Source organism: Chinchilla lanigera, unplaced genomic scaffold (assembly GCF_000276665.1).
Source record: "Chinchilla lanigera isolate Chin_1 unplaced genomic scaffold, ChiLan1.0 scaffold00012, whole genome shotgun sequence".
Lineage (NCBI taxonomy): Eukaryota > Metazoa > Chordata > Mammalia > Rodentia > Chinchillidae > Chinchilla > Chinchilla lanigera.
The window spans coordinates 23620470-23688924 of record NW_004955413.1 but is presented as its reverse complement, the minus strand read 5'-3'; the positions used below and the strand labels follow the sequence as shown (position 1 = coordinate 23688924).

Below are 68455 nucleotides of genomic sequence, written 5' to 3'. Positions count from 1 at the left end.
TTAACTGTCTGTTTCTGTGAAAAAATATCTGAGAAAGTGAACTTAAAGGAAGAAAGATTCATCTTGGCTCACAGTTTCAGGGTTTTAGTCTGTGTTCACTTGACTTCATTGTTTCTGGACCTGTGCTAAGGCAGAACGTCACGGTGAAAGTGGGTGACAAAGACAAACCTGCTCAACTCGTGGCACCTGGGAAGGAAAGAGACAGACAGAGAGAAGGTGGAGAGATCCAGGATGTACCCTCCCAAAGACACACCCCCAGTGATCTCCTCTTCTAACTTCACCCCACCTTCTGAAGTTTCCCTGACTTTCCCATAACACCATCATCTGGGTACCAAGCTTTTAGCCCATGGCCTTTGGAAGATATGTAAGATTCAAACTACGGCACATTCATGTTGGCTCATGGATTTCAAAGTCTCAGTCAATGGTTGACTGGCTCTGTTGGCTTTGAGTCTGTGGTGAGGCAGAACATCATGGTGGGAGTGTGTGGTGGAGTAAAGCTCTCTCCCCATGGCAGCCAAGAGGCACAGAAAGAGACAGGAAGGGCTGAGGTCCCAATAGCCCCTCAAGGGCGCACCTTAATGACCTCACTTCCTTTGACTATCCCACCTCCCAGAGATTCCGACTCCTCCCAGTGGTGCCATGGCTGGTAACTCAGCCTTCAATACTTGGTTCTCAGGATCACCCCAGGCCCGAGCTGTAGTTAGGCCTCAGGGGCAGCATGGGCCAGGCGAGAGGAGCTCAGTAGCTGCCAGGAAAAAAAAATTTCACTGTGGTTGGAATCTGGAAACACCACAATTAGTTTTTTATGGAGCTGTTGGGGCACAGGTGGAAACAATTGTCCAAGAAAATCATATTTTAGAAAAAAACTGAGCAAATGGAAAAATGAGGCAATTATTAACTCTTGGTTGAGCAGAAAATAATATGTATATCGCATTCCTAATATGTGTGTAACATCATTCCTACTGAGAAGATGGGGAGGGGATGAGGAAGGGGAGGAGAGGGTGTAAGAAATCTAAACTCCTGCTAAGCGTGGTGGTGCGTGCCTATAATTCTAGCACCTGGGAGGCTGAAGCAGCAGAATTTCTGTGAGTTGGAGTGAGTGCAAGGCCAGCCTGGGCTATATAGTAGTTCAAGGCTAGGCTAAACAACAAAATGAGATCCTGTCTCAGAAATCTAAACTGCTCATTGGCCTAATAGATGATTTCGTAGATATGAGTAAAGTTGGGGAATCGAGATTGAGAAAAATAAACATAATATTCAGGAAGCTGGAGATAAACAGAGAAATCTCTATGAGGACGGGGTTACCTCTGGGACAAGGGAGTGGGATAGGGTCATAAGAGAATAGTTATCTTTTTGGCTATTATAACCCTTTTTAGCATAATTGGTTTTAAAATTTTATTTGCAGTGTCTTGATAATATAAAATCAAATAAAAAAATAATTGCATTACAGAGGAAGAGTGGGCAGGAGTGCCAAAGAGGGGTGGGCTTCAGAGGAGGCTGCCCTGAGCACATAATGCCCTCCTGCCACTGGAGTGAAGGGAGGGACTGGGAGCAGCCTGTGCAAAGGGCCTGGGGCTCACCTGAGATTCCGACTAAAGGACACACACAGGCCATGGAGATAGCGGGTTTCATTCAGTGAGCAGCTTATGGCCATAGGAGTCTGACGCTGGCATCTGTGTGTCTAAAAGCCCTCACTTCCTGCCGAGGGCAGTACCGGGGGACCAACATAGGTGACGGGGGTGGGCAGGGCAGAGGTACAGGTTTTGCTCTCTGCTCTCTTTGAGTCTCTGGCTGGGCCTAAGAATTAAACTGACATGGGACAGAGGCACGGGGGAAAACAGGAGTCTTATTCCCATGGGCTTGGATGTGGGAGCCCCGTCCCCAGGAGGCCCCAAGGAGTGAGGCAGTGTCCGTGCCCTTGTGTGGAGGGAACTGGCCGATGTGTCCCAGGAGGATAAGGGGTCACCGAGCAGGTCTGTGGTGCAGCCGTCCCCGCCCTCTGCCCCCGGTGTTGGCAGAAGGGCGCTTTTCCCACAGCCTCAGCTCCTGCCTCAGGGAGCACAGGAAAGCTCGCCATGCCCTTCTTGCTTTTCAAGAGACTTTAGTTTAAAAGGAATCAGTATGCCCAAGTGGCGGGTCCTGAATGCCTCCACTGCCAGGCCCAGCAGGCAGCACCAGGCTCGAGAGCGTGGATAGCTTAGAGACACAGAGTGCGGGGCCCAAGTTCCAAGAGGTTTTCACGGGCAGGCACTGGGCTCGCACTCCTCCGCCTGGTGTCCCAGCCCTTGTCCCTCCACCCTCGGGAGCTGAGAAGTGGCCAGGATCACATTAACTAACACATACGGTAGTGTCTCAGTGTCCCTGGGAACTGTAGCAGTTGACTCATTCCATCGTCATGGCAACCCCACACAGCAGGTGTTGAAGAGGAAGGACTGAAGCTCAGAGAGGTTAAGTCGCAAATCTGAGGTCACACAGCCAGTAAGTGGCAAAGCCACACCTTAGACCCACTGGAACCAGTGGGGGTGATGACTCAGATGACACCCTTGTGGGGGGCTGCAGTGAGACGGCCCAGGGGTTGGGCTGAGGTGGCTGTTTGTCATCTGTTATTTGAGACTGACAGATGTCCATCTCAGCAGCTGAGCCCCCGTCTTGGAGGTATTGCAGGCAGAGAGGAAAGCGAAGGAGCTTTGTCCTGGCTCTCAGGGAGGGGAGAATCCTGGGTCTGGGCTCCTGAAAAACTGTCTGATGGTGGACGTACAATCTAAGGGTGCAGCCAAGGCCCTGGTTTTGGAGGAGTGGGGCTCTGGCACAGGAGACAGCGTTGTCCTGTCTAGGGGGTGGCAGGCCAGGCAGCCCCCAGGACCCCAGCAGCTCTGACAGGGGTCAGGGGTTCTCGTGCCCCAGGCCCTAGGCCTCCGGGATTTCCATGCCAGCAGCGCAGGGTCGCCCAGCTTCCAGGTACCCCACACTTCCTCGCCCCCCAGCTCTCTTGCGCCCTGCTTCTTGGGCCACTTTTGCCGGAGGAGCCCCCAGGGAGGCTGTTCTCTGACTTGGGTCGCACCTGCCGCAAGCTGGCACCCAGGCCGCCCCTCCCCCAACCTCCAGTGCCCCCTTAGCAGCCCCTTCTGCCCCCAGCCACCAACTTCCCATCCTCTTCACTCACTCAACACTTGGCAAACACCTACTGTGTGCCAGGCCCGGGGACACAGCCCAGTGTGGGACAGACCTGCCCCCTCAGCTGGCTGCTCACAGGTGGGATTAGGGCCAGACTGGTGGCTTAGGGAAGGGGACGACCCTGACCCGAGGCGGGAAGACCTCCAGAGGGGACAACTGGCGGTGACTTCTTGTGCGCCACCAGGAGGGTGGGGAAGGGGCGCAGCCTGCGCAAAGGCCCCAAGCAGCCAGCGCTCCTCACTGGGCCCCCAGCTGGTGTCTTGACTCTGCCCTCAGCCCAGGTGTGGCCCTAGGGGCAGCCAGAGCAAACCTGGCAGAGACATCAATCAGGTCCCAAAGGCCTCTGCTCCCACTGAGCAGTCCCCCTCCTCCAGGCTGAGGTAGAAGCCCTCCCCAGGAATGTGCTTGGTTTCCGCTCTTCCACGGCACCAAGTGGCTCCTTCGCTGCCTCCTTCCGGCTCTGCCTCCCTTCTCCAGGCCCAGGTCAGTTCCAGCCCTCTTTGTGTTTGCAAATTGCCTGTCCTACCCCGAGTGAGCCAGGAGGCAGGAGCTGGTCTCCTCCACCACCTTGTTCCTGGGGCTTAGGACGAGCCCGGCACCCAGGGGCATCTGGAAGATGAATGACGGGTGAAGGGGTGAGTGAGACTGGGTGTGCTGCACTTGGGTAGGCCAGGGCAGTACGGCTTGCTAGGTATGAAGCCAGGTGGGTTGTAAGGGGCTTTTCGGGGGTCAGTGAGAAGTCACAGGAGGGCTGTGGGTAGAGGGGACAGTGTCACGGAATCCCCACCCTGCAGCCTGAGAACACTGTCCCGGGAGCCCATCTACAGGATGAACTTGGACCTGTGGTCACCTGGGGCCTGGGAGAACGCCCTGGGACCTCGTGACAAAAGGCAGGTCCAGCCTTGCTCCTGAGGAGTGACCCACTACGGAGAGGTCCTCAAGGAAGACTCATTTCCCTTTGCTCTGTTCTCTGCCTCTTCCTCCCCGTTCTCGGGAGGCAGGGTCACAAGATGTGCAGAGGCGGCCAGGCCAGGGCTCAGGCCCCTGGGACAGGGACTCCCAATGGCCAAGGGCCCTGCCTGTGTCTGCAGAGCCCCCGAGCTGGGAAGGATCCGCACGGATCCGCACAGGCAGCCCCTCTGACAACAGGAAATGCCAGCTTTGGTCTCCAGTTAAGCCAAACATTATCCTCCCCCAAAGAACTCTATTCTTCTCATTAGCAGACTTGTATTATAAAAAATTGTCTTCATTATAGAGATTATATTTTTAATTTTGTCAATTAAAAATAGTGGAAATCTGTTTTCTCGCTGCATGAGAGCTTTGAGGTTGCCTCTCTGCTCTGAAAGTCTAAAAATACCCGTTTTCCACCCTGGCCTCTGGCTTCTTGCTCGGCTTGGGGCTCGCCAGCTTCCCCAGACCCCAGGAAGACGACCCCCACCCTGTGCTCAGCACCTGACAACCCCCACCCTGTGTCCAGCCCAGGGCCGTGTACCCTGCGGCAGACCCCCACTCAGGGCTCACCCCTGCCCGCCCCCCCTCTGGACAGCTGTGCCCAGCCTCACGCCCGGGGCCGCAGCTGCTACCCCAGGGGACATGTGCCACGGCAGCCCGGGGGGCGTCCTGCCACTGAGTGTCAAGCTTCTCTGCTCCCCCGAGAGCCAAGGCCAGCGTGGGTGGCTGAAATCTCCCCGGTAACAGGGCCGGCCCCTCCCTCTCCCGGCCTCCTCCCCTAACCTGCGGCCCCACCACCCTGGCACCTGCTCTTGGCCTCGGCCGCTCCTCCCACCCCTCCCGCCCCCCACGCCACGCCGGCTCCCTCCCGTGCTGGTGCTGGCTCTCCATGTCACCATCTGTGGCACAATCCCTCTCTGTCACTCTCCCTGCCACCCCCTCGTTCTCCTTCCTCCTTCCTCGCTTGCGCTGGCCCCGCTGCATCGCTCTCGTCCCCTCTCTCCCTCGCCTGCCTTTCCTCCTCCTCTTCCCCGGCCACGCGTCTCTCTCTGCTCCCCCTCATCCTGGCTTTCCACCCACTCTCCCCCGCCCTCTCTCTGCACCTCCGACCGAATCCCCTTTCCCCTGTTCCACTGGCTTTTCTCAGTCCCTGTCGCTGTCTTCTCTTCCTCACCTCGGGAAGCCTCCTCCACCCACCCCAGCCTGCAGACCCCCACCTGTGCCCCTCTCCCCCGAGGATGTGTCCCACGGACAGGGCATGACGCACCGGGCGCCGGCGGGAAGTCAGGGCCGGAGGGCAGATGGGAGCTGCTCTGTGGGCAGGTGTGGGCTCCCAGGGCCTAGGAGGGGGCACGTGCTCACAGGCGGCCTAGAAGTGGGCACCCCGGGGGGATGCCAGCTAGGGGTGCTCTGGGGGCACCAGGGACTGGGCAGGGGGGAAGATGCAGCAGCATGATGACCAGCCTGGCAGCAAGAAGCCCTCGCCCCGTGGGCAGGTAAGGAGCTGGGCTGGGGTCCTTGAGGGGGGTGCCAGGGCCCCCCCTCTGCCCAGGATGGATGTGGGAGGTTGGGCTGTGGGCTGGCAGAGTTCTGGGCTGCAGAGTTGGAGGCCTTCCTGGGACCTCTGCGTGGGCTGCAGGGTGGGGGTGCTCCTCTCAGAGTTTGGGGTACAATTCTAGAATCCTGAGGTCTTGGAGCAGCCGAGGGTCACAGCTGGAGAAACTGATGCAAGATGTGGTGACCTAGGGGCTCACGGGGGGCTGTGCTCCTAGGCTCCCTCTCTGTGCAGGGCACGATGTCTGGCCCGAGCCTACCCAGTCTTTACAGCCACCCTGGGAACCTGCGTCTGCATTTAAGTGGAGGGAAACTAGGTCCAGAGAGGAGAAGAGGTTTGCCCAAGGTCACACTGCACCCTGGCACTGCCGCTCTGTAGCAGAGCTTGGACCCAAGCTGGGGTTTGTGGGGTAGAAATCAGGGCTCAGGCCCCAGGCCTAGAGTGGGAGCTTTGGGCACAATCAGACCTCTTTGGAGGAAGGCCTGGGGATGCAGAGGACAGCCAGAGGCCATCAGCCTGCACTGTCCAGGACTGTCCCAGGCTCTGATTCCTCCCAGTCTGAGGCTGCATGTCCAAGAGATACTGATGCTTTAAGAGTATACAAAACAGAGTTCGAATTCTCCCTTCCCACTCACCAGCTGGGTGACCCTAGGCAAGTTGCCTAACCTCTCTGACCTGGGAGTCTGAGACCCCTGCTCAGGAAGACTGTCTCTTGGCACTCTCCTGGCTGCGGTGTGTGGTCTGCCAATAATTACCAAATTCTGGGTGATGCTAGGTGCTGAAAGCCAGCTCAAGAGGGGTAGTGGCTGGGAGACAAGGGAGTGAGCACAGCTGGGAGTCTGGTATCCCCAGGGGCAGACCTTAATTGCTGTGGGGCTCAGGGCAGCCACTCACCCTCTCTGTGCTCCTCTCCCCTCCTGAACAGAACGGTCCTCAGAGGAATCCGCCCCCAGCTTTCAGGCAAGCTGTGCCAAAGATAAACCAGACAGAGAGGAAAAGTCTCTCCTTCCCAAGGATGAACTAGATCATGCACAGGATTCCAGCTGCTTCCAAAAACGCCGGCACCTAAATTGCAGGTCTGCCTTACCCCTCATGGAAAGCTGTAATTTCCTTGCTCCTCTTGCCCGCCCGCTTCAGGGCTGTTAAACTTTGACAGAGAGGATGGGCGGGGACAGGGTGGTGGCCGGAACCCAGGCTGGTGGCCCACGCTTCACAAGGGGCTGGTTGGCCCGTGGGTACAGAAGGAGGGTCTGGCTGGGCTTGAGGTGCTCCTGCCCGAGTGCGTATTGGCACGTGAGGCTGCACACGTGTTTGCCTGGCAGGAGGAGGGGGTTTCCCTGAGGGCATCTGTCCTCAAGCCTGGAAATTAGGTTTGCCTGGCTCTCTGCTCCTCTCCAGCCTGGCGCTGTCCTCCCTCTGCAGCCCTGGGCTGTGATTGGCTGCCCAGCAAGGTCGCTGGAGAGCGGCTTTGTGCAGAGCAGGGTGCATGGTGGACAGGTGATGTAGAACACCCCCCGACCCTACCCTCATGAGCCAAGCCCGGGAAGCCGGACGTTAAAGGTCTTAGACTCCACGGTTCTGGACCGAGCAAAGACTGATTCTAGCAGTGGAATTTAACATTCTGCGTCAAGGACACTGAGCCTAAGAATCTATGACTGAGATTCTATGACTGTTCTAAGAATTTAAAAGGCTATTTATAGGTCTCCTGCAGTCTACGGCTCTGGGTCCATGGCCTTGAGAATGGGGGCGGCTGGGACAGCTCTGAGCTGGATGGCTGTGGTCCTGTCCACTAGCCCTCCTCCCTCCTGGCCTGCCTCAGCCCACCATCCTGGCTGAGGGTGAGGGGTGCGGGCCAGCTGAGCTCAGGCACCCTCGGGCTCAGAAGCTCGCCTGTCTCCTATTCTGGGAGGGGAGGCTGTTCTGAACTCAGCACTCGGAGCCACGGCCTAGGGGTCCTCTGCTACCCTCAGCCTCTCCTGGTTGGCCCTCAGAGCCCAAGGCATCTGCTGGGAGCAGCCGGCCTCCCTGTCCTGGGAGCTTTGCCCCTGCAGAGGTTTGTCTGCCTGGGGCAGCGCCTACTGCAGGTCCTGGGTGGAATTGCAGGCCATGAGAGGAAGGCCTTCATCTTTCTTTTCCCCGAATCCACAGAGGATCCCTAAGCCTCCAAGCTCAGATAAAAGTGAATGTGTGTCCCCATCACAGTTTCTGCAGGGAAAATCAGAGGCAGACAGGGGCAAAGAGACAAGGGGATAGGTCATTAGGAGGTAGGTGCTCCCAGCCTGGCCTCCAGGAGCCAGAGTCCAGCTGAGAAGGCTGGCAAGTACCACCCGGCCTCCATTCACTGGCCACCTGCCCTGCTGTGCTGAGGACCATCTGCTCCTGTTCCTCTGACTCCAGGTCTCGTACTCCAATGCAGGTGGAGCCATGCTTGGCTAAGTGGGAGGAAACAGCTGCAGCGGGGAGGAAAGGGCTGGGTGCATCTCCACACTTGAGGGGCACTGAGTCCAGCAGGGGGCCTGGGATGGTGGCCTGGCTTTGACACCCAGGAGCTGTGATAGGGAGGTACTGGAGGGCATGCAGTGCTGGTGGGCATGCTGCTGCCCCAGTCCCCTCTGGGACATCAATCAGCTCCTCGCGTCTGTGGCTGGGGGATGCAGCTGTCCTGTGACAGCACCCACCATGTGTTCACAGACTTCTGTATCTCCAGCTGGGTTGCAGGGGAGCTGGGGCCTCCACATCCCCAGCCCCAGGGCACAGCTACCTCCCTGGCAGGGTCTGGGGTGAGGCCAGTGGGACAGCCAGGCAGAGGGAGTTCCTGGCCCTGTGGGTCCTTTACTCCATTTAGAATCAGGCATCTGGTGAAAGCTCTGGGTTCCGCCAGAAAAGATACAGGCATGTTATGTTATGTTATGTTTTGTTTTGGGATTAGACTCAGGGCCTTTGCTCTCAGCTACATCCCCACTTCTTTTTATTTTTTTATTTTAAGACAGGATCTTGATGAGTCACTCAGTTGCCCAGGCTGGTCTCCAACCTGCAATCCTCTTGTCTCAGCCTCCCAAAGTCCTGGGATTTCAGCGTGCACCCCACATGTGACTTGCAGACACATTTTCACCTGGAATTTGGGGGCTCATGGGTCCTCCGAGGTTCCTGTAGGGTCCCCATTCAGCTTGAGCATAGGTTCATCGGGGCTGAGACATACTGGTGGGGGAGGCAGCGCAGTCCACTTCCTGGGGTCCTGCCAGCTGGGTGCCAGTCCTGGAAAGGGCATGATTACTTTATGGAACAGCAGAACTTCCTGTCCTGTGCCACACCCTAGTAATGTGACCTGGAGGGGTGGTCGCTTCACTTCCCCAAGACTTAGTGTCTCTTCTGATAAACGGCACAGACCCACCCAATCTTGCAGGACCGTGCAGCTCCATAGACTGGCCGCAGATGGCCTCCATGTTCAGTGCAACGGGAGAGGGGCCGAGATTGCTGCCCTCTGACTCCGTGACTCAGCTGTGTCCTTCCCCCTCCAGGCCAGGAGCTGACTGCTGACCCGCTGCGCTGGGCCATGGATACCCCTGGCTACCCCTCACCAGTGCCCACGACCTGGGACCCTGGGAATGCCTCCTCAGCCTGGCCGCTGGACACCACCCTTGGAAACAGGTCTGCATCCCCGGGTCCGGCAGGGCTGGCCATCAGCGGCGTCCTGATCCCGCTCGTCTACTTGGTGGTGTGCGTGGTGGGCCTGCTGGGCAACTCACTGGTCATCTATGTGGTCCTGCGGCACACAGCCAGCCCGTCGGTCACCAGCGTGTACATCCTCAACCTGGCGCTGGCCGACGAGCTCTTCATGCTGGGGCTGCCCTTCCTGGCTGCCCAGAATGCTCTGTCCTACTGGCCCTTCGGGTCCCTCATGTGTCGCCTGGTGATGGCTCTGGACGGCATCAACCAGTTCACCAGCATCTTCTGCCTCACGGTCATGAGCGTGGACCGCTACCTGGCTGTGGTACACCCTACGCGCTCGGCCCGCTGGCGCACGGCCCCGGTGGCCCGTGTGGTCAGTGCGGCCGTCTGGGTGGCTTCGGCCGTGGTGGTGCTGCCTGTGGTGGTCTTCTCGGGTGTGCCCCAGGGCATGAGCACCTGCCACATGCAGTGGCCCGAGCCGGCGGCGGCCTGGAGAGCCGCCTTCATCATCTACACAGCCGCGCTGGGCTTCTTCGGGCCGCTGCTGGTCATCTGTCTCTGCTACCTGCTCATCGTGGTGAAGGTGCGCTCGGCCGGGCGGCGGGTGCGGGCTCCCTCATGCCAGTGGGTGCAGGCGCCCTCGGGCCAGCGGCGGCGGCGCTCTGAGCGCAGGGTCACGCGCATGGTGGTGGCGGTGGTGGCGCTCTTCGTCCTCTGCTGGATGCCCTTCTATGTGCTCAACATCGTCAACGTGGTGTGCCCCCTGCCTGAGGAGCCCGCCTTCTTCGGCCTCTACTTCCTGGTGGTGGCACTACCCTATGCCAACAGCTGTGCCAACCCCATCCTCTATGGCTTCCTCTCCTACCGCTTCAAGCAAGGCTTCCGCAGGGTTCTGCTGCGGCCGTCCCGCCGCGTGCGCAGCCAGGAGCCCCCCACGGGCCCCCCGGAGAAGACGGAGGAAGAGGACGAGGATGAGGATGGAGAGGAGGGCGGGGAGGAGCAGGAGAGGAAGGACAGGAAATGGAAGGAGCTGAATGGCGGCGGGGTCACTGAGACCACACAGCCCGGCACCAGTGGGCAGGAGCGATCGCTCAGTGCCACGGCAGGCAAGGAGCAGCAGCCCCTCCCCCAGGAGCCCTCTGCTGGGGAGAAGTCTGGCCTCCTCCACATCCGCTGTCGATAGGGACCAGGGAAGGAGCTGGCAGCCCAAGAAGGGCAGAGGCTGTATATGCGCTCACGTGGGATGACCAGAGGCCTGGACTCTGATCTTGTTATTACCAGGATTGCTGTGTGACCTTGGCAGATCACTTGGCCTCTCTGGGCCTTGTTTTCTTCTCTGTGACTCAGGGATGGGAGTAATCAGCCTGCATGGGCTCTGTCAGATGAGAGCCCTGGAGGGCATGGCTGCCAGGCTGAACTTCCGGAGTGGTGCCCAGGTTAGGGGGCTGGCGTCACCTGGCCTGGGTCCTCAGACGGACAGACCAAGGCCAGGACTTCCTGGGCTCAATCTGGGACACTGGAGGCTGAACTGGACCCCAAAGAAGAAAGTTGAACTCGGTGGGGAGGAGGGAATGGGAGGCTCGGGTTCCAGCTCAGCCCTTGTGGCGGCTGCGAGGACCGGGCTGCCTGGATTCCTCTACGCCTCTGCCTCTGCTTCCTGCATACCGCGGTGTCCTCCAGGTCCATGGGTCCTGACAGCTGCGCTAGAAATCCCATGAGCAGGAAATGAGGCAGATTTTCCAGGAAGCAAATTAAGTCCCGCTTCAGGGTCCCTTGCTGCTTGGGTCCTTTGGAGGCCTTGCATTCATTTTGTTCGTTTATTTTTTTTGTTTGTTGAGACAGGGTCTCACTCTGTAATTTAGGCTGGCCTTAAATTCACTATGTAGCCCAGGCTGGCTTTGAACTCATGCTGATCCGCCTGCCTCAGCCTCCCGAGGGATTATAGGCGAGGATTTCGGGTGTGTGCCACCACGCCCAGCATCCCACACTCATTTTGTACTTGCGATTTTGTATTTCTTTTCTTAGAGAGGGCCCCAGGCTGCTTAAGTTTAGGCTGCCCATAGCCTAGTTGGGCCCCTGTTGAGCTCAGCCACCTGATCACCAAGGCAGCTAAAGTCCCCAGGACTCTGTCCCAGAGGGCTCCTTAGGTAGGTTCCTGAGGCCTCAGAGGAGGGACAGCCCTGTTCCTCTTCTGCAACCTGCACCCTCCCCGCTCTGAGAGCAGAGCTGAGCCCGGCATCCACAGGCAGACTTGGAGAGTCAGTGTCTATGGAGCAATGTGAGGAGACAGAGGAGGAGGAGGAGGAGGTAGGAGGAAGAAGAGGAAGCAGAAGGAGGAAGAGGGAAGGAAGGGGGAGGACGGATGTTTTTAATGACCTTGGAGCTGACCTTGGCCCTGCTGGGCTCAGCTCAGTCACTGCCTCCATGGGCCAGGGCTGACGGATGCCCTGCCCACCTTGTCTGTGGGAAAGCATATGACGGGGAAGCAAATGTCCCCCAAGGTACAGGGCCAGCCGCTGTTGTGCTGGTGAGGCCAGCGTGGCCTTGACAGAGGTCCGGGAAATGGGCATTGGGAGGGTGAGCCCCTCATGTGGGGGAGCAGGGCCCTCCATTCCCCCCATGCTCTACACTCCCAGGGGCCTTGTCCAAGGGGGCCGGGGCTCCCTGCCGGGATGACCCCTCAGAGCCACAGGGAGGTGGCCCTGGGCAGTCGGTACTTCTGGCCAAGCCCCCCTCCCTGAGGGAAGGGGTTCCTCAGGGAAAACACCTGAACCAGAATTTTGGAGACCTGGGTCTTCAAATCATCTCAGGACCTGTGACCAGCTCTGACCTCTCTGGGCCCCCATTGCTCCATCACGCCTCAGCCTGCCTGCCTCCTGGGATTTGGGGACAGCAGCAGCTGTTCTGAGGAAACAGCCAGTCACTGCAACAGGTGGGCTGGGGCAGTGCAGATGACAGAGTGGAGATACGCTCCCCACCGCCAAGCTTGGCCCAGACCCCTCTCCTGCATCAGGCGGCCTTTCTGGGTCCAGCTTTCAAGGGTGCACAGGGCCAGGAGGCAGGGCCTGGGGCTAGAGCAGACCCTTTGGTGGGGAAGGAAGGACCCAAAACCAAACCAGTGGAGAGGCTGCAGGCCTGAGGCTCAGCCCTGGGTGGGGCATGGAGCTCCCCTGAAAAGGACTGGAGAAAAAAAAAAAAGGATGAGAGGGAGGGAGGAAGAAGGTACGCCTGGCACTCCAGTTATCCCTACCTTCCTGACTCCTGGGCAGAGGCCAATGTTTTGCAAGGGAAGCAGGAGGCTGGTTAGGAAATCCTGTGCTACTTCTGCCCCTAGCTCTTGTCAATAAAGATGGTGACACATGACACCTGTGGCCTGGGCCAATTCTTTGGTTGGATGTTGAGTGTCCAGATAGGTGTGAATGTGTGGGAATGTTTGAACTCTGTGCATCCTGACATTTTCTTATGTAACTTCCTAAAGTAGGTCCTTCTGAGGACCTGAAAGACACCCTTGACAGGCCAGGGCCACATTCTTACAGATCTCATCCAAAAGCAGTAGATAACTTTTCTTCCTATTATTCAACTACAAAATCTCATAGAAGAAAGCTGATTGGCTCCAACTACGTCACATGAAAGTCCTTTGGGCCAATCTCTAAAGACAATGTGATTATAGGGTGCTATGATTGGTCAGTATAGGTCACTGTGTCTACCCTTCTAGCCAGAGAGAAAGTAAGGGACTATGATGGAGAGTCTGGCCTGGCCAATGGGTAGGAGGTAGGTCAAAGACAGACTACCATGGCAAGTGAAGGTGGGCCAGGCTACCCCAGCAGCCTGGTTGCGCACAGGCTCACTGCTTCTGCTGGGTGGGATGTGCGTCCACGTGCATGGTTTGTATGAGCACAGTGCTGGGTGTGTACTAGATGCTCAGGACATCTTAGCTGTGAACATGTGCTGGGTCATGTGTGTAGGGGGAGGGTAGAGGGACTCCTGGGCATGGGCATTATGTGGGTGTGGCTGCCTGGGCCAGATCCTTCTCTGGGTCCCACAGCCCTGCCCTTCCCCACACTGGGTGGCTCTGCCTGCACATGCTCACATGCATGTGTGTGTGTTTTCATCCTTGTCCCACACATGTGCGTGCTGACCCTGAATAAACAAGTGTAGGAGTTAGGGGAGTGGGGCAGGAGGACCTTCCTTTGGGGACTGGGACTGGAATCTGGGGCTGCGGGCATCTTGTGGGCTGAGTATGAGGGGAGGCTCTCCGGCTGAGAGTCTGAGCAGGGAGGAGTGGCAGTGATGACCCACCCTGCCTGAGTCCACTCCAGTCATTGAAGTGGTTCCCACTCAAGGTAAGAGGCCTCACCTTGAACTTGTTGCTCAGAAGCGGTTGCCAGGCAACAGCCCATGACCACCTGGCCCTGGACCAGGACTCTGTGCGTCAGCATCAGTGATGTGGAGAGGAGCTGGGAGTCACAGGACCTGCGGCTGGGGATGCCAAAGCCCCCAGATCTTCAAGATCTTCCTCACCTAGAAAGCATGACAGAGGCCACTGTCCCACAGGAAGGTGACAGCCTGGCCAGCACGACACTTCAGACACAGAAGAAAACTCTCAAGGCAATGGGAACCCCACGCTGTCATATGAGTAGCATCCTGGAATCCTGCAAGGTCATTGTCCTGCCAAGGCCTTGGGGCACTGCCTGCCGCTGGCAGCCCCCATGAGAACCTTGGCAAGTCCATTACAAGGCTGGGGGCCAGGTACCCCCAAAAGTCAGGGACCCAAAGCAAGGAGGCCAGGACCCTGGGCTCCATGCTGCCGAAAATCTAGTGTGTGGCCTTGGGCAGTTTATCTTACCTGTCCCGCTATAGTTCAAGTTAACAAAGGTCTTGGAAACAGCCACTGTCTGCCAGGTGCCAGCCCTAGGCCAGGTTCAGGTCCTTTCGTTCTGTACCCTTGTAAGTAGTTGCGGGTGACTCACTACATTGGGCTCTGTGGAGAAGGAGTGCAGTGTGCTCTGGAGGGCAAAGTGTGGGGGTGTGTGGAGACAGAGGTTTGAGCTTGAGTGTGGCCGTCAGAGGGACCCGTGTGTGCTAAGGCCCTGAAGCCAAGGGACACAGTGTGCTCCAGGGAGAAAGGGAGCGGGGAGGCCCATTGGAGCAGAGGCTGTGTCAGGCAGGGCCAGCTAGGGAGTTCAGTTCTGTTAGGGACGGGATCGTGTCCTCCCAAATTTGAATGTTGAAATTCTAACTCCCAAATCTCAGGATGTGAACTTATTTGGAAGTAGGATGTAAGAAGCAGGTACAAGAAGTTAAGATGAGCCCATCCTGGAGTAGGATGGACCCTGAATCCAATCCAACTTACTGTCCTTAAGGAAATGGGAGGGCACAGTGACACACATCTGTAAGCCTAGCTACTCCGGAGGCTACGGCAGGAAGATTGCAAGTTCAAGGCCAGCCTGAGCAACTTAACAAGACTCTGTCTTCAGGTATAATTTTTGTTTTATTTTTTGAGACAGTCTCACTACGTAGTGCAGGCTGGCCTTGAACTTGCTTATGTAGCCCAGGCAGGCCTCGAACTCACAGCGATCCTCCTACCTCAGGGATAATAGGTGTGCACCACCATGCCCAGCTCAAAATACAGTTTTAAAAAGGGTTGGGGATATAGCTCAGTGGCTGAGTGATTATCTAGCATGTAGGAGGCCCTGGGTCTGATCTCCAGTACTGGAAAAAAAAAAATAGAAGCAGGTGCAGTTCGGACAATTTGGACACAGTCACAAGAAGCCCATGTAAGCACGAAGGTAACGGGGCCAGGGGATGTCAGAGGTTGTCCACAAACTGCTGGAGCCAGGACTGAGGAGGGAGCGGATTCCTTAGAGGCCTCGGAAGGAAGCAACCCCAGTGACACTTTGACCTTGGACCTCCAGCCTCCAGGACTGTGAGGAAACACATTTTTGTTTAAGATGCCCAGTTTGTGGCACTTTGTTTAGGCAAACAAATACCATTCTCCCCCTGCCACATCTGGGCCCCTAGAGGTCCTGCTGAATCTGTTCATCCCTTCATTCAAGTATTTTTTGCTCGCTGCCCATTGTAGAGGCTGAGGATAGAGAAGGGCAAGGCCTGCTTTCTAGGTGCTAAAGAAATGACAGCAGCGTTAAGTGCGTGGACTTGAGGACAGCTGAGGTTTGAGTCCGGGCTCATCCATTTGCGTTTGACTTTGAGCCAGTTAATTAACCTCTCTGTGTCTCAGTTTCCTTTGAGATGAACACGAAAGCAAATATTTCTGTTGTCAGGTGACTGGAATGAGTTAATATTTGCAAACAGAGCAGAGCTCCACATGCCACCGGTCCGTGGAACGGTCAGTCAGACAGGGCGCTGCTTTGACCCAAGCCGGGACCCTTCTGCGGTGTAGGAGGGGCTCCCAGGGGAGAGCTTGTGTCTGTCCACAGGGAAGTGTGTAGGCCCTTCCGGTTCTGACAGCAGCTAGGAGGAGGCCCTGTGACTTAGAACGCTTTTCCCAGCCCCTACTCCAGGGTCCATGGTTTTAAAAAAACTATGAAAATCGGGACTGGGTGGACACTGACGCTGCAGTGCTCAGAGCTCTGAGACCACAGCTGCCAGCAACCTGGTGGCCCTGGTGGTGGACAACGCCCCCAAGAAGACCCCACAGGCAGGGGGCAGCCCAGGCCCCACCCGAAGCGGGCTAAGGATGACCTGCAGAGGATCGCACTAGCCTTTATTTTCACATCACCTCAAAGTACTGGGCCACACTCGGTCCTCCCAGGTCACAGAAGCCTTGCTCTCTGAGCCACTGTCTACCAGCCCATGTCTTCTTCCACCATCTTGGAAGAAGGTGGGGAAACTGAGGCTGGGGTGGAGGTGGGGTGTGCACGTGGCAGAGCTCCCCGGGGGAAGGGAAGCACAGGGCCTCCGCTCTGCCTTCTGCTTTAACAGCCAGGAAATGTGTCAATATTTGCTCATGGGGACTGCTGGCGGCTGCATTTGGTCAACACTCCCAGGTCCACAGTTGTGCCTGAGCTTCTGCCGCGGCTCCCACCATCAGACAAGAAGGCGCCTTGCTTCCCGGTCCTAATAAACGGCCCCGTTACGGGGAGAACAAGGCAAACAGCGCCTGTTTACCTGAGTGCAGTGGCGGATGGGCACTCAGCCGCACAGTCAGGTTTGGATCCCAACTCTATCACTTCTTAGCTGTGAGTGCCTTGGAGCTAGCCTGAGGACGCCTTGGAACCTTAGTTTCTTCATCTGGAAAACAGGTTTCACACTGGCTTCCCGCAGGACTGTCCCGGCACTGGGAGGAGAGGTGGCCCTGCTTAGCTTTGTTCTCTCTGTCCTGCAGGGGGCGCTACGAGACATTAGGGCCTGCCTTCGCTCCTCGACTCTATTCGGCCACTCTCGGATTCTCTCGGCCAGGCTCGGCTCTATTCGGCGAAAGACTCGGCTAGAGACTCGGCCAGACTCGCCTTTTTCCGGCTGTACTCGGTCCTGCTCCGTCGCCCTCGACCTTGTTTCCTTGTGCCCGATTTACCTAGACTCTGGACACTCAAAGACCCCTCCCTCGTACACTAGCGGCTCTTGGTTCTCTAGCGGCCTTGGGTTTCAGGGGTTTAGGCTCGAGGAGCTGTCCGCCAGCCGCGTCCTTGTAGCGAGGGTCCCGTTTAGGGGATGCCAAGGGTGCCTGGGTCCCCGCGGCGAGGGGTTGCTGCTGGGGACAGGGATGCTCTCGCTCTGCGGGGAGCGCTGGGGTGTGGAGGAGACGGCGAGTGAATGGGCGCCCGAGCGGTTCCTGCCCCTTCGTTCCCCTAATGGGGGCGGGGGCTGAGGGTGCACTGAGGTTAGGGTTAAGGACGGGGTTAGGGCACCCCTGAGCAGGGGACGGCGCAGGCTGCGGGTGTGGGGCTCTACCCAGTAGATGGCGCTAGCGTTTCCCTTTGTTTAGTTTTAAAATAGGTGTCTGACCTTGAAAGATTAGATCTGTGACTGCCCTTCACAGTTTACATAGCTGACTCTTGGATCCTCGAGTCACTGTCTTCTGGAAGAGGGGTGGTGTGTGTGGCTGGGATTCTGGTCTTGGTGCCGTGACGCAGGGCCGCTGCGCTGCGGTTTTGGCTTTGCTGACGGTGGCTGTGCCAGAGGGGTGAGGGTATCCCAGACCCCCAGGCTTTCACACTGGGGTGTACCTGAGGAGGGTGGGTGCACCTCATCATATTCAAGGCTCAGCCAGGGAGATGCCTGAGGGGGTCAGTATGGAGCACCCCCACTGGCTGTTCACCAGGCACACAGTCTTGGTGTCCTGGTGTTCATCTGGCCCTGGGGCACCAAAGCTCAGAGGAGTGAGGAATCCTGCTCAAGGTCAAACAGCTAGAAGGAGATGGTATTGAGTCATAACCCAGGTTTGCCTGCCCCAGGGCTGGAGCTGTCTCCAAACTACCTAACTGGCGGAGGAGACCCTGGTGGCTGGGGGGACTGTGCTAGCTTTCTGAGAACGTCAACCTACAAGGGAGGCTCACAGTTGCAGAGGTGTCAGTCCGTGGTTGGTCGGCCCTGTGCCTGAAGGCCTGAGGCAAGGCTGAATGTGGCAGAAAGTTGTGGTGGAGCCAGACTGGCCTTGTGGCAGCTGGGAACCAGAAAGAAAAGACAGCCAGAGAGGAAGGGGCTGGGAACAACACGTGGTCCCAAGGGCATGCAACAAGGTCTCACCTCCTAAATTCCCACCACCTCCCAGTCCGCCTCTGTTATGACTCAGTCCATGGTTTAACCCACTGATGAGGTCAGAGCCCTCCTGATCCAGCCACCTCCCCCTCTGAACACTGCTGCCTTGGGGACAAAGCCCTCAGCACTCCAGGTTTAGGGGAATATTTCAGATCCAAGCTAGAACAGAGATGGTGCCCACAGGGAGGAATTTCCAGGGATGGTGAAAGAGAGTGGGAGGGAAATAAGTGTAGTAATCCTGCATGCTACTTTCTTATCTGCTGTGCCCCAGCCAGCTGCCTGGCCCTGGGGGCGGGGTGTGGGGGGGGGACAGAGAGCCCTTTTCTGGGCCATCACCTGGCTGGCAGCCAAAGGAGCTCATGTTCAAACCTGCACGTCTTTTTCCTGGATCGCAGCTTTATCTTTTGCGTAGTGGTGCTGAGTGTGTGCGTGGGGTGTACGCTGCTAAGCATGCTGCCGTCCCTGGACGACACTGCCAGGTCCCCTGCCTGCTTCTCTGTCTCTATCCATCTTTCTTCTCCACCCTCTTTCCTCAGCCTCTCAGCCTTTCTAAACCAGCCGGCTCGGAAACAGCCAGCGTGGTCCCCCGCCCCCAGTGCTGCTGACTCTGCCTTTTTCCAGGGTGGCCTCTGGCAGTGTAGGAGGGTGACTCCCCTCCCCTGGCTCTGTGCCCTGGGAATGCTGCCCTGGGCAGGGCCATGTAGAGGACCAGGGCCATGTAGAGGACGTGGACAGTGGTCCCCATGGCCCAGTCCCTCACAGGTCTTTACTTTTTCCTGTGCTCCCCCTCCGTACTGCTGAATAAACGTGGAGCCTCCAAGTCAGTGCTGGGGAAAGGGAAGCAGTGCAGGGCCAGAAATGGGGAGAGTCTGGCTGTCATCTCAGTTTGGAGAGTCTGCTATGTGGGGACCTTGAGCCAAAGTCTTGACCTCCCTGGGCTGTGGCGTCCTGTCTCTGCGGGTCAGACGGAGGAATCAAATTAAATCATCTCTAAGGAGCCTTCCAGGCCTGATTCACAGCTGTCTGTTTTCCCCCCAAGCAAATAGGAAATTTGGGGCCCGGGGATGGGTGCTGGTCCAGGACATATAGCCAGGGGCTGTTTCCCTTCTCTACTGCACAGCTGTGAGTGGGGGCTGGGGTTCAGCTTGCAGAACCCCAGACTTGACATCTGTCCCCATCTATTCCCTGCACTCCTGCACCTTCCTGGCCCAAGCTCTGGGCTCAGGAGGGTTGGAGAGCACTTCCGTTCTGCACCCAGTTCTTTTCCACGTTAGTGTGACCTTGGGCAAGTCACTTAGCTGTCCCCTGAGCCTGGCTCCCTCCTCTGAGGCTGAGCTAATGGGTACAAACAACTTTTGGGGACCAGAGGCCCCTGAGAGATGAGACTTGGCCTAAGTATTATGCAGTGACTGCGGAACAGGAGGGTGGCAGAGGGCCAGGGACATTTGAGGCTGTCTCTGCACAAGGTCTTGGCCCCAGAAAGCCAGGGTGGGGAGCCAGGGCTGCAGCCTCTGCTTAGCTTCTCCCAGCTTACCTGGAAGGAAACTGAGGCAGGGCCCTGCCTAGAGCCAGGAGCCTGCAGGCTGTTCTCTGAACGTGCTGGGGGTCGTTTCCCTGGGGACTGGCTGTAGAGGACCAGCAGGCTGAATAAAAAAGATGGCAGAGTTCTGGGCTGAGGAGGAAGACTTTGGTGTCCACGGGGAGCTCGCCCTCACTGTCCTGCCACCAGAGGGGTCCTGCCTGCCGTTCACCCAGCCAGCTGTCCCTCATGCATGGCAGTTGGGTGGTGACAGAATCCTACGACACTGGGGTCTGATAAGCAGTGATTGGCCGGGTCCCTGGCTAGTGGGCGACAGGGCCAGGATTTCAGCCTGGGGCAGCAGGGTGGGTGCTGGTGCCTTCCCGCTGTCCTTGCCAACATCCACGCCCCGTCTGCCGCTCAGCAGTGAGCGCTTGGACCCTGGACTTGGAAGTTTCCAGCACTGCCTCCCTTTCCTCAGCAACTTAGGGGACTCGAGCCCCCTTCGCCGGCTGCCTCAGTTTCCCAGCCCAGACACGGAGGGGCTTCAGACTCCTTTCTGCTCTGCCTTTCCGGGCCTTTGAATCAAACCCCACCCATCAGACCTCCAAAGAGTTAAGCAGCGGAAATCCCGGTCCCTTCATCTCCACAGCCGGCCTGGCGCAGGGAGGGAGGAAGGAGGGACGGGGAGGAGGGGATGGGCAGCCAGCTCAGCACGCCCGCCTCCTCCTCCTCCCTCCCGCTCCCTGGCTGGGGGTCGGCCCGGCAGCAACAAGTTACCGTCACAGGCATGGGCCCTGGAGCCAGTGGCCACCCAGAGGCCCCGGGTCCGTGAGCCATTGTGCAGGGAGGCCGCAGGACACTGGGTGAGTGGCGGGAGGCCCCTTGCAGGGCTTGGCCAAGGGCCCTGGGGTCCGAGCCCGGGATTCCTCCCCTCCCTCTTCCTGGGCAGCCTTGCTGCTCTCCGTGGATGGCACCAGCCTTGCTGCCCTGACTGGACTCTGTCTTGTATTGCCCCAGCTGTGGCCACCCCTGCAGAGGCATCAGCCTCTGGATGACAGGGGTTACCCTGCTCCCCTCAGAGGACCCAGCTCCCCAGCAGACCCAGCAGTGAGCCTGGATAGCATGGTTCCCCACCCTTGGTCCCTGCCTGGCACCTCCCCCAGGGTCAGCCAGTTATTACTTGGTAAGGCTGCTTGACTTCCTGCTTCCTGTCCCTGCTTCTGTTCTGTATCTCACACTTTGTGACTCCCATTAGCTAGGGCCAAGGGGAAATGGAAATGTCCCCAGACCCTGCCAACCTCCTGGGAGGAAGGAAGTTCTGTGCCTTCACAGACCTGCAGGCATGGAGCAGGGGACGGAACAGACTCTGAAGTGTCTTTGACAAGCCAGGTGCTTTCTCTGCATATAACCTTCTCTGTTCACTGGGTGCAGAGATGGTGCTGACATCTTGTGGGTACCAAGAAACAGTTAGCCCAGAGAGGTTAAGCCACTAGCCTTAGATCACAGAGCTTATACTCTGGCGTCTCAGTTCTGACTCAGCCGTCAGATTTTCCCCCGCAGGATGAGACCACATCCCACAGCGATGGGAAGAGAAGGAGGTTTTGCTGTGACCAGTGGTTTACAGAGCAAAGCTGACGATAATCCCAGGGGGCGCCAGGCTTTGTGGACTGACCAGCAGGCCGGAAGTGGCACAGGGCGGGCAGGAGGAGCTTGGGAAGGGTCACTGGGAAGGAAGGCTCTGGAGCCAGCTTGCCCATCCCCCTCGCCTGCTGCCACCCAGCCCCTGGGGAGAGGGAGACAGGGCCCCTGTCACCTCAGTGCTCAGCTGGCTAGGGTGGCATTTCAAAGGGTAGTCATTTTACCTCCTCTACCTGTATTAACCACAAAAAAATATTTTTGAATTGTACTAAATGTTAAAGGAGAGCGAAAAGGAAATAAACAAAGAAAGGCTAGAAGTGTAAAAACCAGTCTGGTTTCAGAAGTGAGTTTCTGATCCTGCGATCACTGGGTGATGCCAGCCCCTGGGGGCTGCTGCCGCCTCTGAGGCTCCCCGCTGGGTTTCCTGCCCACTCCGCCCCAGCCTGCCTTTTTCACTGGAGTCCGGGCTGCAGAGCTTGGGATCCCTCCGTGGGCAACATCAGAGGCAGATCCTCACCAAGCCTTGGGCTTCTCTGATCCCTTTGAATTTTCCACACCTCCTAGTTTTGCCCTTAATTCTAGGTTACCACCTCAGTGGCTGGTTGGCGGCCTGTGATGATTGGTGCAGCCACCTTCCAGTGATTTAGCTGTGAGCCTTCCGTGCAGGGGAGCAGGGGGCGTGTTGGTAATGTTGAGTTGTGTAGGCTGTTGGCTGGACAAAGGTGCTGAGAGCCGAGATGGCTGACTCTAACCTCTGCCAAACTGAACACCCTCCAAAGGGAACTTGTTTCTCACTCGCCTCCCTAGAGAGGAGACACTTTCTCTCCCCACAGAGGTGCTGCCAAGGCTGGAGTGGCCCGCAGTCCCTAACCCAGTATATCTCCCTGATGTCTCAAGGCTATGCTGACACAATTGGCACCCCACGCACCCCCTGGCACTCCCTCTCTTGTGGCATTGTGTCCCAGCTGCTAGGTCTGACTAGCTCTCCTGTCTCCTTTGTCAGGACTGTGGTGCTCCCAGGCCCAAGGAGGGAGGCACTGAATGTCCCCTGTCCCGAGAATGAGCCTGCACCTGCCAGTGTGGTGTCCCAGTTGACGCAGCTGCTCCAGCTGCCCCAGCCAACCTGGGGGCCCATGCTCACTGGGACAAGCGACTCTACAGCAGCCTTGGTTGTCCTCATGGCCCCTGGCATCTCCCTGCCCACCCCAGCCCAGGTCCCCAGGGCCGTCCTCTGCTCTGTGTCACCAGAGAGTTCGTGTCCCTGTGAGGCCTCCATCCTCTTGTCAGCTAAATGGAAGTCCTCACCTGGTCCCCGTACTTGCCGAGGGAGGCAGCCGCCCCCCTAGGCGTTTATACATCGGAGACCAGGAGAGTGAAACGTAGTTCCTGTCCCTCCCTCCTTGTTTCAGGTCACCATGGGGACGACCACCGTATGCCCCCTCTGGGCAGTGCTTCTCCTCCCTCTTGTGGTGTCTGGGGTCCCCACTGAGGAGCCTACCTCTGGGGAAGCTGTGGACCCCAGCTTCTCCGGCAGCTGCCGACGGTGCTGTGACTCGGAGGACACACTGGCCCCAGCAGATGCTTCGGTTGCGGCACCTCCATCCCCCCTCCCCTACGCCCTGCCTGAGGTCAGGCCCTACATTAACATCACCATCCTGAAGGGTGAGTCCCATACAGCAGGGCGTGGCCCGAGGGCCCTGGGCGGCGGGAGACACTGGGACAGGCACCTCCTCACCTAGGCTGGTGACACGGGTGTTGGTGTGATAAGTGCCCTAGGGATGGGAAGGTGGGTGAGCCAGGGGCACAGGCCCATGGAAGGGGGAGGGGGGCTCCCAGGCTGGGGTGTAGCAGGTGCCAAAGCCCTGGGGCGGGGGTGCTAAAGGAGCAAGGAAGGGGGAGACAAGACAGGGCCAGATCCCGCATGCTGTCACCGTAGCCCCCATCAGATCAGGGCTCAGCTTCTGCGAGTGGGATCACGGTGAGTTAGAGCTGAGGAGGGACCTGGTCTGGTTTAGGATTCAGCAGGACCCTTCTAGTGCCACATGCGGAGTGGAGAGCAGGCACAGAGGCAGGGATGGCCAGCAGGGGGGCTCACTGGGGCCATAGAGGGCGGGCAGCTCCCTGCCCTGTGCCATCAGCTGTGAAAGGGGCTGGGAGGGTGACGGCTGTGGCCGGGCCCCTAACATCCTCAGCCTTTGCTTTTGCTCACACTGACCCCATGAGGTCACAATTCTATCATTCCTTCTGCTCTGCCGATGGGGAAACTGAGTCTCCAGTGGCGGGGGGAGCTCTTCTCTTGTTCCACAGATTCCAGGGACAGAGCAGGACTGGTTCCTGAGACTCTGCAACGCCATGCAGCTGATGTCTAAGGTTCCCGCCTGCTCTCATTTCCTGGGGGGATAGCTCCCTTCTATGCCACCCCTCCTTATGGGCTCACCCTCTGTCAGACAGCATTCTGCTGAGGTTGGAGGCACCTGCAAGCAGATAGCATGTCCCCAGCCGTCCTCCCCCAAGCCCCACTGCATGCCGGAGGTGGCCAGTTTGCAGTGACAGCAGGCGCCAGGTGGCCTCTGGAGTCCTGAGTCCAGCCCCAGCACCTTGCCCAGGGGTCAGGCTGGTCCCCTCTTCCCAGGTCTGCTGCCTTGCCCTGTACCCTCCTCCCTCTCCTAGCAGGGGCAGAGCAGGTGTTCTGCAAACTGTGAAGTGCAGTGCACACTTGAGGCAGTTCTCCCATGCGGAGCCACAGGCCAGCCTGGCCCGCTTCTCCTCCGGCTCCTCCTCCAAGGGCCCGTATCCCCTCTCTGCCCCTCTCTCCACTGTGGTCACAGATGAGCTGCAGGTGTGGCTCTAGGCCGTGTGTGTGGCTCACAGAAGTGCATGGATGCAGGTGCTCGCCGGGCGGTGTTCAGAGTGTTCCTGGAACGAGGCCCAGCAGGGACGCCTTGCCTGGAGACTTGGGGACTCGGTTAGGGGCTGCCAGCACCCTTGGTGGGTGGGGATGGCTGGGCAGTGCTGCCAGGAAGGCGTGAGGGTGCTCAGGGTGCGGTGCACTGTGGTCTGGGGCTGGGGTGTTACGTGCTCTTGGGAGTGTCCTCGGGACGGTGACCTAAGGTTTGCATTGCTAGTGTCCTCGATTGCCAGTTGGTGGGCTGGGTCAGAATGAAACCGTTTGCCTGTGTTTGAAGTTGAGAAACGGGACCCAGCTGGCAGCGTTCTTTCCTTGAGGTTGGAAGACTGAGTCTACAGTATAGAAAGGAAGTCACGGACCCATTTTACAGCTATGGCATCTTTAAGGCTCTTGGAAGCTTAGGGATAAGAAACCTGGAAGGGAAAAAAACAGGCCTAAGGGTGAACAAGGCAGCAGAACCCTGTAGTTTTCTTTCACAATTTAAAAATTGCGACTTTCCTTGTCTCTGTTCTTCCTGTCTTTATTTCTTCCATCTTACTCAGAGGGACGTTGGAGAGGTGATGTCTGGCACGCAGTAGGTGCTCAATAAATCCTGACTGTCTCTGGGCCCCGGTGGGGACACAGCCTGCCAAAAATGAGTGCTTGTCTCAGGCTCAGGTGTCTGCCCTGACTTCTCCCTTCATGTCCCCACAGGTGACAAAGGGGACCGAGGCCTGCTGGGCACACCAGGGAAGCTGGGCCAAGAGGGGCCCCGGGGGGACCGGGGCCCACAGGGCATCAAGGGGGCCAAGGGGCAGGCGGGCAGCCCGGGCAGCCCGTGCCGCACGCACTCCTCGGCCTTCTCGGTGGGCCGCAAGACCGCCCTGCACAGCAGCGAGGACTTCCAGCCGCTGCTCTTCGACACCGTCTTCGTGAACCCCGACGGGCACTTCGACATGGCCGCCGGCCACTTCGTCGCACCCCTGCGCGGCCTCTACTTCTTCAGCCTCAACGTGCACAGCTGGAACTTCAAAGAGACGTACGTGCACGTGGTGCACAACGGGGCTGCAGCCGTCATCCTGTACGCGCAGCCCAGCGACCGCAGCATCATGCAGAGCCAGAGTGTGATGCTGGCCCTGGCGCCCGAAGACCGCGTGTGGGTGCGGCTCTTCAAGCGCGAGCGCGAGAACGCCGTGTACAGCGACGACGTGGACACCTACATCACCTTCAGCGGCCACCTCATCAAGCCCGAGGACGACTGAGCACCTCTGGTCACCCGCGTGGCTGGTGACTCAGGAGCTGGGTGGCTGTGAGCTGGGTGGCTGCCTCTCCTGGAGGCGGGGAGACCTGACTTCCTTCTTTCCTTACCGCTCTGTCCCTCCGGGTCTGCTTCTGCCCCTCTCTCATCTCTGGCATTTATTTCCAGGAACTTTCTAATCTCCATACTCTAGAACGTTCAGACTCACAGCCCAGCCCTCTCACACTTCCGTGTGGCATCTGTTTCCTGAGGGTCTTGTAGAATTGCAGATCCTGATCCAGCTGGTCTGGAGTGGGCCCCAGAATTCTGCATTTCTGACAAGTTCTTAAGCAATGCTGAGATGACTGGTCTATAGACCACACTCAAGTGATCAGTACTTCATTCTGGTACTTTCTGAACATTCTAGTACATTCTAGACCTTTCTGAACATTGTAGAACTTCCTGAACATCTTAGTATATGCTAGTACTGTCTGAATATTCTGGAATCTTCTAATCACTCTAAGATTCTCCTCATATCCTCAAATTCTCTCATCACTGCGGGACTCTTCTCCCTGTTCTCTTTGTCCTTTCCTTCCACTGTTAATCCTCTCTTTACCTGCATCCCTGCAGAGACCATTCATTTATTCATCCATCAAACACTGAGTATTTGGTTCATGTTTAACCCTAGGAAAGCAGGGGCAAATCAGACACAGGCTGTGCATCTTGCCCTACCCTTGGTGAGCACCCAGTCCAGCCTGGGTGGGGGTGGGACAGACACCAAGGAGTATACAAATTTGAATCCAGACCCAGAGAACAGGCAGGCCTTTCTTCAGACAGACCTGCGCTCTGGGTGTTCAGGTGCTTCATTTTCCACCGACCCCTGGTGCACAGGGCCCCCGAGGGGTGTGCTGTCCCCTTCCCACTCCCCCTTCCTGCCCAATGTCCATTGTGAAAGTCTCCCCCAGAGGAGCCTTGCCTAGGCCAAGGGTCCTATGGGAGAGGACTCAGGAGTTGGGTGCATTTGGGGACAAAAGGAGTCCCTGGGGAATGGGGTCCAGACTCTTAGTGCCCCACACAGCTTACAGTGGCCCACTGGCACTCTGGGCTTCCCTTCCACATCTCTGCCGTCCACCCACAGCCTCCCCAAGGCCTTGCTCAGCCCGTCTTGCTAAAGACATCTGTCAGACGTGCGTTCCCGGCGCTATCAGACACGACGTCTGCTCTTCGACTTCCTGGGCCCCTCTCACCGGCCCAGTGCCCCTACTTTGCCAGGCTTCTTCAAGGTGCTAAGGTCAAGTGGGTAGCTCCTGCCACAGTGCCCTCTCTGGTGGTGCTGCCCTGACAGATGTGGTGGGCCGTGGGCCTGGATGGAAGGCAGTAGCCTGGGAGCCCTCAGCAGGTCCATGGAGGTGACATGGGCCACATTCAGGTCACTGGGGCCCTCCTCTGAGCTGTGCTGCCAAGCAAGGTTCAGGAAAGGTCTCTGTCCTCCTTTCCTGGGGTGTGTGGCCTGGTGGCCACCAGTCTTTCTGTCTTCTCCTAGATGCCCCGGCCCTTTCCCCAGAGGGTCACAACCTCTGGCTATTGGTGCTTTTGCAGACTCTGGGGCACAGGGGGCCCTGGGGTGGACTGTGGTGCTCACAGCCAAGGGAGCCACAGCCACGTGGTGGGGCGATGGGAATGGCCTGCCACATACCACGGAGGCTGGTGTCACAGGCCACCCCTAGCCGGCCCACACCCTGTGCCGCTTGTCCATGTGATTAAAGGATACTGTGTCCCCTGGTGATTCAGTCTGCTCTGTGACCTTGACCCACCCTGGGAGCACTGCTGGGGCTGAAGATAGCCCTGGACTTCACTCTGTGTGTTCCCCACCTGCAAAGAGACCCCTCCCCCCCCAGTCACTCAAGTGGCCACTGGGACCTGGAGTTAGTGGAACCAGCTCAGAGTCTGCTGTGACCCAGACACTGCTCACATCTCTGAGCCTCCATTTTCTGGTCTGTAAAATGGGGCTGCTGATGACAGGGTAACATAAGATTACCAGGGAAAGCTGCACGGCCCTTCACAGTGGGTGTCTTGGCAGGGCGGCTGTGCACACACATGCATTTAGAGTCATGCACCTTTACAACTCCAGGACAGCCTGGGGCCTCTGGTTCTGCTCTGCATGGCTGTTTCTGTTTGGTGGCTTCCTGGGCACCTTGGGGAAGAACTGTGCCGTGGAGAACCTTCCATCCGCAGTGGCCTCAGGTGCAGCCCTGCAGTCATAGGCCCAGGCCTCCAGTTCTTGGGAGCCCAGCTGGCCAGGAAGGGAGGCTCCTGGTGCATCTGGATGCTCTGTAGTGATCTCTGCAGAGACCCCACTATTGGAGCCACTGGGGAGCCATCTCACAGGTGCTGTGGCTGGGCTGTGTTTGCCCCAGCTCAGACCCTGGTCCTGGTGGGGATGAGGGCCCTGGCCAACCAGGAGCCTCTTGTCGTGTGAGTTCCCCAGGACTGGTGCTTGGCTGATGTGGAAGTGGCTAAGCTGCTGAAACTTCCTGCTGAGCACCTGCAAGAGGGTCCAAGTTCCTCCGCGGCAAACTAAAGCTGAACCTGGCAAGCGTTTCCAGGCTGTATTAGTCTGGGGCACCCAGACTGGCACCGCATGCCGCCACCCTGTCTTTGAATTTGACCCCTGCATGCCAGGCTTGGCTGTGTGTCTCTGGGTGCTGGTGAGCCTCAAGAGGCAGGGCCAGGGCAAGACTCACAGCAGGAGGGACCAGGCTGTTGTCCAGGGGGGACACAGGATGCCTGGAAACTGGGCAGATGATGGAAGTCTGGGCGTGTGGAGGGGCCAGGTACCCACTGGCCTGGGAAGCAGGTGAGAGATTTGATAACGGAGGAGAGGGGGGCGACCAGGTAGGGTAAAGTGTGGACAGAGAGTCTGTCTACTAGGCTCTGTTACCCCTACAAGACTACTCTGATCTTTGGAAGGGCAGAGGCCTGGGGATCTGGAGGTGGCCTCTGTCTTGGCTCTGCCTGGGAGAGCAGGGACCAGCGCCCACATTCCAGGGGGCGGGCTCTGGAGCCATTCTGGGGGCTCTGATCCAGAGCCCCTTCCTTTAGCTCTGCTCCCAGCTCGACCACCTCCTTGTGAGCCCTGGTGCATGACCTGGCTTTGTGATGTGCAAGTCTTACCAAGTAGATGAGACTGGCTTTTGCTCTGGTTGAGGATGGGGTGTGACAGCCATCCTGTGCGTGAACAGGACAGACACCCTGAGCACTTGTCAGTTGGACGAATGGCTGTCGCTGGGCTTGGGGAACCAGACCTGGGGAAGCCAGAAGCAGGATCCTCGGCCAGGGGTGGAGATGCTCCAGCTCAGCCCTCCGGCGCGGCCCCGCCTGGCAGCCCCTCATGGTAGCCACAGGCTGCCACGTGTGCGTCTGCAGGACGGGGAGACACAGGCAGAGATTCCACAGAAGCAGAAACAGATGTAGAGCACATTGTGGGTGGGGCCGAGCAGGGCGAGCTGGAGTCAGCCGAGGCCTCGGGAGCCAGAGAGGAAGGAGGGATTTCCAGGACACGAGTCAAGAGTTCATAGGGCTGTGCAGACCTGGCTTTGGGGCAGTTGGCCTCTAAGCCGGGAGGGAGGCTGGGGAGCCAGCACCAGGCAGCAGGCGTGGAGGAGGAAGCATCGGTGGCCCAGGCACATGGAGGCGACCCTCTCAGGCCAGCAGCATCTGAGACGGGCACACGCAGCCCTCAGGTCCTGGTGGGTAGCTGGGTGTCACCCGCTGACGGCCAGTGAAGGATTGACGCCACACGCTAGGACGTGTGAGAAACAGAGCTTGCTCGCTTGTCTGGCTGATCCATTTCCACGAGGCGCTTCAAGTGCTGAAGTGGAAGAAACGTGCTTTGGTCCAGCTGGGGCCCCTCCCTGGCAGCAGACGGAGCCCCTCAGGACTCTGCGTCCGTGCATCCTCTGCCTGCTTGGCAGTATCTGGTCCACCCCAGGCTCCGGGTCCCTCTGTACTGCAGCACCATAACCACCCACAGAGCCTCCTGGCTCTTCTGCCTCTTGGGACTCCCAGGTCCCTCTGCACACGCAGTGTCCGCTGGAAAGCTTGGATGCACTATGGGGACGCTTGTTTCCTAGGGCTCTGCCCAGGCTGAGGGGCAGCCTCTGTGAATCTCAGATGCCTCAAACCTTCAGGAGTCTTCTCCGTGGCCCTCCACTGGGCTCGACTTGGGATAGAGAAAACTTTAGGATCACTTTAGCCAGGAGCCCCCTCACACTTTCCTTTTGTCCTCTCTGCCCCTCCCCGAGTGGGGAGCACTGTGGGGGTCCTCTCTCCACGCTCTGGGCTGGGCTCCCCTTGTTTGGAAATGTAAGAGCCTATGGTACCCCTTCCACTTCCTGCTACACAGCTCTTCTGTGCTTGTTGACATGCTTTTGGGTGCACAGACACGAGATAGAGCAAAAAAAAAAAAAAGACTTTTATATACTCCCGGCATTTGGGAGGCTGAAGCAGAATGATCTCAGTGAATTCAGGGCCAACTACATAGTGAGTTCCCCTAAGCTACACAGTGAAACACTGTCTCAAAAAAAAACAAACCAAGCCAAACCAGAAGGACTCTAAGTCACACGACATGGCGACTTCAGGGCTCGTGAATTGAACAGCTCAGTGACCTCAGAGAGTACTGGGACTTGTCCTGTACCTTCACTCTTTGTGCTTGGCACAACAGCTTTGTCTTTAGCTTAGCTTCCAGCAGGACAGCCACAAGACGGTGTCCAGACATTCCTGTTTGAGTTCCAGGCATGACAAGCCGCAGTGAAAGCATCAAAGATAGCGTGTCCAGTAGCAGCTCCTCATTTCTCATTGGCCAGAATGGGTCGCATGACAATCCTCACCCTGACCTCTGGCAAGGAGAAAAGGATGATGGGAAGGGAGATTTATCCAAAGGGTTGGCCTCTGCCCCTCCAATTGAATTGAAGTCTCCCCAGGAGGAGGGGGCCGCTAAGAAGCTGTGAAGTGTGCTGCTATGGCAGCAGCACTAATGTCACCACCCCTGAGACACCCCCACAACATCTCCCCACAGAGCCAATGCTGTCGGTTGGTGGCTGGCTTAGCAGAGGCAGCTGGAGAGGTGCTGCCTGTGTCCAGTTCTAGCTGAGCACTTGAGGGACAGATCTTTGGAGTCTCTCAGCCTTGCCGTGCCTCTGTTTCCTCACCTGTATAGTAGCACTGTTGGGAGAATTTTGTTTTTATTTTTTATTTTTTTGAGACAGGGCCTCCCTACATAGTTTGGGTGGGCGTTTAACTCATTTTTTAGCCCAAACTGGCCTCGAATTTGAGGCAGTCCTCCTGCTTCAGCCTCCTGAGTTCTAGGATTACAGGCATGCACCACCACGCCTCTTGAAGATGGGCCTGTGGGACACGCAAAGCAATGGCACAAAGGAGCCGGGCTAAGTGTTAGATGACAGTGCAAGGCAGACCTTTATTTACTCATTTGCCAGGAGAAGCCACTGTGCAGTAAAGACAGCCACCCTCTCCTCTCACTCATGTATCAGCTGCCCCTCCAGATGCCTGCCAGGGGCTCAGCACTGTGCCAGGCGCAGGGGACCGAGCAGCGAGAAAAACCCACGCAGTCCTCCGCGGCTCGCAGTCTGCCACTGCACAGACAGGGTCACTATGGCCTTCACCATGGGTCAGAGCTGTCGGGAACAATGGAGACACCAGTGTGGGAGCCACAGGGGTAGGGACAAGGGATCCACTGAGCTCGAGCCATGGGGAAGCAGCACACAGGCAGAAGGCAGCCAGGTCTTTGGGGAACAGGGCAGGTTCCTTCCCGGAGCCCCCAGGACCTTGAGCCCAGATGCCGTCAGCCCGTGGTGCACTGGAGCCAGCCTGCTGCAGCTGATGAGGGCTGGGAGGCGCTTCGGGTGTGACCCCTGGGCTCCCAGGGATTCCTCTCTTCCTGGGACCCCAAATCTCATGCCCTTACCCCACCCCCAAACTCACCTTTCCTCCTTGTCTGCCGCTAGTAGCCAGGTGGATAGGAGACCTCAAGGCCAGATGGGTGTGTCAGTCCTGCGCCGGGGACTCAGGAAGCAGAGCACAGCTGGACCCGTGGGGCTGCACAAGGTAGGCCCTGCAGTCAGCCTTGATCTTGGTAAACGCCACACTCAGCAGCTGCCTGGGTTTTCTTAGAGCCTGCCTGCTGTGTTTCTGGAAGACTGTAGCTATTCTGTCCATCTGTCCATCCCCCATCATTTCTTTGATCCCTCCATCCATCTTCCACAATCCACTCCTTCATCTGCCCATCTACCTTTCCTCCATTCTTCTCTCTGGCCATCTGTCCATCAATCCATTCCTCCACCCTCTCATGATTATTGAGCACCCACTATGCTCCAGACATGTAACAGGCAGTACCAAGGAGTCCAGGGGTGAATGGGAACAGTTCCTGTCCTCTCACAGCGCTCACTTTGGCTGGAGAAACAAAGCTGTCCAGCAGGTACTGAACCCCCTACAAAGGCAAGGCAAAGTCCAGGAGGGCAACAGTGTGACGCTGGACCTGAGGGATGAGGAACCTGTGGGATACAAAGACCAAAGGATGAGCACCAGCCAGGTGGAGTGGGGCTAGACCCTGGGGGAGGATGGGGAAGTGAGGACTTCTGGAGTTCTGTGAGGCTGGGGATTAGATGCCAGGGGCCTCCCAGGTCAGGTGTAGGATGCAAGCCAGACTGGGGAAGCTGGCGTGCCGTCCTCAGGGCAGAGGGAGCACTGGGGTCCATGCAAAGACTTCTCTGGCTATAGAGAAAGAATGGCAGGGCGGGTCCAATGGAGAACCCTCTGCAGGATGGGGGCTACAGGCTCGCATGGAGAGGAGAAAACACAGTTGGGAAATAACCGTGACCCAGTGACAGGTATTTCCCCGCCTGCCTTGTACCTCCTACTCAGTGCTTGGCTCCTGCAGCTCCTCCATCTCTGACCCTTTCTCTCTTGCATCCCTGACCATGGAACATTCCTCCTGCTCCTCCTGTTCCTCCTCCTTCTCCTTCTCCCTCTTATCCCCCTCCCCCTCCTCCCCCGCCTCCTCTTCCTCTCTGTCCCTCCCAGGAGAGGAAGCACAGAGCTGTACTCCAGCCTCATGTGTAGATGCCCTTTGTGCACAACTACGCCTCCTCCACAGCAACCCCATGAGACAGGGATTGCTCCCATGTTTCAGGAACGGGAACGAGGCTCAGAGAAGTGAAGAAACCTGTTGAAGCTCACATAGCTAGGAGAAAGTGGCCAAGCTGGGACTGGGACCCAGTTCTGCTGCCCTTGCACATTGCTGCGTTGCCCACAGTACCAGGGTCTCTTCCTCAGGAAGCCTCCCTGCTTTGCTTCCACCCGGCTGGGCTCTGGGGTGACTCTGTTGGCTTTTATAAATGTGTCTCGAACTGAGTACACGCCAAGTCTCACACTCATCGTGACCACATTTATAAAGACAGAATTGCATGAATGGCCCAAAAAATCATTTTTTCCATCTCGGTAATTCAAGTAAAGCCTTAAATAGTCTAGAATCAGACCACAGGACGTATTCACGTCACCCGATACTGGGGCTATCCTGAGAACTCAGGCCACAGTGGCTGCGCAGGCGAGCTTGCTCCGGGGCAGTCTGCACGCATCGCTGCCCACACTGAGAGGCTGCCTCGCTCACGCAGAATTCAGATCCCACCCATCCTTCCAGCGCATGCGGCTCCATGTGGCACGGCCGGCCTGGACCCAGCAAACCCTTTCTGAATCAATGAAAGCATGGAGACACACTTCCTTGGCTCAACGCAAGGTCATCCTTTTGTCTGTCCCTCTGTCTCTCCCTTTCTCCATCCATCCATCCATCCATCCATTCATCCATCTACTTATCTGCCCATTTTTTCAGCAAATACAGTTAAGCGCCAACCCTGAGCCACACCTGGCTTTAGATGTTCGAGAAGCCTTGGGATGCACGAACCTCACCTATGACCCTGGGGTGGCACCATCCAGACAGGAAGATGGCACTAAGCGTCCTCCTGCCAGTGCCCTGCAGTGAGAGACAGAGATGGTATGGGGGGCAGTGCATGGCTGGACAGGGCATGGCAGTACAGAGGTTAGCTAGCTAGGGGCAGTCAGGCCTGGAGTGGGGACAGGTGCTGCCACCCAGGGATGTGGGAGGTGACGTAGGAGGAGCAGAGGGCTGGACGTGGGGCTGACCCAGGGACGCTAACCACCAGGACAGGGAGAGTGGTGAACCCACTTCCGATCTGCGCCAGCTCAGGACAGTGAGGAAGTGCCTGGGTTAAGTTCCCCGCTCTGAGTCTGAGGGTGAGGAGTGGCGAGCGGGTTTAAGAGCCTGAAGTCCAGAGTCCACACCCTGCTCTGCTGTGTGACCTAAGGCTTGTAGCTGTTCCTCTCTGGGTCTAGACCTTTCCTCTCTAAGCTGGAGCCCGGAGCCTCAAGAAGCTGGACCCAGAGCCTCAAGGTCCTCCAGAGGCCTGCTGGGAGTGGCCTCCCCTCTTCGGGCCGCCTTCATGCTATCCTCCTTTTGTCTTTCGGGCACTTGGGGTCCCCGAGATGTGGCAGGTGCTGTCTGGCCTGGGTACACACTGGCTTCATGCCCCCTCAGACCGAGCAGGCTGGGAGCTGGACAAGGGCAAACCCCAGCCGCTGGTGGCAGCTTCTGGCCGGCCTGTCCCTGTGTCCTGCTGCATTCTATCTTGACAACCCGTAAAGCAGTTATTGAGCACCTTTTGTGTGCAGTGAGGGTAAAGACGGACAGCAGGGTGCAGGGAGCATGGCTGTACCTCATGCCAGCCCAGGAAATGCAGGCTCCGTGCAAACCCACGCGGCATGCCGAGAGCCTTCAAAAGGCCAGCAGCCGGGGGGCGTGCTGCTGTGCGCATGGGTGTGCCAACCATGGGCTTCCTCCTGGTGCCAAGGGGCCCTTCTCCGGTACTGCCCAGCAGTGCGGCAAGGGCCCCTGCAGCATTACAAGGAGCCAAAACTTCCAAGTGCCAAGGGCGTGGGACGCCTCTGCTGTCCAGTGTAGCTGTCAGCGGTGGAGCAGGACCTGCGTGGGCCAGGCATGCTGGCACACAGGCACACATGGGCACACCAGGGAACAACAGGCTCGCTCCTCCGGGAGTAAGGATTTCCCCATGATGGGGGGGAATTGAAGGATGTCCGGTGATATGGCTGAGATGCTGTAGCCAGGAGTTAGGCCTCAGAAGAGGGCTGGACTTGGGGATACACAAAGTTCTCGGCGTCGGCTTCAGCCACACAGGCCTGCCGTGACCTGTGCCCTTTCCCTCTCCCTGCATTGAGCCCTTGGTTGGCCTGGCGCAGAGCCTGTCCTTCCGGAAGCCTGGACGAGGCTGCCTGGGGTGTCTGAACACCCTGCAGACTTCAGGGATGGTTAGGCTGCATTCATTCACATGCCCATTTCCTGTCCCCACAAGTGGGCCCTGGGCTTCACAAGGGCTGGGAGGGTCTTGGGTATCTGCTATAGCCGCTATCACTCCTAGCCCAGGTACTGAACAAACACTGCACGCAGACTAGAGGTGTTTACCTTCTGCGCCAGGGAGAAGCAGGATTTGGATGCTTGCTGGATGGGCGGAGTCAGAGATGCAGCCAGTGGCCCCTTGAACACCCCGGGGTTCTCTTCTTCCAAAGGCAGCAGCGGCCAGGCAGACAGAGGCATGTGCTGCTGAGCCAGATAATCTGGGTTAAAATCTCAGCCCTGACATTTCCACCTGTGTAGCTTTGGGCAAGTGATTTAATCTCCCCTTGCCTCAGTTGCCTCAGTTATAAAGCAGTGCAAGAATCCCTGTCTGGAATGACTGAGGTCAGGAGTGAGTGGGTTAGTACACAGCTGACTAAATCTCCATGTGCGCACAGCTCTCTGGGAGATGGTGTTAAAATGTAGGTCTGGGTGGGCCTGAGACTTTGCATTTCTGACAACTCTGGGGACCCCGACGCTCCTGGAGATTGAACCCTGCCTGGCATAGCTGGGAATAAGTGGAAAATGCTGACAACAGGGCCTGGCACACAGGAAGAGCTGGAAATGTTAGCTGCGGCTGCCTGGCACCCTCTGCGGCTTCTAGAATATTCTGCCCTGTGAGCATTCTGCCTGCTGCATCCCTTGTGGTGCTCAGCTCAGCAAAGTTAAAGCCTCCAGTGTCATCAGGGTGGTTGCTCCGAGCTCCTCCATGGTCTGTACCCTGGACCCTGAAGCGGGGCAGGTGTTGGGGACAGCAGGAGAGAGCAGAGAGAAACAGGAAGAGGGCCCACTCTGAGTGACCGTGCTCACTGCGGGGTGTGCTTCACAGCCAAACCACACACCTCACAGCTTCTCCACCCCCACCACCTCTCTGCCCCCTTGCTCCTGCCGCCCCCTGCTTCCTGCAGGAAAGGTGCAGGTGACTTCAGCCAGGTGCCAGCAGCACCCTGGAACCACAGGCCCGAAGCCATCGGCCACATCCTCCGGATCAGAGCGCCCCACAACCCCTCCCTCACTCTCCCCTCCTCCAGCTCCTGGTGCACTGGTGCACTGGCCAGGGCTGGCCTGGGGAGGAGAGGGGGCCAGGGTGCAGCGGGGAGAGGAGGCCAGGATGAGTGGATGGAGGTTGGTGTCTCCAAGGGGTCTCTGCAGCTAGCTTTTGCAACTGGCTCTTCCAGGGGTTCATGAGACGAGGTGGAGGGATGCTGGGTGGCAGACGGTGTGTCACCTCTGCCTGGGCCTGTGACGTGGGTGCTGGTCTCAGGGTTGCTGCGAGGGATCCCATGTGGCAGCCTGAGGAAAGCACTTGAGTGACAAGCACGGCTGGGCTCCTGCTTGGTGCCACCCGAGGCTGCCTGAGCTCTGGCCTGGGGTCACTTAGGGTTAGGGTTAGAGCCGTCCCAGTACTGAGGAATGAGCTGGCCTCCGTGACCTGCTGGCCTTGCCCAGTGAGGTGACAAAGCCTGGGTGGGACCTGTCATCTTCAGCCATCTTCAAGTTAGCTCCTGAGCTCTGGGAGGCACCTACGATCAAAGTCACAGGCTCAAGCCCCACATGTGGGGTAAAAGTGACCCTGCTTGGCTTCCTCCTCGATGGGGGTGGGAGTTCAGAGTAGAGGCACAAAGCATCTTATGCCAGGCACCCTTTCTGAGGATTTAGAGCAGTCCCAGCTCCCTGAAGGGGGCAGAGTGTCCAGTGTCCAGAGTGTCCATGCTAATCAGAGGATGCCTTTCCTGGAAAAGCATTGGGACTGTTCGATCAGTCTGTCCAATTAAGGCTGGGGTGGCCAAGATGAATCAGGGAGGCTGGTGCCTGGGGTTCTGCATGCTCAGCATTGTCTTGTTTCTGGAATCTCGGGATTTCCTTTCCAGCATTTGGTGACATCTCCAGTGAGCTGTTAATCCAAGTCCTCCCGTTCCAGCTAGGGGTGGGCATCTGGCCCACTCTCCGCCAGCACAACTCTGAGTTCTAGTGGGTGAGGGCAGGAAATGGATGGAGGTTGGTGTCTCGAAGGGGTCTCTGCAGCCAGTCTTGGGTCTGGCCAACCTCAGGTCTGGGCCTCCAGTGTCCTCCAAAACCTACATTGGTAGATTGTAACACTCTATATCCTTCTAGTTAGTTCTGCCTGGCTCCAGGGGGCCACAGCTTGTTCCTGTGGTCTGCAGCATGAAGACAGGGATGACCGGGCATAGTGAGTTGGTGGCACTGCTGGGACTCTCCCATCCAGTGCTCCTGAGGTGGGGAGGAGCCTCTGGCCTGGGGCTGTGTGGGGACAGAAACGAAGTGTCAAGGGAGTGTGACAGGTGTGTCCTCAACTTCTAGCCTGGTGCTGGGGCGGTGGGTGCTGGTGGGTTGACTGTTGGGCAGTGTGTGAGCAGGTGGAGGGAAATGGGCAGGCGGGTGGTGGTGGTGGGGTTGACCTCTGAGGCTGCCTTTGGCCTCACACAGTGGTCCAGGGTAGAGGAGTTGGGGAGGGGCGGGGTGCAAGCCTCCCAGGGAAGGAGGACTTGGTAAACAGCCTGTGCCTGACCTGACCTGGTTCAGAGAAGCCCGAAGGGCTTTGTGACTCTCTGGGGTGGAGGATTCACAATGGGGTGTCACTAACTCACTCTGAAAGTGAAACCAGCCACCCACCAAACACAGGGGGCCCCTGCAATTCTGAAAGCTCGGCAGTCTGTCTCTTTCTTTCCCAGCCACTCTTAGCAGAAAGCAGTCAGCGGGACAGATTCGAGGCCAGTCAGCCCCCTGGGCGCATGAGGGCCTCACTAGGCTTTGGAGTTAGGCATTCAGCCATGCAGTCTGCTAGGAAGACATCAGCTGGGAGCAAAGCGTCAGCCTCCTGCTCTTCCGGGCACTACCCTGCTGGGACGCCAGGCAGAGGAGGGTTTTTCCTCAAGCCCTATCGTACTGCTCTGGTCACCCAGGACTCACACTGGCATGACACCTATGTTACATCTCTGAGCCTACTCCAGGGCCTCAAAAACAAAAGCCCAGGGCAGGCACGCTGTGTTTGCTGCCCTTCTCCTGGTTCCCACCTCACCATCACCCACAAGCTTCAATCTGTGCCAAAGGCACATACTCCTGTGCTGGGCAGAAGTACCCATGTCAGCCAGGAATTCCAGCTGAAGACCCACAGAACCCAGTCATTAGAAAAGGAATTATTCAAGATATTCTAAAGATCAGAAAACTCCAGCAGGACTCTTGAATCAGGCTTACATTGGCCTGGAAAGGAACAGCACTCTCATCAGCCTCCTGGACTTCTCATCTCCTTTATCCACATCATGCTGTCCCAAACAGTGCTCTGGAGCCAAGCTTCTGACTGGAGGAGACTGGTCATATATTCACTCTTCCAAACTGATATATGGAGCTAAGACTTCTGATTGGGGGACCCTGGTCACATGGCCTGAAGCCAGGCTTCTGATTGGAGGATCCTGGTCACATGGTCTGGAGAGAGGCTTCTAATTGGAGGAAGTTGGTCACATTAATCACTCCACCAAACAGGTTTAGATCTGAAATTCCTGGAAACGTTTTCACTGTTTTATGGAAACTAATCTTTCTTTCATCCGTTCTTCTTTTCTACTTTTTTTTTTTAAGTGGTGGGGATTGGACCAGAGCCTCATGATGCTAGGCAAGTGATCTACCAGTGAGCCACACTCCCAGCCCCTAGTTTTTTCTTACAGACATACCCGTGTGGCAGCAGCGTCTAGCGGGTGTTTTGCTCCTGAGTGGTACTTAGTGGGTTTGAATCCCAGCTCCACCAATTCTAAGTCACGTAACCTTTGGGAAGGTTTTTCCACATCACTGTGCCTCAATTTCCTCTCATAGGGAAGGAGAAATTATCAGTAATTCTTACCCATGGGATGTTAAGAGGACTAAATCAAATGATGTAAATTAAGCTCAACCAGTCCTATGTGACAGACAAGGCAAGCATTCATCTCTAATTTACAGAGAAGGGATCACCTCAAAGAGTTTAGGAAAGAAGAAATCCTGGAGCCTGGGATGGTAGTGGGAACAGGCTGGAAGCCAGAGGGCCTGACTAGGTCCTGAGGAAAATTGTGATAGGAGAGAAGAATCTGGTGTTAGCCCCTCCCTGCCTCACTGTCTTTATTGCTTCAGCCTGGATTGCTTTTGGCTGTGGTCCCTACCAAGATCGGGTCCTGCTGCAAAGGGCTGCCCTTCGCATGCCTATTGCTGGGCCAACAGAGGCCTCATGGGAGACTTTAAGATCCTGAAGGATGAGCCTGGGATAGAGCTCCAGGTGCTCCTGGAAGAACCTGTGTTAGCCATCTCTCTGTTACTGTAACAAAACCTGAGTTAAGGGTGTGTCTATGCAAGGAAAGTAAGGTAGGTAATAAACCACAGGGATACTGGAAGCCCTCAAGAACACACACCTTGAAATTATCTCAGGAAGATGGGAGGGAGCGGGAGTATTCATGTACTAATTCTTTTTCTTTTCATTGCTTTTTTCTTTTCTCTTCCTCCTTTCTTTCCTTTTTTCTTTCTTTCCTTCTCTCTCTTTTTTCTTTTTCTTTCTTTCCTTCTCTCTCTTCTTTCTTTCTTTCTTTCTTTCTTTCTTTCTTTCTTTCTTTCTTCTTTTTGTCTTTTTGAGACAGGATTTCACTATACAGTTCAGGCTGGCCTTGAACTCACTTTGTAGCCCAGGCTATCCTTGAACTTGCAGCAATCCTCCTACATCAGCCTCCCAAGTGCTGAGGTTATAGGCACACGCCACTATGTACTAATTCTTGAGCATTATTATAGAGTGTCATATTTGGGAACAGGTGGGGTGATTATTTCCTTGGCACTTTTTTTTTAGGGTTCCTTGGCACTTTTGATCTGAAGCTGGCTCTGTAGTACAGGTTCATGGGAAAGACCCTCAGGTGCAGAGATACAGATATTGGTTTTAGAAGTGATAAGAAGGGAGAGAGGGAATAAGGGAGGGAAGGAAGGAGATTTCAGATTCATGGTCATCCCACCAGACTGAGGTTTAGGATAGAGGTTTCTGATTGGAGAAGCCTGGTCACATGGTCACTCCACTAACCTGAGGGTTCTGATTGGAGGAGGCTGCTTGGTTACAGTGCTCATGACCTAGCTGCAAGGGAGGCTGGAAAGTAAAGTTTTGACTTGTTGCTAGGGGCACAAGACCTCCCACTTAGGAAAGGATTTGCAAAGATGCTGCCTGACCATGATGTTAGAAAAATATTGGGGAACAGCCACTGAGAAGAAAGATTCCTGAAAGAGATACTGTTGTCAGCCCTACTGTCAGCTCCATTGTCCCTCCTAAAGGCCCTTTCCTCACACAATAGCCAGCAACCATCAGCGTGGCAGATGAGGTGGTGGAGTTCTCTTGTGTGTTTAAGTCAGAATTAATGGCCAAGATTTGGAATGGAGCACCAGGCATGGTGGCACATGCCTGTATTCTAGCCCTTGGGAGGCTAAGGTAGAAGGATCACTGTGAGTTTGAGGCCAGCCTGGGCTACATAGTGACTCAAGGCTAGCTTGCACTACACAGTGAGACCCTGTCTCAGAAAAAAAAAAAAAAAAAAAAAAAAGGAAGATTTGAAGTGGGAGGATTTTGTACTTCTTTGAACTCTAATTTTTATTTTCTCTTTCAAATTCAAAATTTCCTGCTGGTGTTAAACCAACATCTCCAAAACCAGTTGTCCTGTAGATGGATTCTCTACAGGGTCCATCCATACCTGTTCATCTGATGTAACTGCATTCCTTGCCTGGCACTTGTGGGCATTTAAGCTGGGGGTCCCTGCCCAGATCCTTCATGTGACAGAGACTGGGTCTCCTCCTTCCATTGTCCCCAAAGCCTCACTTGTCGTTGTGCTGCTAGGTGGCACTAGCCCTCTGCCCAACCTTCTCACCACCCCACTGACTCTTATATGCCACCAGGAGACCATCACTTCTGCTGTTCCTTACAGGGAGCTGTGTCACTGCCTCACTCTCTAGTGATCTGTCCAGCCAGCCACCGAGATCGGCTGTCACACAGTCCCAATGGGCCAAGCTGCTCTTGCTGCACGTGAGAGAAGTCCTTGCTGCTGGGACACCAAGAGATGAGGGGATCCATTTTAGCTCATTGCTGATTGTCCCCAAATGCCATTTGGCCAATGAAGTCTCTAGAGTACAGTTAAGGTGACCCTTGGAGTATCGCTACAAACCTGTAGGCTGCAGGTGATGCCCTGAGAAGCTGGTTTTTCCCTTGTCTAGGTCCCTGTGTGGGTGAGGAGGTGTTGGGCAGCAGACGAGTGGGCAGGGCCATGGTGGCAAGTGGCCCCCACACCACCCAAGCTTCCCTGAGGGCTGTCAAGATGCATGCTTTTCACACATCCTGTCCTTGGCTTGGTGCCTCGGCGGTTCACACTGGCCCAGAGCTCCCCTTCCTGGCTCAGTCCAGCCTTTCCATTCCGGGGAGATCTCTCCATGCCACTGTGTTGTGTTTCCCAAATGCTGCTGCCTCTCTTCCCTCTGCCCCCTCCCATTTACAATCTCAAGGTGGCAGGAGACTGATGTGCCGGGACACAGTGTGGAACCGACCGGAGATTGTTGGTCTACGTATGTTGTCGGCCTGGTGGTCCCCTGCCTGCCTCGTTGCTGCCTGCTACCTGCAAAGGTGTCTTTCCTGCTCTGGGCACTCCTGGGCCCTTGTTCTCTGGGGTCCTTGGTCCCACACCTAGGGAAGGGTCACCGTTCCAGAGTAGGAACTTGTTTCTGACCCCATTTTCTCTCTTCCTGCAGCAGATCCTGTAGGCAGTGGTGACAGCCAGGCACAATCTTGTTATAGGTACATTTTTATTTTTTCCGATTCTTTAATAAAAACACACAAAAAGCACAGGCAACCCATAGGCAGAGAGGCACTTCTCACAGATACTTTGCAAACATCAGAAACCCTCTTTCCTCCAAACAACACCTAGCTTATCTTCTGAGAAAGATCACAGATCTCGGGGAAGCCTGCCCAGCACCAGAGTAGGCACCGAGAACCTTGTCATGTACCTGTTTCCCACAGGAAAGGGCTGTCATCGCAGGTGCTGTCCCCAGATGGTGTTCAGGCCCAGCAGTGAAGAGACCCGGATTAAGGGTTGGCCTTGCCGATGACCACATTGTGATGGGACCAAAAGCTTCCCTCCCGAGGCCCTGTCAGTGCGTGAGGAGGGTGGCCGGGGAGTCCTAAAGGCCTGGTGACTTGGGGACACTTTCAGGTTTCTACAGCATCGTTGGAATGATCAGGGGTGGTAGGAGGGCTTGTGTTTGGGAAGTCCTGGGGGGAGTTGTATCCCCCACAAAAGGCCACGTACTTTGTATTAGGGATTTGGCTCTAATTGCGTTTATTTGCAGGAGGAGGTGTTACTAATTGCATGCATTGTTTTGAACTTTGATTTTATTGCCTGGCCACATATCAGGTGGGGACCTAGGGACCCCTCCCTGTTCTGACACAGCCATGTTGAATTCCTCCGTGCGGAGGTTTCGTGTTGGACTCATCACCAGCTCCAAGGACGGCCACTCCCTGTGCAAGTCACTTGGTCCACACTTCCCACATGGTGTCTCTGGCGAGGGGATGTTAGGCATGGAATTGCTGGGCCGCATCCTGGGGGTGTTGGTAGATGCTGTTGGGTTGCCTTCCAGGGAGGTGGGACCGCTTCAAACACCCACCAGTGGTGACTCACCCTTTAAACCTGCTTGAGTGGCAAACTTCAAATTTATTATTAACCCCAGTGTTGTTTTTAATTTGCATCACAGTCATATGTTGCTGAAAATGTTCTGAGAAATGCATCGCTAGGCAATCTTGTGATTGTGCTCACGTCATAGTGTGCACACAGATGGCTACACATGCAGATGGCAGTGAGGTCACTAGGCAATGTCATCTTATGGGACTACCGAGGCACATGTGATGGAGATGTTGTTATATGGTTCATGACTGCACTCACGCTCTCCAGGATCTCCCAGTCAGAGCCTTGGATTCTTCCTCTTTTCATTTTTTCCTATCTGTATACTGGGTCATCTTCCAGGGGTCTGCATGAGTTGTATACATTGCCACACATAAACAAGATTATGACAACATGGGACCAGTAACCAGCGGGGGTGGTGAATTTGAGCTGGCTCAGGTGGGAAGTCAGGGGAGGACTGGAGCTGGTCTGGGGCTGAGTTGGCTGGAAATAAGGTGATCAGTTTTGTCCTGGTCCTAGCCCTGGGTAGAGTGGAACAGCCAGCTTCCCTAGAGGGCGAGGGATGAGAAGTGACTGGTATGCTTCAGACCTGTCTGTCACTTAGGGGCTGGTACTTCAGGGGCCACTGAAGCAGGAACTTGCAGAGGATCATGGGAAAACATGGATCTTCAGGACTGGAGCTGGGGGCTGGTGAGGAGAGGTCTACCGTGTGGTTGGGGGCCGGGGAAAGGGATGCCTCCCAGGGAAGGGTAGCTGTCAGCGGACCCTCCAGGAGCCATTCACCACTCACTGGTCTTTCTTGTTGTGCTCTACTCCCTTGAAGTTCCCCTCTTACCTCATGCTCTCCTGAAATCCTGGGTACTGGGCAAGGCATCAGACACCAAATTATGTGGGACCAAGGCTCAAACTGGGCCACCAGTGAAGCCTGGTGCTGTGGGGGCAGGACTTTCTTCAGTTGAGGACTGGTGACTTTTGAGAAGCAGGTTTTAGCAGTGGGAGGAAGGGGTAGACACAAGGATTTGCGGTGGGTGACAGTGTCAGGTGGATGAGGAATACTGTCTGGGCTGAGCAAGGGAAGTGAGACCCCAGAGGGGACGGTGGCCTAAGAGATGCTGGAGTCTTTGTGGTGGTAGAGGCAGTAATGATGCCCCCCAAACCATTCCCCCAACCACATGCCCTCTTCTTCCAGCCTCCTTTGCAGCTAGGTTGGCCATGTGACCAGTTATAGCCAATGGGATGTTAGGAATATCTAGGGCAATTTTAGGGAAGAGTCCTTAAGAGGCAGAGGTATGCCCTTCACTCCTCCTTTCACCTTCCAGCAAGAATGAGGATGTGATGGGTGGTGCTTGAACAGCTCTCTTGGTGTCTGAGGAGGTAGGAGGAAGATACCAAGGATATTACAGTAGCAACAGAGAGTTAGCTCAGGATCCTGACCTTGGAAAGCTGCCGCCCCCGCCCCAGACTGCCTGCTTCTGGACCTCTTGAATGAAGAAAAATAGAATCCTCTCTTATTTTAGGACACTGTTTTGGTCTTCTGTTCTCTTTTGACACAGGCAGCTGGATGAGTCTTAAATGGGACGCTTCTGTAGGGGAGAAGGGGGTGGGGACTGGTTTGACCCTGGTCTGCGATGATGAAGTGCAGGTGTAGGCCATGGGCACAGACACAGGGGGACAGAAGATCCAGGGAGCACAGCCCCTGACATCTCCCAGAGGTAAAAGTGGAGGGGAATGCCAGGAGCCGAAAGCAGGACCCCAGGCACAGGGACAGGGATGGGAGCATTGGGGGCAGAGCTGGAACAGGCCCAGATGGCCTCGTCTCCATTGGAGGCTGCCCTGTAATTGGCAGGGAAAAGTCACAGTCAGGAGGGGACACTGAGCCAGGTGTGGTGGCACATACCTGATCCTACACTCAGAAGACTGAGGCAGGAGGATCACCACAAGTTCAAAGACAGCCTAGGTTACATAGTGAGTTCAAGGACAGTGCAAAGTACATAGCGAGCCCCTGCCTCCAAAAAAAGAAAAAGAAAAAGGAGGGGACATTGAGGCCAGAAGACCCTAGTATGCATGTACCCCATGGCCCTGTGAAAGCAGGGTCCTTGGGTGCTGTGGCGAGTGGGCTGTGGGGCAGACTGTTCACGATGGGCCCCGTGAGGACACACCGGGGAGGGGAGGGTGCAGTGGTGTGGGGAGGTGCGGCTGTGTGGGGAGGGGTCTGGGGCCGGGAGGCCCGGTGGGCTGTCAGGCCCCTGCCATTGGGAGCTTCTGGATTCCTTGTCATGGTGCCTCAGTGTCCTCTGGGAGAGACGTGGGGTCTACCCAGCTCCCCTGCCTCCCGGCTGGATGGCCCAGGAACCTCAGCATGCTGCCCACGAGAGGGGCCGCAGGAGCAGGTGGGCTTGGTGACCAGCAGGGTGACATGCTACGTGTGGGTGACGTTGGGAGACACTTTCACACTTGGGGATTGGGACACGTTGCTCGTGTGTGTGTGTGAGGGTGAGGGTGCTGCACACGGCAGGAAGGGGTGAACGGTTGGAGGTTGGGAAGATTGTGAGACAGGAGTCCATTTTCTTTTGTGCCCCAGACGCCACCCAGCCACCCAGCTGCCACAGATGCCATGCAGCTGCTCTGGGAGATTCTTGTTTTGCCTGCAGTGGCTTCGGTCACAGACCAAGCCCAGATCTTGGGGTGCTCCTACCCCTCTGCTTCCCTCCTCAGTCAGGTCCAAGAAGGGTCACCGATTGGTGACCAAATAGGAAGTGTGACCCTGTACTTGCACAAGCCCAGCTTTTGCCTTTATGAGCGACCTTTCCATACCCTTTGCAGGGTCAGCCCATGCGCTGTTCTCCCTTATGCTGCATTATACAGCTAAAAAGCCGCTTCTAGGCAGCGTATTTTTGCCCACTTGTGATTTCCATCTGGAGTCGAGCAGCCTGAGTGGGTACGCTAAGAGCTGGTAACACCAAAGGCCTCTGAAGCCGAAAGCTGCCACCAGCCAGGGCTGGTAACACTGGAAGCGCTGGCAGAAGAAGATGCTGGAGAGAATCAGAACTGTCAGGAGTTGCCATCTCTGGTGGCCGGAGTTCCTGAAGCCCGCAGTAGCTGGTGGCTCTGAGTGACAAGGGTATGGGGCACTAGCACTAAGAGCTCATCGCTGCTGGCATTCAAAGCTCAGAGCTGTTAACAATAAAAGAGCTACACTTTGCCAGTTTGTGATTTCTATGTGAATTGACCAGGAACTCTCAGCTGACTGGCAAGATTGTGGAAGCACATGGGGGACGCTCCCTTTGGAGGGCCCTGAAGAAGAGGCAGACCAAAGTGACAGTTGTCAGCAGGCTGAACCATCAGCCCATGTTTAAATTCTGTCCTATGGGTGGCTAAGAATTTGCAGTAGTCAGCGACAGTCATCCTGGCTGGAAATTCAGGAGTGGAGAGCAGGAGGAGGCTCCAGGGGTCCTGGCTGGTGGGAGACCACACAGCTTTGACCACGAGGTGCTGAAGAGGGCTGGTGCATTTCTGTGTACCTGCACCCAAGCAGCTCCCAGACCGCTGGGCCCCACCTGCATCCCACCTGCAACTCTCCCTTCCTTACCTGGTGTTAGGACCAGGCAGACACCTGGCTTGGCTGTACAGTCAGGATACCACTGCTGATTGCCCAGACAAGTGGCCCCACATCCCAGAGATCTGACACAGATGAAGCTGATCTCTCACATCACAGTTAAGGGTGGATTGTCGGGAGGTGGGGAACACCCATCCTTCAGGGGGACCCATCCTCTGACATCTCCCATAGCCCTGACACTCCTGAAGAAGGCACCAAGGTTGTGAGGAAGTTTCCTCTCTCCTGGCTGGGCCTAGACCCCCTTTCTTTACCACCTGAGGTTGTCTGGGCTGGCCTTTGGGATAGCAGGAGCCTTGCCCTGGGGTGGGTACACTGAGGGGTTTTCCGTCCCCGCTCCATCTCCCATTTTGTTCCAGGAGCCTTGACAGGTGAAGCCACCCTGATGTCATATGTCCCAGGGATCCAGGGCTCACCCACCTCCTCTGTGCCTGACCTGGCCTTTGAGCATCTTGGATGCTCTGGAAGTGTTTACTGAATGAATGAAATAAGAAAGAAAAGAGGAGGAAGGGTCCTGGACTGTACCCACCAGGCAGGCCGATGTCACTTCTTGGACAAGGCTGTGCTTGTCTCAAGTGGGATCTGTGACTCCTGGTGTTGCCTGAGGTTGTGATTTTTCTTTACAGTTACTTCTGAATCTTTTAATTGAATTCATTTATCTGGGAAAGAGGAAATAAGTTTGAGTGTGCAAAAGGATCTACAGCACAAATCCACCTTCCTACACCTCTCCTGGCCTCCTCCCTGGGGGAACCTGCAAACCGGGCTTGTGGAGGTTCCAGAAATGTCCTCGGCTGAATAAATGGTGACTGTTATTCTCCTGTGGTGGTGGTTGTGTTTATTACCCTCTCCTGTAGCTGAAAAACCTTCCAAGAGAGAAGGGAAGGGGTAGAGGGAGTCTCAGTGCCTTTCCTGTTACTGTAACTGAATGCCATGGACTGGGTGATTTATAGAGAGCAGAGGTTTATTTTGCATATGGTTCTGGATACTGGGAGTCTGAGAGCATGATGCTGGTCCCTGGTGAAACCTTTCTGCTGCACCATCACTTGTGGAGGCCGCTACATGGCAAGATGGAGCAAGTGTGCCTGCTCAGGTCTTTGTCTCTTTCTCTTCTTAAAAGGCCACTAATGCCTTGATGGGGGCCCCACCCTCAAGATCTCATTTAATCCTAATGGCCCCCCAAATACTTCACCTCCAGATGCCATCAACGTGTGAATTTGGGAACTCTGTTTCCAACACATGAACTTTTCTGGGGGGCACTGGCCTTGACTGCAAACCTGTGTGCGGCCACGTTAGGTGCATTACACACACTGTGGTTTAGTCTTCTCGGTACTCCGGGCAGGAACTGCCAGTCCTCGTTTTACAGGCGGCAACTGAAGCACAGAGATACCAAGGTCACCCAAGGTCACCCAGCTACTGAGCAGCCTGGACCTCGGCTCCTCACCCTGCTCTATGCGTCTCCAGCCCCACCTCTGTTCTGGGATTCGCAGGAGGGAGCTGGGCTGGATCCTCTGGGGGTCTCACTTGCTCACATCTGTGCAGATGGGAGGCTCTGGGAAGCTGTCCTACCAGCCCTCAGAGGAGGCAGCAGCTTTCCATAAACCCTCTGAAGCAGGACCACTGAAGTCGGGGAGAGGGAGAGCCGAACCCTGGGGGTGGAGTCACTCCATGAGCCCGTGACGCTGTGCAGAAATAGTTGTGCATTTTTTTTTTGGTTTTTCTCCGGTACCGGGAACCGAACTCACTACCTTGCGCTTGCCAGGCAGGCGCTTTTTGCCGCTGAGCTAAATCCCCAGCCCCTAGTTGTGCATTTTTTAAGGAGAACTCTGTAAATACTCATCATTAAAATAGAAAAGCCAAAGAGGAAAAGAGCCAGGTATAGTGGTGCACATCTGTAATCCCAGCACTCTGAGGGGATGAGGCAGGAGGATCACAAGTTTCAGCCCAGCCTGGACAACTTAGCAACTCAGTGAGAGCCTGTCTCAAGATAAAAAATAAAAAAGGCTGGAGTTGTAGCTCAGTGTGATGGCCCTGGGTTCAATCCTCAGTACCTCAAAATAAAACCCAATAAAAAATAAGAAAAGGAATAGGAACCATGACTTGACAGAAAAAGAGAGACTTAAAATGATGAGTAAGGGGTCATCAAATTGCTCACCAAGCCCTAATCACCAATTGGCTCTGAATGGTAAACTGAGTGAGGGGCTTCCTGGAAGACCGGGTGAAAAGGGGCACCTCTGAGTGATAACTGTGTCATAGGCCGGGATGATGTGGGGAGCCCTAGCGACACTTAGAGGGGTATGTTTGTGTGAGGCCTGGTGGGACTGTGCGTGCAACCAGATGTCGGGTGAGGCTTCGTGGCCTGTATGAGATGAGGGCGCACAGAGGGCTGGGCCCCTGGGCTCTGGTGTGCAGCCTGGCCTCTGTGAGCGTGCACGCGTGTGAGTACGTGCGCGTGTGTGAGGGCGTGCACTGCTGCGCAGCCCAGTGAGCGGCCGCCCCCGCGTGGGAGGGAGATCTTATCACTTAGGTGCTTGAGGAGTTTCGGGCTTTCTCACTGTCCTTGTTCCCCGCCTCCCGACGCCCGTCCCTCCACGCTCTGCACAGGAAGTGGGCCGGCCCTGGGTTGCAGTTTTTGCCGGCCCCACAGTTGTCTCTCTGCTACCCGGGCTGCAGGAGCCCGAGATGGCCGAGGTCCCAGAAGCAGGGAGAACACTGCCACAGCCTCATGTCTCAGCCAGGTGATGTCCCTGCCCTGCCCCGCACTGCCCTGCCCTGCCCTGCCCTGTCCTCTGGGAGCAGTGGTTACTGGGAAGATGTTCCCCAGGGGTTCCTGCCTCAACTCCGATCCCCAGCCTCCCCAGAATCCCTGGGGATGGGTGCCCCTGAGAAGAAGCTGCTTGCCTGGGCCAGGCCACCCTCCTGCCCTGACCCCTGGGGGACTCGGAGCTGCTCCGGGGTGGGCCCTGTACTTTGGGGCCCCCAACCCAGAAGGGCGGAGAGGGAGGTGGGTGGCTGGATTGGGGGCAAGAGAGGCCCCAGGAGGTGAGGAGAGGGAGATGGGGCCCCCTACCAACCTCCGTGGAGAGGGGCCCAGATGTGCGCTCTGTGCACACTGCTCCCCAAGAAGCTGTGGGTGAGGGAGGAGAGAGGGGACCCCTGCGACCAGGCCTGTCTCTGGTGCCCTGGGCTCTGGCTGGAATTTGTCCCTTGCTTGGCTGTGTGACGAGGACAGCAGCACATCCAGGGACCAGGGAGGCTGAGCTGTGTTTGTAGCACCTCAGGGTGCTGAGGGTGGCTCGGGGAGGAGTGGTGCTGTCAGCATCCCCACTCTGCCCCCCACAGCCAGGATCCCACACACTGCCGAGAGATGCGGCTGGAGCTCAGCGGCGAGAAGGGTGCACTCAGTGTGTGCGTGTGCGCGTGTGTACGTGTAAATGTGCTTATGCTTGTGTGTACGTGATGGGCTGGTCAGAGAGGCCAAACGGAGATGGAGCTCTGAGTTCGGAGGCCACACGAAGCGCCCCCAGTGACCGAGCTCCTGCTTTACCATCCTGCCCCAGCCCACCACACACCCCACAGGCCAGCAGGGCTTTAGGCTGCCCCTGGGCAAGAGGCTGGCCTGTGCCTCGGTCTCCCCATCTGGACAGAGGAGTAGCACTAAATCTGGCTCCCAGGGCGGCTGGGAGGATTACACACTGTGACATCTCCCAAGGGCCGGGGCCGGGCTGGGGCTGGAGAGTGGGTGTTAGTCATCCGAGCACAGCTAGTCTTTCTGGCCATCGTCGTCATCTTGCTGGAAATTAGGTGGTGTTTGAGCAGCTCTGAGCTCCAGCTCTGACACTGGTGATAAGGGGTGACGAGCCCCACCTCGAGGCTTGTGGTGGGGACGTAATGAGTCAGTGGCTGTGAGTGGGCTTGTGGCCGTGCCAACCTGCCTGGCACACGTGTGTGGGGGCAACACCGGGGGCAGAGTGCTGGAAGCACAGAGATCCCGATCTCTATTTAGTGTCCCCCGAGGCTGGCCTCTCCCGGGGTGATTTTGGGCACGTTCCCAAACCTCCCTGAGACTCAGAGCTTCCCCCTTGAGCATGAGGATGCAGCCTCTGTGGCTGTGAGGAGCCCCCCGGCCTGACCCCTCTGGCACCTGCGCCCTCCGCTCACCTTGCCCTCGCCCCCTGGGCGTGTAGCCGTGCACCCCTCTGACAGGGGCGGCAGGGACAGACTCCACCATGCTCTCTGTCTACTTTGCGCCTCTTTGCTGAGCCTGTGGTTTGACCCTGGCCTTCCTGTGATCTTGCACCCTTGCCCTCCTGCCCTTTGCTCCTCTGGCGTTGTGTCCCAAGTCATTCCTAGGCACAAAGTCATCCTGGTGGCTGGGCCTGTCCTGGGTAACCCATTACCAAGGACACACAGTACCCATCCCCAGAGCAAGGTTGGCATGATTAGCCGTGAAAGGGGAGGGGCTTGTAAGAAGTACACCCTTTGTTAGGTTTTATATTCTTCAGGGTCCCAACCTGGGGCCCTGTCTGTTGGGGGATTCAAAGACAGGCAAGTGGGCCCTGCTCCGGAGAGCTCATCCTTTGGGGGACCAGTGGGCTGGGACCCAACCCCCAGGGCCAAAGGCTGCTGGCCTTAACCGTGGGGCCAGTGTCTGGAGGTGGGGCCGGGGCAGGTGCGACAGCAGGAGAGGAGGCCTTATGGAGGAGCCTTGGCTGGACACAGCTCAGCGTGTCCCCGAGGAGGTTAAGGACCACTCTCCTGTCTGTGCTTGGGGTTGAAAGAACACGAAAGACACTGCTGTGAGGCGCTTGTCACAGGGGCTGGCACACAGCAGGCCCTGGCACCCATGGCGAGCACAGTCACAGTTCACTGTGTCACAGTGGAAGGGGTACCTGTGGGGCGAGGCCTCCTGCCTGGGCTCTGGCTGTGCCCCCGGGGGGAAAGCAGGTCTGCCTCTTATCAGCCATGTGACCTTGGGCGCAGGCCTCACCTCCATGCCTCAGTTTCCTTGTTTCATGTTTTTGGAGTCTCGTGTGCAGTGGTGAACAGTAAGCGCTCACTGGACAGTTTTGGGGCGATGAACGGGGGCAGCAGGGTACAGTCACTGAAGTGACCTATCCCTGCTTTTTTTGTAGTACTGGAGACTTCTGAGGTTATTCACTCATTCATCCATTCTTCCATTCATCCATCCATCCATCCATTCATTCATCTGCAGTTATTGAACACCCACTGTGGGCCAGGCTCTGCAGTCTGAGGAGTGAATGCACTGCCCGGCCATCCCAGCTGCTGCCCCTCTAGAGGAGGACAGGGGTCAGATCAGGATGTCCTTGCCTGCCACTGGTGAGATCCGGGAGGCCGGCCTCGCTGAAGGAGAGCGGTAGCATTTAAAATGGCCTTGAAGGACAACAGGACCTAGAGGGCTTGTGGGGCAATGACGTACCCTGGAAGGGCATTTAGAGGCTTAATCCAGAGCCTCTGGCCTGTGCAGGTAGGAAGATGTGATGCGTGTGAGGGAGAGCCTGTGTGCGTGCACGCGCGTGTGCGCTTGCTCCACGAGGGCCAAGCTGAAGGGCTGCATTTGAGCCGTGGCTTCGGCAGGGCCGTTGCTGGTTTCTGGGCACCTTGCCGGCTGCAGGGAGCTTTGGGAAATGCAGCTGAAGGCTCGAGCTGTGGCCTCTGCAGCAGACGCCACTGCACAGTCCAGGCTGGAGGGATGCTGCCTGCCCGGGAGGGTGGAGAAGATGAAGTGGGCGGGCTGTCACTGGGCCATGCTGCCCTGGGGGCTTCCTGGCAGGCTGTGTGTGGGGAGGGCTCGAGACTGCACTGGGACAACAGACCCGAGAGGCAGAGGGGGGGAGAGCTGGGCTGGACTCGGTGGTCTTGGCCCCCTGACCCTGGGGTGGTGAGGCTGGAGCCAGTGGGGGTAAGAGGTGGGGAGGGAGAGGGGTCTCACTGGGGAGAAGCCAGTGCCCAGCGTAAGGGAATTGGGAGGATCTTAGGCCCAAAGAGCAAGGGCGACAAGGGTCACGGGGGGACAAGGGACACAGGGGGATGAGGGACCCAGGGGGTCGAGGGACACTCCTCAGCACCTACTCCACCCCACCTGCTCCACCTCCATCTTGGCCCTCAGACTTAGGCCCCTGTCCCCTGTCCCTCAGCCCCCACCCATCTCCCCGCTGTCCTTTCTGTCTGCTCTGACCCAGGTTCCTGCGTGTCCCTTTATCTCCCTAATGACCTTGTGCTCATCGTCCTCATTCTGTGGGAACTGGGACCCTGCAGGACATGCGTGGTGACAGTCTCGCCTCTCTGAGCATTTCCATGGCCACAGGTCACATCCTGAGCTTTCCCTGTGTGGAGTTCCCATCCTGTGGCTAGAATGTCCCTGACAGTCCCTGACAGTCCCTGACAGGCTGGAGGATGCTATGGTCACTGAGGGTGGCGGCCGAGGGACTCCGGCACTGGGGCTGGGTAGCAGATGCTCCAGGGAGCAGATCTGGGAGCTAGGGTGTCGGGGACGCTTGCCTGGGGTGATGCTCACAGAAGCTCTGGCTCAGGCCGGGAGTGATGGTGCATGCCTGTAATCCCAGCACTCTGGGCGGCTGAGCCAGGAGGGTCATGAGTTTGACTCCAACCTGGGCAACTTAGTGACTTAAAGAGACACCGTCTCAAAAAAAAAAAAAAATGTTTTTTAATGAGCTGAGGATGTAGCTCAAGGTGAAGGCCTTGGGTTCAATCCCAGTACAGAGAAAAAGAAAAAATACTGGCCGGCCAGTGTTTCCTGGATATGCAGGGACACCTTCTGAGTCTTTTTCTGGGGTGTCTTATTTGTCCTTCTCTAGGGAGAACCTGGGGGCTCCTTAGCCACCTACAGGTGCTTTTAGGCAGGCAGGGGAGCAAGTGTGTAGACAGGTATCCCTCTGAGCCTCAGTTTCCCCATCTGCAAAGTGAGCAGGACCAAAGAGCTACCTTCTAATGCATAGACATTATGAATGAATCTGTACACACTCAGTGTTTGGACAGCGTCTGCGAGGAGCGAGGCACTGTGATCATGGCATTGTCATGATTTCCTTTTCTAGAGTGAAATAGCTCTGTGTCTCTCTTTGCCTAATGCACTTTCAGCTCTTTTCAAGCTGAATTTTAGGTGCCACATTACACATAGCCCATCTGTGGAGAAGAGGTGCCCATATTCCCTGGGAGCGTCTGGCCTGGGGTACGGCGGGGCCTCCACCCTTCCTTGCCCCTAGCTGGGCGGCTTGGCCCTTGGCAGGGAGGGGACCTCCAACCCAGGCTCCGTTTTGGAGGTACAGGGCCGATGGGGCAGGATTCTAGGGAGCAGCCAGCCATACCCTAAGCCCAGGTGCACAGAACACGCTTTCTTCCCAGGCAGCTGCGCTCGGGGAGGACAGAGACCTTCAGAAACACCCTTGCTGGTGCCTGAATCTAGTGTAATGTCCACCTTGGCCCTGAGGGCTCGCCCCAGCCCAGCCAGTGGCTTCTCTTGCTACCAACACATTTTGCTGCCTTCTCACAGATTCGTCAACTCCTTTGGACACAGAGTGAAGGGCAGCGGCAGGGGACAGGCCGGGGCTGGGGGGAAGCTCTGGAACCCCCATGGGCTGGCTTGTGCTGTCATGGCTCCACGTTTGTTCCTTTGATAATCTGCTTTTCCCCTTTGTGGCTGCCCTGTGTGCCAGGGCCTGGTTTAGGAACTGGGCACCCTAGATCTCTGTCCGCACAGGTTTGCATGACTCCCATGTGCATCTGTGTGTGTGTGCGTGTGCGTGTGTGTGTGTGTGTGTAAAGCTAGAAAATGAATGAATACAGTGAAGGTTTCCCCCATGTGTTGCTTCAATTTCCATTCCATGGGATCAAGCACAGCAAGAAAATATTCAATGCAAAATCCCAGAAACAATTTGTCCCCTTTAAATTGTGCGCCATTCTGAGCAGCGCCATCAGCCTCACCCTGTCTCGTCTGGTCCTGTGGGTCCTGGCTCGTCCCCTGGCCCAGCACATCCAGGTGTGCACGTGCCCGCCCTGTAGCCACTCAGCAGCCATCCCAGTGATCAAAATGACTGTGGGTATCGTGGAGATTGTGCCGAGAAACCCATACGCGGAGGCTGGTGCTGGGCGCCAGTGTCCCCTCTTCCTCTTGTCGCACGGGACACCTGAGCAGAGACTTGAAGGAAGGGCACGAGCAGCTGTGGGCAGTGGCAGCCGAAGGTGCCAAGGGCCGGGCCGTGCAGGCCTGGTGCGGGGCAGAGCTGTGAGGGGGGCAGCGGGCCTGGGGTACAGGCGCTCACTTCGCTTTGCCCCCCTAGGCCTTCCCCCCTCAGCTCGGCTCTGTGCATGTGATGGCGGGCCCAGCTCTGTCCTGGTGTCTGCCCCTGCTGGTCCTCCTCCTGCCCCTGACAGCCCCTCCGGTGTCTGCAACAGTGAACGGTGAGGACCCTGGCATCTGGGCAGCTGTGATTTCCCTAGCAGAGGGGCCAGGGCCTGCTGGAGCCCCTCCAGACCGCTGCTTCTTGGCAGAAGGTCCAGGAGCGGCAGCAGCAGGAGGCAGGGGGGAGGCGTAGGCGCAGGACACCAGGAGCTGGGTGACGGCTGTACCCGGAGGCCGCAGGCACCAAGCAGCCAGCCACTCACGCCCGTCCTGCCCATAGAGTCTTCCCAGCTCGAATGCTTCTACAACTCTCAAGCCAACATCTCCTGCCTGTGGAGCCAGGAGAAGGGTGTGCAGAACACATCCTGCCACATCCGCGCCCGGTCAGACAAGCGGTGAGTGCAGCCCAAGGGAAATGCAGGATATTGGGACCATGCGATCTCAAGGCCACCAGATCGTACTATCAGCCTCCATGACGTCTGTGCTCACTGAGCTGCGGGTTCCCAGGACTCATATACTCTTTGAGGCATTGGCTGAGAGAGTTGCTCAGTCAGCTGCTTAGGCTCCTGGACTCAGGGTGGGGTGCAAGCTGCTGTCGAGGGAAGAGCTGGGAAAGGTAATCTGGGGACAAGGGGCTGCTGAGCCTGCTGTGCCATGGTCAGCAGAGGCGGGCGTGGAGTGCCGCGGTGGGTAGCGGGGTTCCCCACCATTTTTGAATAATGTAGGATTTTGAGAGAGCCCCAGACAGCTGTGGGGGCTGGACCGTTACCTGGCCTGATGCTGTCTGGTGGGGAGTGAGTTGAAGGGGGTCCCCCTTTCTTTCTAAGCAGGCTCTTTTGCTTTGACAGGCCCTGGAACCGGACCTGCTCCATGTTCGCAGTGAGCCCAACGACTTGGGCCTGTAACCTGGTCCTCGGATCTCCGACTGTGAGTCTGCTGGCCAGGGGGAAGTGGGGCGAAGGCATCCCCGTTGCTCCAGGGGTCCCCGGGGAGGAGCCAGTGGCCTGGAAGAGGGGCCCTGGGTGACAGTGTGAGGACGCTGCCCTGCTGCTCCTTCCCTGCTCTCCCTCCTGGGCACTGGTGGGCACTGGGGCCCCCCACGCCGTTTTCCAGCCATCATCAGGTTTTGCAGATTGCATGTATGGGGGGCTGGAGTGGCAGTGTGGCAGGAACCAGACACTATGTCCCCTTGAGGGAGTCCGGCAGATGACCTGGCTCCAGCAGCTCCTAGCTGTGTGACCTTAGGCAAGTCCCTAAGCCTCTCTGTGGGTCAGTCTCACCTGCAGGATGGGAGCAACCATAGTGCCTGTCTCAGAGGGCACTGAGGGAATTAAATGGGACAATCTGTGAAGTGCTTGGGCGAGTGCCTGGCAGAGAGCGAATACTCTTGGGAGCTCATTACTGGCACCATCTTTGTGACAATGGTCATGTGATTATTATCCAGGGAAGCTGGGCTCCCACAACTACTGTAAGAAGGTGAGGGAGAGGTCCTGGGGTGCAGGGCTGACCAGCTGAGAGGGCGCTGATGATCAGGGCCACCATCTGCTCAGAGAGTTCAACAGGCTGAGTCTGGAGGCTTAAACCCCAAACCACCAGCTGGGCTGGCCCGAGCACGGGTCCCAGAGGGCCTGTCCTGAGCTTCCTCCTGGGCTACGTTGTGTGGCCCGCAGGGCTGGGAGACCCTCACTCGGCAGCACTGGGCAGGAAGATGGCCTTTCTCATAGCTGTGGTCACTCTGTGGGCTAAGGGTGCAGAGGCTTATGCATGGCCTGGGCTTCCTGCTGACCAGTTGAGTGGTCTAGGGCAAGTCTCCTCACCACATTGTGGGGAGGGACCCTGGTGCTATCTGTGAAGGACAAGAGGTGATCAAAAATGTGATAAATTTTTAAATTTAAAAACTAACCACAGTGAAAGACACCTTGCTATGAATCTCTCCCAGAACATTCCCCTTCCCTTCGAATGTACTTATCCTATTATTCTTGCCACTTTCTGAAGCAGTTCTGGACATTCTCTTCCATGAGTGTCTTTTTTTGGCTCCTTCTATGTCCTGAATTGATTAAAAAATGTTAATGGCAATTTCTGTCAAATAGAAACATTACGGTGTGTCTTCATCTACCTCATTCACCAGATCTGGCAGTATGTGACTTCTTGCTCTTCTTTAAAATCAAAATGACCATGGAAGGTCAAAGTTTTGAATTGATTCAGCACATCTAGGCAGCCAGGACAGTGCAACTAAAGATACTCACAAAAGAAGACTTCCAGAATTGCTTCTGAAAGTGGCAATAACACTGGGATTAGTGTGTTCAGCAGGAGTATTTTGAGGGAGGGTTGATGACAATGTATTTTTTACTGTAATAATTTTCTCAATACACACCATATTTTTAAATCACACTTTGTAAGTAGCTCAGGGGGCTGAGCAACAGCTCTCCAGGAGGTACTCAATACCTGGCCATTTCCCTCCAGAAAAGATGGGCGGGGTGGGGATGGGGAGAGGACCCATTTAGCTATTAAACAGGTACAGGTTCCACCTTGTTTGGGGGTTTCCTTGAGGGCTTACTGCTTGCATACCTCTAGTGACGGGGAGCTAGCTTCCTTCCCATGTCAAATCAGGGGTTAGTAAACTATCACAGTCTATGAGTCAAATGTGGCCCTCTGCCTGTATTTGTAAATAAAGTTTTATTGAAATGTGGCCCTGCTATTCATCCATACGCCATCTATGGCTACTTCACATTACAATGGCTGAGTTGAGTAGTAGTGACAAATACTATGTGGTTTAACAGCCAAAAATGTTGTCCTGTTATGAACAATGTTTGCTGTCGCTGCTCCTATCCTGCTTGTGTCCCTTCAATCTCGTGTCTACATTCTGAACCCTGTTGCTGGCAGCTCCATGCGATCCTCTCTCCTCTCACAGTCTCAGCAGCTGACCTCTGTGGATATCATTACTGCCCGTGTGATGTGCTGGGAAGGTGGACAGTGGCGGATGGTGCTGACCAAGAACTTCAAGCCCTTTGAGTACCGTGAGTGAGGAGCCGGGTGGCCCCTCCTTCCCTCCAGCATCCTCCCTGCCCTCAACCAAAGGCTACTTCTGCCTTCCATGCCCCTCCCCTCTGCACGTGCTGGTTCCCTTTCTGGAAGGCCCTTCCACTGGGAAATGCCTGCTGTCCTTCTGGGCACAGTGAAGTATCCCCTCCTCTAGGAGGCCCTCCCAGATTCCCCCAGCTTTTTGTACCTCCTCTTGTAGAGTTTAAGTCCTGCTCTCACTGCCTGATTGTAGGTCTGTCTCTTTCCTGGGCCATGAGCTCCCTAAGGGCAGAGTTTCTGCTGCCCCTGTACCTCCTTTCCGAGCACCCAGCATAGCCTGCGCAAGGTGGCACTCTGCAGATGCTTGTTGAATGACTAAGTGTCTTCTCCGTTTCCCCTGATGTTGGGGGCCATGGCTAGGGAAGAGGTGTGGTGGAAGGTGAAATCCCTGCCCTGATCTCATGTATCTGATTATCTCAACCTTAGTTTCCTGGGGTCATGAAGGAGTCTTTGAGCCAAGACAAAGAAACTGCTTGACATGGAGACTTTCACTTATGTTACGCGTTTTAGCAGCGTCTTCCCATTACAGAGACTTAGGTCAACTAAGCACAGTCCCTGCCCTCAGTGGGCTCCCTGGCGGGTAGGGCAGGCGCACCCGAACTAGGGCTGGAAAGGAAACTAAAGCAGGCAACAGGAGCGGATGTGGGAACCAGGGCAGGCTTCTCCGAATGGTGGCACTGGACAGAGACCTGGAGGAAGGGGGTCAAGGGCCCTAAGGACCTGGGGACCGGAACAGCAGGTGCCAAGGGACCGCTCAGCTCTCTGTCCCCTTGTCTCTCTTATCTGCAGTTCGCCTGGTGGCCCCCACCTCCCTCCAGCTCGCCTATGTGGACACCAATAGATGTAATGTCACCTGGCACCTCACCCAGGTCTCCCACTACATCGACTCCTACTTGGAGTTTGAGGCTCGGACACGGTCGCCAGGCCACAGCTGGGAGGTGAGGCGGCCCTCACCACCCCTCCCCCGTCCTCACCGGGGCCACGGGTCCTGTGTGCGTGTGTCCACGTCCGCGTCGTCCTCCGTCTCAGTGAGGTCCCATGCGCTGGCAGTCAGTGGGTAGTGGAGCCACCCTGGCTGCTCCTCCAGTCCTGCTGGACACCGCTCTCAAAGCCTGGGCACACTGCTGGAGGCCGATTTCAGGCTGATCCCAGGGCCAGACTCCCAAAGGCACGAGGCAGCAGTGGCCTCCTTGTGAGAGTTCAGTGGCCCCGGGAAACCCCGTATCCATACTTCCAACTCTCTTGGTTACTTTTCTCTCGTTGCTGAGACAAAATACCTGATGACAAAAATTAAGGAAGGAAAGGTTTATTTAGCTTATGGTTTGTGGAGCTGTCAATCCATACTTGGCTGGTTCCAAGGTAGAGTGGCGCATGGCAGAGGGCAACAGTCGGGTGGAACACAGCAAGCAGCTAGAGCAAAAAGGGAGGAGTGGCCAAGCAGCCTCTTCTTCTCCCTTACATATGCAAACTATCTGCCCCAGGGCAGTGCAGCACTCACAACCAGGAATCAGAACTCTAAAGGCCCTTCCCATGACTGCATGAGGTTTTGGGGGGACACCTAGACTCAAACCATAACACCAACCCAGTGCCCTGTGTCCCTGGGGGAAGATGACTGCTTTGATCACTCAGTTCATGAGTCGCCCATGCACACTTACTCACTGAGCACCTACTATGTGCCGGCAGGAGGAGGAAGTGGAAAGTGATGCTGGTGAGATGAGGGCTCACACAGGAGGAACCCAACTGATGGGAAACGGGCTGTGCTGGGCACAGTGGAGGGGCCTCGGCAGGATAAGGGAGTTGCGTGGCTGGGGCAGCAGCTTGGCTGTGGGCGGGGGTGGGTATGGGGAAAGGAGCCATCAGGCTTGGGACAGTCCTCTTTGTTGTGTCTAGTGGGGAGGAGACCCCAGAAGGGGCTGGCATGGGGTGGGACAGCTGGTTGACTTGCAGAGGGGTTTGCTCAAGTGTGGGGTGCTTGGAGGAGGGTGCTGGGCCCGGCCTGGGGCCAGTCTGGTCTAGCAGTGGGAAGGTCAGGGAAGGAGTGAGGGAGAGCAGAGGCTGTGTGGGAGGTGGCGGGCAGGGAGACCTCTTGATGTGACTGTCCTGCCCCTGTCCCTGACCCAGGAGAATGTCCCGTTGAGTCTCAAGCAGAGGCAGCAGTGGATCTTCCTGGAGAACCTGGTGCCCGACACTCAGTATGAGCTGCAGGTGCGGACACGGTCCCAGAAAGGCCAGCACAACGCGTGGAGCCCCTGGAGCCAGGCCCTGGCCTTCAGGACGAGGCCTGCAGGTACCGCAGTGCAGGGAGAGGAGCAGCTGGTGGTGCAGAATTCCACTCCCCTCACCCCTTCCCACATACCCTACATCCCAGAGGGGCGCGGGGTCAAGGGTGGGTCATAGCCAGGCCTGCCAGAGTGCAGAGACCCCTCACCTGTCACCTGCGGAGTCCTCCCTGTGGTGCGCAGGGCAAGCTGGGGAGCAGAGTCTGGGCTGTGGGGGCCCCATGCGGAGCCAGCTGCTCCTGGAATGTCAGTTTCTGCTTCTGCATCTGCCCCTCCCCTCCGCTCCTCTCTTCTACCTCTTCTTTTTCGAAGTCCTGGGAATTGAACCCAGAGCCTTTGGACTGAACTACATCCCCAGCCCTGTTTTATTTTGAATCAAGTTTCCTCTAAGTTGCTAAGTCCCCCAGGCTCAAGCCAAACCTTCAGTTTGCCTGCCTCAGCCTCCCAAGAGGGCTGGGATTACAGGCGTGTGCCACCCTTGTGCCTGGCTACGTGGCATCCTTTCCCTTAAGTATCACATCTGGCCTCCTGGAGAGGGTGGGCTTCAGCAGGGCCCTGCCCCAGTCCCCAGCACAGGCCCTGAGGCAAGTTATGGGCAGATGGCAGGCCGTGGCACCAGGCAGAGGGGGAGCCGGTTGATGGGCGTCTCTCAGACCCTCTCCTTGCTTCTCCCCTCCCCTTGCAGCCCCGAGGAAGGAGTCCCCGCCCCTCGCTTGGGTCCTTGGCCCTGCCCTGGGCCTTGGGCTGGTCTGCGGCGTCATCATCTCTGTGTTCCTCTTGGTCAGCGGCAATTGCCTCGGGCCTTGGTAAGAGAATCCCCCTCCGCCTCCCCGAAGCCCACCAGCCTTTTGCCCAGGCAGGAAGAGGTCACCTCACCTGCTGCCCACGGAAGTCTACTGCCCTCACCCCCTCCTCCTCGCTGTCCTTCAATCCACTCCCACTGGGGTACACTGACCCTCCTCCACTATTTGAAATGTTTGTGCCGATTAGGAAAAGGTGAATTTTTTCCAGGAAGGGGCATATTGGCTCTGGGCATTCAGCTTGGCAAAGCCGAAGGTGGGCTGGGATTCAGCCCCAACTCCTTGTTTCCCTCCAAGTCAGATGCCCTGGGGCAGTGCACAACCTGAACTTCCTTCCATGGCGGCCTCGAACTGGGAGGTTCCTCCTCTACCTTCCTCCTCATGGCTCACTCCGCTCCAGCCATCTGTAGCCCTCACCACTCTGGCCTGCATGGTCTCCCCTGCCCACCTCCTACCTCCTTCTCTTGAGTAGCTCTCCACTCTGTGTCTCCACAGAATATCACACACTTCATCTTTCTCCTCATCAGGGTTAGAGAACAGGCACCTTCTTGGCTGGCTATTCTTGTTATTATTTTGTATTTTTGAGATAGTGTCTCGCTAACTTGCCCAGACAGGCCTTACACTTGCAATCTTCCTGCCTCAGCATTCTGAGTAGCTGGCATTACGCTTGGCTCTGTGCCCAGCCCTCAGCGTGGGGCTGACAGGACATCTCCTCCCTGGCTCACACGCTGCCCCTGCCCTCCTGCACAGGCTGAAGAAAGTCCTGAAGTGTCACATCCCAGACCCCTCAGAGTTCTTCTCCCAGCTAAACTCCGAGCACGGAGGGGACTTCCAGGTAGGAGCGTGTGGCTGGCGGGCAGGGTAGGGTGGGTGGGAGCATGGCAAGGCAGGGCAGGGGGCACAACAGTAGTGGCTTTTGCTGAGTAGGCCAGTCTGCCTGGGGTCTCCCTTTCCTGACTGTGTGAGCTAAGGAAGTTCCAGGACCTTTGTGTGCTTGACTTTCCTCCCCTGGCAAATGCGGAGAAAACAGTTGTGGGTGCTGCTCTGGGAGCACCGACAAGTCCTCAGTTCCCTTGAGTTCCCAGTGTGGGCCTGGCCGTGAGTGTAGGCCCGCCTGGCAGTGACCTGGGAACCCCTGCACAGCTCTGTGGCTTCCCCTCCCGCAGCCCCACCTGCTTAAGCTTCAGGAGGCAGGGGCCATGTCTTTCCCGGGTAGTCTCGATTTGGAGAACGTCTCCTTTCACTTCTTCCCTCAGATCTCCAGGGAGTGAGATCCCCAGCAGTAAGGATAACCAGGCAAGCCTTGGCAGCAGGGCTTCCTCTATGAGGGCTGGTTGAGGCCAGACTGGGTGCATCCGCAGCCCTCTTCCGGCCTAGGACTCAATGCTGGGAGAGTAGGGTCCCTCCTGGGGTTGTAGAGATCACGCCACCCCTGGCTCCAGCTTCCTGCCCCAGGTCCAGTGCGCAGTGGTGGCTCTGAGGGATGCCTGAGGTGCTGGCCAGGATGGCCCAGCTATGAGCAGGTGGATGGGAATCCCAGTCTTGTCCCTGTCCTCTCCAGAGCCCAGCACCAATGCCATGGGGCCCACTCCTGCTCAAGTGAGTTTGCACCTGAGTGTGTGCATGTGTTTGAGTGAGCGTGCAAATGTGCATGTGTGAAGTCACTCTGGAGAGGGAACCAGGCAGGTCCCGCTGCTGCACTCATGCATCTGGAATCACCTGGCTCCTGTACCTAGGTGGCCACAGCCCCACTGCTGAGGGCTCCTGGGATAGCAGACACTGGCTTCTCAAGCACCCGTCCTGGGTCCCTGCTGCCCCCTAGGGCCTCCCGCCACCCACGTCTGTGCAGCTGCTTTCTCCCTGGGCCGGGGGTCTCCCTGCTGACTCAAGAGATAACAGTGAGGGAATCAAGAAGGAAGTGGCCAACACTTGTGGAAACTGGGGCTCACAGAGGGTCAAGGCCACATGGCCAGAGGGTGCCACGGCTGGGCTGGAACTTGGGTTGCCCTACTCCTTGCCAGGGCTTGGTGGATTCCCAGCCACCACCACATGTCCCGTGGGTCATGTGTCCCTGTGTGGGCAAAGGTGAGGGGCTGCTGGGCACAGGAAGAAAGGGGCTCCTTATCAGGGGCTCGGAACCAGCACGCGCACCCTGGGTCCCAGCGCCCTCCCTCCCGGCCATCGCAGGCCTAGGTGTGTCCGTTCCACAGCATGCATAAAGTGAGCAGGATAGGCGCGTGGGGCTCCTGCTCTGGCCCTGCTTGGTTGCTGGAGGCAGACACTTTGCACTGGGCCCTCTGGGCACCCTGGGGATGCTCTCCTGTGCCCTGGCCCTACACCTGGGACAATACTGGGCATACAGTGGGCACTCAGGGACAGTCATGCTTATCCCCTGGGCATTTGTGAGCCTGCGTTGGGCTCTATGACTGTCTGGGTGTCCGTGACAGAGGGGTGTGGGGAACAGGCTAGGGATTTCCTGGTAGGGACGCTGGCAACCGCTGAAGTCCTGAGCGGGTGGGAAGAGAGACGCCGCTCACCTCTGCTGGCCTCTCTCCTGCAGAAGTGGCTGTCCTCGCCTTTCCCCTCATCCTCCTTCAGCCTGGGGGCCCCGGCGCCCGAGATCTCACCGCTGGAAGTGCTGGACAAGGACACCAAGGCCGCACAGCTGCTCCTGCTGCAGCAGAACAAGGTGCCCTTGCCCTCGCCTGCGCCCAGCGGCCACTCACAGACAAGTTGCTTCACCAACCAGGGCTACTTCTTCTTCCACCTCCCGGACGCCCTGGAGATCGAGGCCTGCCAGGTGTACTTCACCTACGAGCCCTGTACTGAGGCGGAGCCTGAGGAGGGTGCACCCCCAGGGTCCCCTCTCGCACCCCTGCTGCCCCTGCAAGGGGAAGATGACGCCTACTGCACCTTTCCCCCAGGGGAGGACCTGCTACTCTTCTCCAGCCTCCACAGTGGCCCAAGCACCCCCCACGGTGGCCCAAACACCCTCCACATTCTCCCTCGGGCCGCTGGGATCAGTGAAGAGAGGCTGCGCCCCTCCCTACAGGAGGGGGCTCCCCAGGACTGGGGTCCTCCACCGCTGGCATCCCCTATCCCAATGGGCCCCGACCCAGTGGGTTTCCAGTCACCCCTGGAGCAGGCATTGGGCGTGGCTGGGGAGGAGGCCCCTGCCCTGGGGCCTGAGGATGGGGCTGACTCCCCCGGGCAGGGCCAGGGCAGGACCCCTTCCTCCCGCTGCGCTGACACTGACGCCTACCTGTCCCTCCAAGAGCTCCAGGCTCAGGACCCAGCTCTCCTGATGTAGACAGCCAGCCAGGGCTGGGAGGCAGGAGGCTGCCTGGGATGTGCCAGGCCTCAGGGGTGCCCCAGACAGTCCAGTGTGGAGGACATCGCCACCCTGATGCCCCACCCACCTTCAAACCTCAGCTGCTGCTCCGTGGTTGCACCGTGCATATCAGGGCCTGGGGCAGGAGTGGGAGAAGGATCCCCCTCCGTGTCTCATCACTGAGTCCCTGGAGCTTTGTCTCTCAGGCACCCACCCTCCAAATCCGCAGTCACCTACGGACACCAGTCATCACTGCAGCTCCCCTCCGAGCTTCCTCTGCAGGGCACCAGAGTGTGATTCCCACACATAAACACGGCTGCGCCCCTCACCTGCTCCAAACCCTGCCTGGCTCCGGGGCCCTCAGCACCACCCTTAGCCTGCCACTTACCCTTCCATGTCTGGACAGTCCCTTCTGAGACCCTTACAAGTGGCCTCAGCACGCTCCTAAAAGCTGCCTTGCACTTTGGATGTGCTGTGGCCAATATCCGGGGCACCCACGCCTCCTCTAGGTGACAGTCTGCTTCCCCCAAGGGAAACATTGCTGGATCCAGTGCCGGGAGGGAACACCACCCAGGTCCCGGGTGGTGGAGAAGGGCTCTCTCTTGGCCTGAGAGTGCTCCACCCAGGAACAGACAGAAATCCCCATGGCGGGGACCCTTCTGGAGCTTTCCATGGTGGCCTCACAGACTCACAAGGGAGTAAACCCGGGAGTCCCTGCAGCCCAGGCAGCAGCCTCTTCCTTCCAGCAAGAGGTCCCCACCCTGGGCAGCTTTCACCTGAGGGTTCTTGCCCTCATGAATCCCCTGGATTGCCTGCATACGGACCAGCAAGAGTCTGGTCCCTTCGCATTCAGTGCTCCCTTCTTACAGGGCTGGCCCTTCCCACCACCCCTCTGCCCCTCTTCCCTCTGTGCCTGGCACTGTCCACAGTGACCACCATCCCACACCCCTGCAGGAAAGACTCCCAGTGCCAACTGACTGGCTTGGGAGCAGCAGGGCCTACATTTATAAGTCCTTCTCGCGGCTGATTGGGCATCTGACCAGAAGCCCACCCACAGGCTGACTAGCAGCCTATGAGAAAGCTTGGTACAGAAACTCTGTCCAAACAAGAAGGCTAGGCATGATCTAGTCAATCAGATTATCTCTTGGGCTCAGGCATTTAAACTGGAGGAAGAGTGAGAGGGGGTAGGGGGGGCAGGTGCTTGGGAACAGGGCTCCCAGGAGCTGGGAGAGAGGTGTTGAGCCTCATGAGCAGAAGGCAGGGGGAGGTCCTGACAGAAACTCCTACTGCCTGCACCATTCTGTCCTGATCCCTGTCTTTTTATGTTCAAAATAAAGTTTTTCTTGAGGTTGGGTGAGTCTTGGGTCTTTACTATGGAAAGAGCTTAATGACCTGGCAGCCTCATTCCCACCTTCTGATATACAAGTTTGTGTGTCCCAGGCCACAAGGGCTCCTCAGCCCTGCCCGGTGGGTCACATCAGAGCTGGGGCCACACCTTTGCTGTGTGTCTTGGCCCAAGCGGCCAGACCTCTCCGTTCAGTTACCCTGTCTCCAAAATAGAGGTAATATTCACCCCCACACTTTGAAAAGTTCCCAGGTGGATTAAATTTCTCAGAACTTGAGGACAGATGCATTTCTGTGTACTATCATTGTTACTGTTTTCTTAATATTTTTAAAAAATTTATTCACTTTTTAAAAATATGTTTAAAGAAAAATCTTTTTCAAAAAATAATGTTGGCAGTGCTGTGGATTAAACCTAGGACTTTTGCACTGAGCTACATCCTCAGCCTTTTTATTTTTTATTTTGAGTCAGGGTCTTGCTAGGTTGCTCAGGCTGGGCTCAAACCTGTAATCCTCCTGTCTCAGCCTTCTAGAGTGTTGGGATACAGGTGTGTGCCACCTTCCCAGGCTAAGAAAAATCTTTATAGTGTATCTGTGAGTGGAAAAACTGAATTCACTATAAATAAATGGCAACTGTAAAAGGCGAGTACAATGAAGCAAAACTTTTATATTCACTGCTCAGTGGAAACCTGCTGTCTGTTGGTCTACAGGGAAGATTAGCAAGTATGGGGAGTTATGAAAACCAAATGGAACTTTGTCCCTGGGAGCAAGCAAAATTGCAAAGGGAATATCTTTCTCTGCTAGGAGTCAGGTTGATCTTATTTGGTATCTAGGAACTAACATCTCTCATATACCTCATAGATCTGTCCTTGGGAAATATTGATAACTACCTGTCTCTCTGTCTATCTACCTGTCATGTTTTTCTCAGTGCCCTGAAAAAATGATGACCCAGAGTATGGATAACAATTTCTGGCATTCATAAATGCGGAGCCGCACAGACATTACTAATGGATTGCACCCATGCATGGCAGACATATCTAGTCGATCATGGCCTGCCTTGCTGCAGAGCCTGGGTGCACTTCAGAGTTTTCAGTACCTGCCAGGGACAACCCCTAGCCGACCACAGCTGGTACCTGGTGACATATGTGGACCACATAACCTCTCAAGTTCTTTTTGCAAAAGGAGCTCTCAATTTTCTCAACTCTAATTTTCCAGGTGGAAAAGCGAAGCTGAGACTGTGGGGCATGGAAAGCCAAGAGGGGTCTAGGCGCAGGCAGGTCCAGGGAGCCCAGCTGTCCCCACCATGCCTGACGAGAGACCTGAGCTGCGGGGAGTGGGGGAAAGGCCACCTCACACTGAGGGTGGGGGGAGGTGGCATCTTTGGGAGGGGGTGAGGAGGAAGCAGCTGATGAGGTGGGGGTGAAGGCACCAGCTGGGGAGCAGGCTCAGCCCCCCAGGGCCCTAGAGAACCATCAGGTGCAGAGGGAAGCAGGAGGCAGGCGGCAGATCTGGGGGCCGAGAGGAGAGGGCTCTGGCTTCTCACCTTTCTTCTTGGTGCACTGGTCCTTCGCCTCCCCGGTTCTCCCTGTCTTGCTGTGCTCCCAGATCCTACTCCGAGCAGCTTCCAAGCCAAGGCTGGTGGCACCTGTAGGCCCAGTGTACAACGACTAGTCCATCATCGCCCTTCTCGCGGCTGATGTACCGTTCACCGAGGGGAAAATAGCACCTTCACCAAAACGACCAAAAAGCACACCAGGGAGGGGGCCCATCTTTGGTGCCAGGCACTGCCCAAGTGCCATCTCTTGTCCCCTGAAAACGAGTCTGAGAAGCAGGATTGCTGTTCCACATGACGCAGAGCAGGAAACTGAGGCTCAGAGAAGTTCAGAAGTACAGCTGGCGGTAACGCCAAGATTCAGACTCACATGTATTGGGCTACAAGCTTTGCACCCTATCCAGATTCAAACCTGTACTGGAGATGAGGATAATCAGGCAAAAAGTGAGCGAGATTCCATTCTTAGCTTCGTGGGACAAACCTGGAGATACCGCGATCCACCGCTGTGACTGTGGGAGGAGAGGAAAGCGCTGTGTTTAGAGCACCCGGTCCTGGGGCTGGGTAGGGCCAGTGGGAGTGGCACCGGGGTGACCTTGCCCGGGCCCCCGCCTCCTCCTCTATCTCTGTTGTTATATCTGTTGTGCTTTGGGTCAGACCTTGGGCAGATTATAGGGGTACAGGGGTAATAATGATAGCACTCTGGGAGCCTGGGGCAGGAGGATCACAAGTTTGAACCCAACCTGGCCAACTTAGTGACTTAGTGAGACTTTGTCTAAAAATTGAAAAAGGCAGGGCTGGTTTGGGGATGTAGCTCAGTGTGAAGATGCTAGGTTCAGTCTCCAGAACCACCAAAAAGAAAAGGAGGAGGGAGAGGAGGAGGAGGAGGAGGAGGAAGAGGAGGAGGAGGAAGAGGAGCGCTGCATATGGAGCACCTAGGTGCGTTCGAATTGGACTCTGTTCTAAGCACCGTGTTACTAACTTGCTCCATATGTCAGTGCCCAAGGGAGGGACTTCTCTGGCCCGGCTTATAGCTTGACTGATTCAAAGTGGGGAGGTGACCTGCCCGAGGTCACACGGGGATGACAGGTGGAGTGAGGGTGTGGAGCCAGGCGATGGGGCACTCACAGGGGCCCAGCTCTTCTGTCCTTTGAGAGCTCATCTGCACGCAGCATATGACATCTCAGCATCACCTGGCGGGACAGGAAGGACAGATTCGAAGTCCCGTTTCTCAGTGGAGGACAGGCTGGCGCTCTGGGGCCCAGGCAGTAAACTGGCGGGAGGAGGGGAGAGACAGGGCTCAGCAGCAGCAGCCAGGCCCGCCCGCCTGTGACAGCTCTGGGGCAGCCCCTTCGTGGAGTCTCTTTCCACCGGGGGATGTGACGCATCTGTGCTCCAGCCAGGGGAGGTGGGGAGCAGGGCAGGAAGCCCGGGGAGCGTGAGGTGGTGCAGGCTGCCGGGTGGCTCCCAGGCTGCAGTTCCAGGAAGCCAGGATGCAGGAGGGGAGCGGCCGCTGACCGCGTGTGCAGGGAGGCAGTGACCGCCCGCCAAGGGCGCAGATGCG

At 56.8% G+C, this 68455-nt stretch overlaps 3 protein-coding genes across 4 annotated transcripts; all 3 read left to right on the top strand.

Moving 5' to 3' along the window:
* The first annotated feature begins 4985 nt into the window (after positions 1–4985).
* Positions 4986–11232, top strand: Sstr3 (somatostatin receptor 3). 2 transcript variants are annotated; one of them, XM_005379194.1, is made up of 3 exons: positions 4986–5621; positions 6606–6756; positions 9199–11232. In XM_005379194.1, the coding sequence occupies exon 3, from the start codon at positions 9234–9236 to the stop codon at positions 10530–10532; it is 1299 nt and encodes a 432-aa protein (XP_005379251.1). In that variant the 5' UTR covers positions 4986–5621; positions 6606–6756; positions 9199–9233; the 3' UTR covers positions 10533–11232. The 2 variants fall into 2 exon arrangements, with proteins under 2 accessions (XP_005379251.1, XP_005379250.1); XM_005379193.1 differs by lacking the exon at positions 6606–6756.
* A 7899-nt stretch (positions 11233–19131) lies between these two features.
* On the top strand, positions 19132–27137 carry C1qtnf6 (C1q and tumor necrosis factor related protein 6). The gene is made up of 4 exons (XM_013511301.1): positions 19132–19189; positions 20190–20452; positions 22637–22889; positions 24829–27137. The coding sequence occupies exons 1-4, from the start codon at positions 19132–19134 to the stop codon at positions 25374–25376; spliced, it is 1122 nt and encodes a 373-aa protein (XP_013366755.1). The 3' UTR covers positions 25377–27137.
* Positions 27138–48679: 21542 nt separating this feature from the next.
* Positions 48680–65358, top strand: Il2rb (interleukin 2 receptor, beta). The gene is made up of 10 exons (XM_005379192.1): positions 48680–48868; positions 54449–54569; positions 54791–54905; positions 55359–55437; positions 57422–57527; positions 58381–58529; positions 59713–59878; positions 60556–60676; positions 61421–61505; positions 63231–65358. Exons 2-10 carry the CDS (start codon positions 54482–54484, stop codon positions 63978–63980), a joined length of 1659 nt encoding a protein of 552 aa, XP_005379249.1. The 5' UTR covers positions 48680–48868; positions 54449–54481; the 3' UTR covers positions 63981–65358.
* Positions 65359–68455: the final 3097 nt, after the last annotated feature.

Coding starts and splice junctions, on each gene's coding strand:
- Sstr3 (XM_005379193.1), top strand. CDS start 9,234: ATGGATACCCCTGGCTACCCCTCACCAGTGCCCACGACCTGGGACCCT.
- C1qtnf6 (XM_013511301.1), top strand. CDS start 19,132: ATGGGTGCTGGTCCAGGACATATAGCCAGGGGCTGTTTCCCTTCTCTA. Junction 19,190..20,189: donor CCCTTCTCTACTGCACAGCT/GTGAGTGGGGGC, acceptor CCCACCCATCAG/ACCTCCAAAGAGTTAAGCAG. Junction 22,890..24,828: donor TAACATCACCATCCTGAAGG/GTGAGTCCCATA, acceptor ATGTCCCCACAG/GTGACAAAGGGGACCGAGGC.
- Il2rb (XM_005379192.1), top strand. CDS start 54,482: ATGGCGGGCCCAGCTCTGTCCTGGTGTCTGCCCCTGCTGGTCCTCCTC. Junction 57,528..58,380: donor CTTCAAGCCCTTTGAGTACC/GTGAGTGAGGAG, acceptor TCTTATCTGCAG/TTCGCCTGGTGGCCCCCACC. Junction 59,879..60,555: donor CTTCAGGACGAGGCCTGCAG/GTACCGCAGTGC, acceptor CTCCCCTTGCAG/CCCCGAGGAAGGAGTCCCCG.